This window comes from Tetrao urogallus, assembly GCF_951394365.1.
Source record: "Tetrao urogallus genome assembly, chromosome: 1".
Taxonomy (NCBI): Eukaryota; Metazoa; Chordata; class Aves; order Galliformes; family Phasianidae; genus Tetrao; species Tetrao urogallus.
Window position 1 is genome coordinate 117,512,979 of NC_136813.1, and position 68,178 is coordinate 117,581,156.

Consider the following 68,178-nt stretch of genomic DNA (forward strand, 5'->3'; position numbering starts at 1 on the left):
GCTAACAGAGACTGCTCAGAGCCTGCAAGTTTGCCACATATGAATAAACTATCAAGTGCCAATGCTCTGAAGGAGGCTGCTCACCTGCCAAAGCTAAAGCATGGCCCCAGACACAGAAAGAACACGGGAAAGCATCATCTCTTGTAGCTTCATTCTGAAAATAGCTGAACTATTTTTACCTGGAACATTTTATAAATATGCCACCTCCAGCAGAGGAAATTTTAGCTCAAATATTTTGACAAAATTATGAATAACTGAAAAGCCAGTCTCTTAATGGATCTCATAAAATAATTAAGCAATAAAGAAGGCGGCTGGCCATGCCACATGCAATGGGTAAGTTTCTGAGTTTGAATATCCAAGAACTTTCCATAATTGACATAGGTAGGCAATGCTGTACCTGGCCCCAGTGTAGGCTGCATTTACATTTCAAACCATTTTCAGCACACATTAGTTTTGTTTCATTTTTGAGAATTCCAGTCCAGTTTGATTGCTTTGGATTTGTGAATGGCTATTTTTCATGTTTGCAAGAGAGAATGGGTGCTAGACAAGTTGCCTGCTTCTGCATTGGTACCTTAGTTGGACTGAAGTTTCTATTCCATCATGAGGTGATAAGGAACAGAACATGCATGCACTGTCCCAGTGAAATAAGTCACTAGTCCTATTTGCTTTATAGCTTCTACTTCATTAGTATAAAACAAATAAATTTGAAAGACCTTGGGCATGATGGTGCCCAACTCACCTATTTAAAAATAGTTTCTGGCACAATGCTGATTGCTACAACATGGAACAACTTGAAAGCATGCGTTTAAAACAGCAGAAACAAGGAAAACACACAATACAGAGGTATTCAAGACAGAAATGTTAAATGGGAACCTAATTTCACCAGATCTCTTTCAAACTGTGCAAATGCCTCCCTATGTCCTACTGGGGTGCATTAAAAAGAGCGTGGCCAGCAGGTCAAAGGAGGTGATCCTCCCCCTCTACTCTGCCCTGGTAAGACCTCATCTGGAGTACTGCGTCCAGTTCTGGGCTCCCCAGTACAAAAAAGACAGGGATCTCTTGGAAAGAGTCCAGCGGAGGGCCACGAAGATGGTGAAGGGCCTGGAGCATCTCCCCTATGAGGAAAGGCTGAGTGAACTGGGTCTGTTCAGCCTTGAGAAAAGGAGACTGAGAGGGGACCTGATCCAGGTCTATAAATATCTAAGGTGTGGGGGGCAGAATGGCGAGGCCGGACTCTTTTCAGTGGTGAGTGGAGACAGGACAAGGGGAAATGGCCAGAAACTGGAGCATAGGAAGTTCCGCACAAACATGCGCAAGAACTTCTTTACAGTGAGGGTGACGGAGCACTGGAACAGGCTGCCCAGGGAGGTGGTGGAGTCTCCTTCTCTGGAGATGTTCAAGACCTGCCTGGATGCCTACCTGTGCTACCTGGTGTAGGGAACCTGCTTTGGCAGGGGGGTTGGACTCGATGATCTCAGGAGGTCCCTTCCAACCCCTACAGTTCTGTGATTCTGTGGTTCTGTGATACTGCAATAATTGTTGAAGAAGTATTCTTGGCAAGTATGCTACAGGGAAAAGATGCCATTCATTGCTGCCCTGCACTTTGTGTCATTTGCACATGAAACAAATGTCTTCTTATCAAGTAAGACTAGACAAGTGAAAGGTCAGAGTGATGGCAGATGAGAAGGGAACGCTTATTTCATATGAATTACAGAGATTACCTGCAGAAGAGCCTAAGTATGTTTGGATTTCAAGTCTTTTGCCTTCCAGCACAGATATGCCAGTCACTTTAGGAAGTGCTTTCTTGTTTGGACAATTTAGAAACACTTAGCATTAATTGTAATCCTAATCACATTTTATACTTTCTGCAAATCCGCTGACAATCTGCATTCTGTAATTCAGCTTAAAAAAAAAAGTTCCAAAAATCCCAGCACAAGCCACATTTACTCTCAAAATTGATCTTGTTATTACTGGTGCTCTTTGCAGCGCATCCTGGCTGTGCACCTCCCACCACTTGGTGTCTCCCACCAGCAAAATATCTATGTTGCATTACAAATGCCCTTAGCAACTTGAAAGCTTGCGTGCTTTCCTCAACACCTCCTTCTGTGGGAGTTGAAGCAGATGTCCTCCAGATGCCCTCCAGAGGTCCCTCCAACCTAACTCATGTTGTGATCTCCTGTTCTTGTGTTGTAGATGCTAATCAGGAATCACAAGCACAGGGAAGTGTTAGAAAGAAGATAGAAACCTACACTCCACCAACAAACCCTATGAAAATCTGGTTGAAGGCTGCACTATACAGGGATAAGAGCTGCTATCTGGTGTTTCTTCAGCATCACTTGCTTGTACAGTTGCTCCTGGTTGCTCACCTTGCAGACACCTGACCGCATTCCAGCTGCAGCCATGGCCCTCAATTCTGCAGCTGAGAGCAGTCACTCAAAGCTCTGTATTTAAATCCCTTATATTCTGCAGTGCTGACAGGGACTCAACAGAGGCCAGGAAACTACTGTGCTGATGCTGCAGAACATCCTGCTGACCGACACCAAACTCAGGCTTTCTTTGCATTTCCCCACGTTTTCTTATCATCCACTGCCTCTGCTCTCACACTGCAAGAGATCTTTGAGCGCGGATCACTGTTTGTTTGGCTCACATAGCATTTTGCCCAGTGGGAGAGTGAGTTCTATAGACTTCTCGACAAGGTAAGAATAAAAAGAACAGTATAACCAGAAAACTTGCTATGCTGGAATTGGTATGCTAAAGCTAAACACGTCTTTCCGTGCTTTAACCTATTTAACTATGCTAGTGACAAGGGGACAGGGAGGTAATTACACCCTCCTGCCCTCAAATGCCAGCTGTCACTTTCCACATCAGCCTCTGAAATACAAGGGAAGAGAAAGCATTCTCCTCCAGGGGGCCAAGGGTGGAGAGGAAGGTTCGAACTTTCCACCACAAAGTGAGGATGAAAGACTTTTTCTGACACTGGAGGTTTAAAAAAAAAAAAAAAAGAGACAGAGAGAGAGAGGAGAAAAAAATGCAAAGCAAAGAAATAAAGGCATCAGTGAGCTATAAAGCCACAAAGCAGTCTGTCACTGCATCAGGGATGGACACAGATGACAGGACTAAGCACCGGGAACAGCGTGACACCAGAACAGCCTGTCCCAGCGTCAGGCTGACATCTGCAGGGTCCCAGCCTCCTCTTTACCCTCTCAGGAGTCTGGGAGTGCCGCGTGGGTAAAACACGCTGAAACCAGCATAGCCAAGGCTCTTTGACAAGGGGGCGGGACTTGCAAAAGAATTAACGATTGGTGATAACAAACTTAATCTTGGCCAACAGCATCCAACAGCTCAGGCTGCTCAGGGCCCCATCCAACACGGCTTTGAATACATGCAGGGATGGGGCACCCACAGCTTTTTAGGGCACCCTGTGCCAGTGCCTCACCGCCCTCTGAGGAAAGGCTTTGTGTCTGGGTGGGGTTTCTCCTTTTCTTCCAAATCCGACTCGCATCCATACGGCCGCCTCCACGCGCGGCTCCGGGCCGCCCGACGGCCGCAGGGCCCGGCCCAGCTCCGGTGCGCTGCGCTGCGCGCGTTCTCTCCGTGGCCAACAGCGACCCCTGGCGGCGGCGGCACAAGGCGCTCGAGGCTGCGGAGCGAGGCTCGGTTCCCCGGAGCCGGGCCGCAGGCAGCGGCGCTTGTCGTGTGTTGCGGTACGGCGTTGTGTTCGCGTCCTCCTCCTCGTGAGCCCTCCTCGAAAACGAGCCAATAAAAATGGTAATAACGGGGAAGAAGCTGTGAAAGAAAGGAAGGAAAGGTGTGAGCGCCTCTATCCCAGGAGTGGAAGGGGAGAAGAGGAGCTCCTTTTGTTGTTGGCACCCCAGTAAAAGAGGAAGAACACAAAAACAACGTCTTTGCAAAGTAATCTCGTCCATCACGTAGACCGTGCACATCTTACATGGGGCTTCACCAATCCCAGCCCCACCAATGCTGGATTCACACCTATAGGGAGTGCTGTTCTCAAGGGAAACGCGCACCTAGAAGATGTCCAAGCACTGTTTTGGGTCAGGAAAGCCACAGTTAGTTTTCTTCCATGGACTCCTTAGGCAGAGGTGTCATGGTTGTCCTTGGTTACGCAGTGACAGGTTGTTCTCTTCACCATGTCCCTCTTTGTTCCCCCCGGCAGGAAGAACACAGCTTGCAGAAAGGAAAAACAACAAAGAATTTGCTATTTGATTCTTTTCTTTTTTCACACGCAGTGTCCAAATCTACTGGCTCTTTTATTGCACATATCCAAGCTTCACTCTGCAAATAGAGCTACTGATCTCCCCATGCTTTTCTGTAGTGTTTATTATGACTGCAGCCTTCATACATTTGAACTCAGACAGTCCACCAGAGGCCCATAAGCTGATGTGGTATTATTACTGTTTTATAAGCAGGAAGCTTGGTAGACAAAATGTATGTTCTGAAATACCTCAGAATGCCCCTTGTAAGAGTGATATACAGCACATATACATCTGTACAGCTCCTACAGATTCCAGCAACAAATACAGGACACAAGCCATGCAGAAAACCAAAATCCAAGCCTTCAAGTGGAGAGCTGCTATCAGAAGGGTCAGGAGAGCGGTGGCTCTCAGGAATACAGCTCTGCCAACCTGCTGGTGCTGCTGTCACCTGGGGCTCCTTGGCAGTGGCAGGAGCTGCTGGGGTGCTGGCAAGGAGGTCACAAACATCATGGTGGGAGGAGATGAATTCTTCAAATGTTTCTGTATCAAAGTGCAAAATCTGGATAATGAGCAAGGGGAGTGAGGCGTCCTCATTGATGAGCATCCATTTAATATAATTAACATGACAAAAAAACACGATTTTTGGACAATTTGCATGGTTGCAATCCTAGAGTCTCTGTTTACAGTCTGTGCAGAAGGAACAGAGGTGTATAAAAAAAGTTTCAGAGAAGTATGATGCAGTGTGTGGGGCAGTGGACATACAGCTGTGTGTAGGGCTGCTGTACAGCTGTTGAGCGCAGGGAGCTGCTGTAGTAGCTGGTTAGGTGAAGTTTGTCAGCTAGCTGAAGTTGTAATCCATGCAAAAGCAATATTTTGAATGTAGAAGCATGAGAGGAAAAAGGCATGACGGGTGCCTTTGTCTCATGCTGCATTTTGTACCTTCTGAGGTTGGGAAAAAGCTGGGTGAGACACCATGGCTTACAAGGAAGAATTAGATAGATATGAAGCAACAGGAAAATTCTATGGCTACTTCATTTACAATTGGCTTTTATTGACTTCAGCTGTTTCAGAGTAACTGCCAGCAGCAATATATCCTCGATCTGATTAGTAGATCATTGTCACCAGGACTCTTCAAAAGAAAATGGATGGATTCCTTTGTGTAATCTTGAGTCACTTCTGAAGCTTGGGAGGGCCTCATCATACATACAGTTCTCTGTTTTGCTCTCTTCAAACCCACTCTTGAGCTACTTACTTCCCTCCATATTGTCCTTGCTCTTGTCATTGTCTATACATGCAGTCTGAAAGTACTGAGAAATTTTTTTTTCCAAAAACCAAAGGCGATTTTTGCCAGGAACATAAATTGGCTTCCCAGGAACACAAACACATGGGGTGAAGCTGATGGTACTCTTCTTTTTCATGTCTCACTCTGTCCTTGGATTGAGTTCTGCAGTTCTCCATAGGGGGTAGCCTTCACCCATTTAAAATTAAAAAAAAATAAATAAATTAGTTTCCTTCTGGCTTGGATTTAGCATGGAGATGGTTTTAGTGGTCTTGAGAAACAACTTCCTCAGAGCTGACAGCTGGATCTCGCTGAGCTTTGTGCTGCTTTTTCTGCCTGCAGGGCCAAGCAGGGTGGTGGGTGGGGACCTCAGAATTTTTGCTTGTGGCTCAGTGTTGTGCAGGGGACTTGTCCTGGTTAGTGTTGTGAACTGGCAATTTTGTCTGTGAGCATGCAGACCCCGGGAAAAAAAAAATAGTCTGAAACAGGCAGGCAAAAGCTCTGTGAACTGCTCGAGAAGATGCTTGTGCTCCTCACTAGAGGAGTGTTTTGAGATGGTAACAGAAGTGACCCTAGCAAGAACACAGTGTCTTCATAGTGCTGTTTCCGTGCTTTGATGCTAGGCAAAATGTCCAAAATGATGTTTTGCTTTGTTTCCTTGGATTCATGCCACAGCAATGGATGCTTTTGGAATTTGAAATAGAGCCTTTGCTTATGGCTGAACCTGCTTATAGCTGAACCATGGAGCCTACAGCTTCACCATCCAGAAAAGCTCACAAGCACCTATTGCTGCTCCCTGTCCTGAACCAAACCTGCATCAAATCCACCCCATGTTCCTTCCCCAGATAACTCAAAGAGTGGTTCCAAGACTACCATTTTGAAGAGACAGCTGGCCAAGGAAGGCTAGCATCTTTCTACACCCTGTTAGAATCATAGAATTATGAAACTAAACAATATCTCACTTTGGAATTAATCCAAAAGAATTCTCAGGTCCAATCCAACTCCACACAACACCACTCAAACGTCAAAGCTTATATCTCTGAGAGTGTTGTTCAAACGGTGTTGCTTCCATGGCTTCTCCATGAAAAGAGAGGAGAAGGGAAAGGGGAAGGGGAGGATAGGGGAGCAGAAGGGGGGAAAAGGGAGTAGGAAGGGGAAGAAGAGGAGAGCAGAGGGGGGGAGGGGAGGGGAGGGGAGGGGAGGGGAGGGGAAGGGAGGGGAAGGGAGGGGAGGAGAGAGGCTCAGAAAAAGTGGGAGACTACAGAAAATGAAATTTCACTAGGGTCTACATGGAACTACTGCAGGACAAACTGGAAAAATTGCTAGTAAAGTGCATTGCCCTTGCTCTGGCTGGCTGGTGGAGTTTATTTGGCTGTTGAAGGGAGGATTCGTTTAAAGAAGACTTGAAGATTGATTTCAACATCTGACATCGTTCCTATGTGCAGCTTCTGGGGATTTCCTAATGCCATCTTTGATTCTACTTCGTCTGGGTGACTGCATCTGTCAGCCAACATACCAGGTGTTGTAGGGAGAGAGCGTGCCAGGGATTGGCACACCTGGTAGAGCTCAGCCTCCCTCAGCTTTTCTCACTTTGTCCTCCGTGGATTGCAGTATTATAGGAGGGTGGGCAAGGGAGAAGAACCAGAGCCTGTATCAGGTTTCAGATGGACCTCCTCCAGTTCTGGCACCCCAGGCGCTGCCTCCCTAGCAGTTCTGGTGAACCTCCTACAATCTAGGCAGCAGGTGAGCTGGTACGGAACTGTCACAGGAAGTCATGCCACAGTCAGCTTGCAGGTGTGTAAGGACTGCAGCAATGGGCTCATCGGAATCTGTAACACACAGCGACACAGATATTTTGTTTGTTAAATTTCTTTATCACAGATTACTACAAATTACTACTATTGAAACAAGCAGGTACTACAAGTTACAAAAAATTACCAACAGTAAAGCAACTATACTTACAACTTACATTCATGTCTGTATATATCTATATAGTCTTTATACTTACATATGAGCCTGCAGTCAGACAGGTGTTGTTGGTGAGGGTCTGCGCTGTACAGGAGATCTTGAGTGCAAAAGTCCCTGCAGAGGAAGCTCTGAGTGACGCTCCATTTTGTGTAGAAAGCAAGTTTTTCTGTGTGTGTGAAGGACGTAAGGGGGCACAGGACAACGCCACCTGGAACAGCTAGCAGATGCTGCCGGTTTCTGTTTTTACCTGGAACAGCCAATAGATGATGCTGTTTTTCATTTTCTCAGGCTAGCTTTTACTTTCCCAGACTGTTTTTCTATTTTTCAAGATAGACTGTTTTTCTATTTCTCGTGTATGTTTCCTACTTTCTCAGGCTGTTTTTCATCTTTCCAGACTACTTCTCCACGTTTCCAGATAAGTTTGTTGTCACCTTTTATTTTTGTTTTGTTTTGTGGATGAGTTTTGTTAGGGCTTTTTTGTTTGGCTGTGGTGGGCTTTTTTTTTTTTTTTTTTTTAACTTATCTAGGGTATGTCAGGATGTGTCAGTACTGGCTGCACTTCAGGAATGCCCACTGTGATTCCCAAGGGTGCTCCTGACTCCTAGACCAGCAGTTTCCATCTTGACAGACATTCACTTCTGTGTGTTTTCCCATTACACCCAAGTCACTTTTATGGCTGCTCCCATTGAGTGGGCAGAGCATGAAGGAATTAGGAAGAGATGCAGCACAGACCCCAGGAGTACCTTCCCCTTTTTTGCACAGAAGGCACTCTTTTTGGTCTCTCTTCCCCATCCTCCCCTCTGCACTGCCACTCTACTCCCCCCAAAAAAGGGATCTGTAGGATCTGATAACCAAAGCCTTTAAAACAGATGATTCTTAATCTATTTGGTTCAGTTTCTCTGTGACATCACCAAGGAGCCTAGGAAGGAACTGGATGAGAACACGAACGCAGGAAGGGATGATCTCTTGCCCACGAGATGGATCCTTAAAGATCATCTGGTTCCAGACCTCTTCCTAAGCCCTATGCCATCATGGAGCTCCTTGACCTCATCCCTTCTTCATGCTTCACATCTCAGACTTGCCGTCCCCTCATACTGCCTACTCCAGCTTCCATTAAATTTGGTGAGTTCTGACACCAATGCATCAGATGCCCGCTCACAGAGTGTAATCAGGGTGACAGCCCATGAAGCAGTGTGGTCGGGTGCCTGACACATTGTACCCAGTGACAGCAGGGAGCTGCTGAGCTGTGGCTGCTGCCCCACGGAGGCAGCACTCCTGCTTCCCAGGAGCAGAAGAGAGCAGAGAGCAGTCCTGGCAGGACGCGTAGTCGGGGCCCTGGGTCTGGGCCTCTTCCCTTGCTCAGCCCTGCTGCATTTCTCATGCTGCAGGGTGCTGGGCTCTGCATGGAACAGAAGCACAGCACATGCGCCTGCACGCATGAACATAGAAGCTGCTGCTGCTGCTGCTGCTGTTGCTGCTGCTGCTGCAGGTCAGCAGTGGGCAGCCAGGGGACAGGAATGCCTGAACAGCAGCAGGCTTTGGCTAAGCAACTGTGTGCTCAGACCACAGATCTAAGTAATTAATCCAGGCGTGGAACAGAGCAAGTTCCTCCTCTGCATTGGGTGTTCACAGTAATTCACTAATAGATGTAACATTGATTAGCTGCATCACAGGCAATGGTTCAAAATGTACTGTGCAAACCCAACCTGTGTTCACTCAGTTTGACATAACCCCCTTTGACAAAGACTTTGACAAAGCAGAGGCAGCTCTCCGCTGGCTGCATCCACTGCAACACCACACTGCCCTGCAGACACCTCCTGCCAGTGTAGATCTGCCATGAGTGGCTGTGCAAAACACAGAGCTGGGGGGCACAACTACCAGACAAAGGGCCTCACAGGGCCTTGCAATATGGACACTGTGGGACCCAGCGCTGGTGCCGTGCTCGTGGCAGGGCTCGGCCCACCTGGATGAAGCACGGATGAGGCCACTGCAGAATGGGGCGGTGGTAGTGGCCTTCTGGTGAGGAAACCAAAGAATCACAAATGGGTTGGGTTGGAAGGGACCTCAAAACACATACAGTTCCAACCCCCTGCCATGGGCAGGGCTGCCACCTACCACATCAGGCTGCCCACAGCCCCACACAGCCCGGCCTCGACCATCCCCAGGGATGGGGCCTCCACAGCTTCCTTGTTCCAGTTTCTCACCACACTCTGAGCGAAGAGCTTCCCATTAACACCTAACCTAAATCTCCTTTCTTTTAGTCTAAAGACATTCCCCCTTTGTCCTGCCACTGTTAGGCCGTGGAAAGTCAGTCTCCCTCCTGTTTATAAGCCCCTCCAAGTTCTGAAGGCCACAGTGAGGCAGGCTCCTGGAGCCCTCACCTCTCTAGGCTGAACAATCTCAGCTCCCTTGGCCTTCCTGAACAGGCAGCGAGCACAGCCCAAACAGCCACTGAGGAGCTGACGGCATGACCATGAGCCGATAACAAGCACTCAACACAACAGAAGCACAGCAATGAGCCTGGAAGCCAACCCCAAAGATGGTGATAATCACATTCTGAAAACAAACTCATCCGTGTGAGCAGAGGGTAGCTCAGAAGTTATCTCTGGCAGCAGGCGCACAACGGCGCGGGCATGAGCAGGCCGACTGCTGCCAGCACAGCTCCCACAAGCCCACCACAGAGCCAAAATGGTGGCAGGGCAGCGGGATGGGGCTCAGCGGAGGCTCCAACCGGGCCAGGTGCAAGGGAATGGCACTGCTCTGGCACTGTGCTTTTCTGTGGCTGGGTGGAGGAGGCCACGGGCTGGGTGGGTTTGCGGGGAGGGCCCCGCACTGAAGGCCTGGCAAGCAGGCTCTGTGGTTGCCAGAGGCGGCCAGAGGGGCTCTGGCCAAAAGCAGCCCGGCAAGGACAGGGCTGGGCCGGCTCGGAAGGCAGCGGCAGGGTGAGGGAACTAGGCCGGGCCGGGCCGAGCCGAGCCGAGCGAGGTCACGCTCCTACCGCGGCTATTATGGGATGGCGAGGCCCGGGGGAAGGGGGGGGAAGTGGGGGAGGGGAGGACAGGCAGTGGGTATTATGGGATGGTGAGGCCTTCTGCGGCGGGGGAGGGAAGGGAGAGCCGCGACTATTATGGGATGGCGAGGCCTTCCGCCACCGGAGGGGGGCAGGTGGGTGGCAGGAGTATTATGGGATGGCAAGCCCTTCTGCGGCGGGGGGGGGGGGGGGGTGGGGGGGTGGGGTAATATTATGGGATAGGGGTGCCCCACGAGGCGGCGGCAGCGGGGGGGGGGGGTGGAAGTGGGGGTGGGAGGATGCGGCTATTATGGGATGGCAGGGCCCTTTGCAGCCAGAGCGAGTGGAGTATTATGGGGTGGCACAATTCCCAGCGCGTGTGCCCGGGCGGCTATTATGGGATGGCGCTGTACCTACTGCCTCACTGCGAAATATTATGGGATGCGGCGGGCAGGGGGAGGGGAGTGCTATTATGGGATGCCGGCGCAGCACGGGGCGGGGAGGGGGGCCGCAGCTCCGGCCGCCGTGCCTGAGGGTTCGCAGGGTACCCCCGGTTCCCGCCGGCCCCCGTCCCGTCCCACCGCGGGGCCCCTCGCCCCCTCCTCGGCCCCCCAGCAGTTCCCAGCCCGTAGCGCCGGCGGGGTATTATGGGATGGCCGCTCCCCCCGTGCGGGGGTGCGGGCGTGGGGGGGCGGTTGCCATGGAGCATTTCCCGTAGGTGGCTATTATGGGATGGACTCGCCTTTGTGGACTATTATGGGATGTGTCCGTTGCCGCAGGGTGGGGCTGCCCAGGAGGGCTGCGGGGGGCGCGAGGCGCCGCCCGGCGAGGACGGACCCCGGCCGGGAACGTGGGCACCGCATACGGGGCAGCCGTCTGGCAGCCCGCCTGCAGGGGCGCCTTGTGCCTCTTGCAGCTGGGAAGGGTGAGAAGGAGGAGGCAGCCCTGCACGGTGATGGAACGTCGTGCGAAATGAGAGAGGCGCTTAAGCGCCGATCCCAGTATATCTGTCTTGAAGCAAAGAACTCACAGTCCGTGCGTCACAGAGCTAGGAGCCGGCAACTTTGCAAGCGAGCCGTGCTTGCTAGTGCTGCAGGGCAGGACCCTCCGTGGGCAGCTTGCCTTGGAGCACGACTCGGCCGTGGTCGTGGCTGTCGCTGCCTGCCACGGGACAGAAGCGGTCCTCTCCTGGCACTCTGTGGCTGTGCAGAGCTCTGGCTGCCTTTGAGCTGAGCGTGGTTCGCAGCATCAGTCAGCGGCTCGGTGTCGATGAGAATTACAGGGAAATGTAATGCCTCTCCCCACCATCGGGGTTTGAGACTCTCACGTCCTTCCCTCAAACCAGCCCGAGCCTACTGGCTCTGCTTGCTGGCAGTGAGGCTCGCACCGAGTCCTGGGGGTGTGCAGTCTCCAGGCTCACCTGCGTCGCTCCCAGCTGCACGGAGCTGGGTTTTGACACCACATGCAAACTTCCATACAGGACACAACAACGGGTATCTCAGAACTGCAGTCCGGGCAGCTCTGAGCAGCAGGCTGGTGCTGCAGTCCCTCTGAGACCATCTTTGCATGTTCTGCCAGTGGATCCTACACTTTGCTTCAGGAAGAGCTGAGTGGGGCCTCGATGTAAGGCATTTTAGGGAAATGGGCACATAAGACTGATATTAATAAGCAGCTTTGGGTCTTGCTTCCAGTTTTCATTATTCACTGCATACACAATTATAAGTTAAAAGATGAGTAGTGTTGCAAAGTCATATTTTTACAATTGCGAAACATTTATTTTTTCCATCTTACTTAGTGTTTCTGACTTCAGAAAATAAAGAGTGAAAATTAACATGGAAAATTCAAATCTGAATATCAACAGAGTAACTGAAAAGAGAGTTGTGATGGAAAATACTGAGCAACCCTCGCTATAGGTGTCAGCACCAAGTATATCCGCAGTGTTTGTTATAGTGAGCAGGCAAGCACGGTGTGCAGAAATAGAGATCAGCACTTTGGATTTACGGGGTGCTGAGCAATATCCCCTCCTCTGTCCCTCTGCCCCCCGCCTCATATCTCGCCATGAGCACTGCTCCATGCAGCATGTGTACTCCCCTGGCACGGTGTGCTGGCTGCAGGGCCGTGCCACACACCCTGCCCCCTCCTCCTTCTGGCAGCAGTACTCAGGAGCAGTGCAGAGTGACGTCTGAACGGCTGTTCTCCCAGCAGCAGAATACACGCAGAGTCATGCTGGTTTGCAAGCAGTCCTCGGTGAGGTGGCCATTACTGAGATAGGGTCCTCCAGTGACACTGGTGTGTTGTTCTCAAAACAGAAACACAAGTGGGCTATTCAATCTATCTTGTGTTGATGCATGTTACCAAATTTTCTGTGTGCAAGTGTGTCTCTGCCTCTCATTCCAACAGCATATGCTTTTTGCAGGAGCAGCCCCTTGGGTATGGCAGGGGGAGTGGTTGCTGCTTCTCCACAAGAAGAGGAGACAATGTCCTTTACTTCCATTTCTGACACCAAAGCTACTTCTATTGTGTTCAACAAATAAGTTCTTGCTTCTTTTTTAAAAACAAACAAACAAACAAATTGATGGGGGGGAAGAGGGGGAACAAAGGGGAAAGCAGCAATGAAAATAGATAATTTCAATTGCATTAGCTTGCCATGGAGACTACAGAAATCTGGAAGAGAGAAGAGCTCTGCTGTGTTGGAGAAGGCTTGAGGAACTCGGGATAATTCCTTTGGCCAATGTTGAGGACACCAGGTTGTATGAAGAGACAGACTTTGGGATAATAACCGAATACTGAGTGAAAAGTTGAGCTGGTTTCTTACCAATTTCAAAGTAAAAGTTGGACCTGAGACTTTGATACCCTCCCCTCTCAGGATGATCTGGGGCAAAATTCTCTGATCACCCAAGAAAAACAAAGGTAAGGCTTCTCAAAAGCCCTGAGATGCTCAGGGTTGTGGGCAGAGACTGCAAGGCCTTGGCTCGGAGTTACAGCATCAGCAGTCTGACAGGGAGAACCTGCATGGCTGCAGAACAGAGAGCTCACTGTCAGTGAGTTCACATTGATGCAGACCTGCATGGAACAGGGAAGGAAGGAAGGGAAATGCACCTGCTGCAATTCAGGAACAGCATCACATTTATGGAAACATCGGATGATACTGGTTTTACAAAGATCCTGATAGATAATGTTGTTGGTTGGTTGTATTTAAGCTGACTAGGAAAGTGAATGTTACAGGTTAGAGCAACTCTCAGAGGACCAGGACAAGTGGATTAATTTCCCAGGACCCATTGAAGCAGTGATGAGATGGCCTGGCATCATTCAGCGCTTGAAACTATTAACATTTGTGCTTTGTTTACTGGGCGCAAGAGACACTAACAGCAAACAGCCGGCAGCCAACAAACTGACCTCCACAAGTGCACTGTTGCACCACTAGCAAGCTGTTGTCATGGTGCCTTATTTGTGCCCTGCACAGGAGAGCAGGCCTGGGGTGCCCTTTCCTCTCTACTTGCCTCAGTGAGTGGCTCTGAAGGGCTGCTGGTGCTCATAGCAGTGAGGCACCCTGCAAGGACCATAGTGCAAAGTGTTTAAATCTGAGCGTAACCTGGAGGGAGATGTCTGTGCAGTCCAGCAAGACTGTGGGCTAATAAAGGCTGGTCCTGGGGGCTGAGCAAGAGGGTGCCCTTGGGAGCTGGGCTGGGCTGGGCTGGTGTGTCCTGTGGTGCCTTTGGGTTCCCTGGCCTAGTGAAGGGGCATTCAGGAGAGTTCAGTGTACACAGGACCAGCAGCAAGATGAGTTCCAGTAGTAGGAATCCTACGATAACTGTTTCTCATGAAGCACTACAAGCTCCCTAGGGTGGGGCCAGCTGGGTGCAGCCTGCAGCTAACCTGTGGGGCTGTGTGTTCAGGAGACCGATTTTTTAAATGTTCAATTTAGATGGCCCTCACAGGCACTAAAATTGCCTCAGTCGTAATGACTCATCCCCTGCATGGGATTCTTAGAGTGAAAATCAAGATTTTTGCTGACTGAGAACTTTGGACTATGAAGAGAAACGAACAGATGCGGTGGGGAGCAGCAGAGACTCCAGCACAGGGGTTGGTGGGAAGGTGCATGCCTGAAGCTGGGGAGCACACGGTGACAGCAGCTCTCAGAGCCACAGCTGCACTAGCACAGGTTCCATTGGGTGCATGTACAGCTCTCCCAAGTCGCTCCTGTGCAGGGGCACACCAGCAGTGTGGCTCTTAGCAGCACCACATCCCAGGAGGGGTGGCCCACGGGTGTGGTCTGCTGAGTATGGGAACTAGCATAGCAGCCCACGCAGCTGTGTCTCACGGGATTGCGACTGTCAGTGCACAGAATGGAGAGAGGAATTCTGGAGGGGTCTGTGTGAGCCTGGTGGGAGAGCTCCCAGCCCGTGCACCACTGCAACACTGTTCTGTTGTACCTACCTGCGCACAGGAGAGCCGGTGTGCACAGCACAGCACGGCCCTTTCCTGCTGCCTGTCCTCCGCGGGGCTGAGAGAACCAGCAACATCACCGCAGTGAAGGACAAACGCCAGGGCAGCACATGTATAAGGCAGGAGGTCAGAGGGCTCTGTAGGCAGGGTTCTATAGCAGGGCTCTATAAGCACACGAAGGAAGACAATGCGGTTGGGCTCCACAATGCCCAGCCCATCTGTGCTAGCAGAACAGGGTTGTGTATGGAGGAAAGGTTGTTGTGGGGCGGCTGTGTGCATGGGCAGCGCGGGATGCTGCAGCGGTGCTCCAGGGGAGGAGCCAGCAGTCACTGACAGCCATTGTGCTTATGGGGTGAGGTGGGCAAGGCTGGGTACCTGGGGAGGTAACAGAGGTGCTATGGGGCAAGCAGTGCCACAGCTGACCTTTAATGGCACAGCAACGTGTGTGCAATTAGGAACCGCTTGTGCATATGGGCTGCCGGTGTCCCCGTGAAGTATTGGTGTCAGGTGGAGAGAAGCAGCAGGGTGTAGAGCAGGGATGGCCCCACATTCTTTTAGGATAGAGAGCTTTATGGCTGTGCACCAGTGCTAGCACGTTGCGTGCCTCGCATTACGGCCCAACATACGGTCAAGCAGTGGCAGAGGTCACCGTGAGACCCAGAGACGCTCGCTGCAGCAGCTGGTGGCTGTTTCACCCAGAGGACCGTGCCCCGCGTGAGACAGGCGTCGAGGCTCGGCCACCTGAGATGGGAGGGCGGGCGGACCGGGGTGGGCCGTGGACCTGCGGTGCCCGCGAGAGCAGGGCGGTGCCGCCGGTCTCCGTGTGCACGGTCCCGAGGGCCCGTCCCGCGGCGGGCGGGGCGGCGGCGGAGCCCCGCGGAGGGCGGCCGCGGGTATTATGGGATGGCAGGCTGGCCGGTGGCTCCCGGCGACTATTATGGGATGCTTGCCCGCGCAGGGGGAGGGGATAACTATTATGGGATGTGTGCCCGGGGTGTGACTATTATGGGATGTTGAGGGGATCGGCGGCGTAAACCCCCGGGAGATGCCCGCGGCGGGAGGGGCGCGTGCGGGGGAGGGCCGCGCGGCGGGGGGCGCCCAGGTCCAGGGGGGCGCTCCGCCGGGAGGTCCGGTGCGGGTATTAGGGGATGCCGAAGCGAGGGGTTAGAGGTGGGGACTATTATGGGATGTTCCCGGTGGGGGGGGGAGGGGAGGACCGGAGGCGGGGGGGACGAGTATTATGGGATGCTGGGCCGGGCGGCGAGTGGGAAGTTCTGAGGGGAGACTGAGTATTATGGGATGTCTCGGCTGGGGGGGGAATGTTGCCGGGGATACGGGGGCGGGGTTTGTTGCCAGGTTCACGAGGCATATTATGGGATGGAGGCGGGAGCGGGGCGGAGCTTTTTTTTTTTTTTTTTTTTTTTTTTTTTTTTTTTTTTTTTTTTTTTTTTTTTTTTTTTCCCCCCTTTAAGAGGCGGTGCCGGGTCCGGAGCCATTTTCCCTTCAGCAGCGGCGGTGGTGGAGCGGAGCTGCCGTCTGGAGCCGGGTGAGGATCCGGGAGGGAATGAGGGTGGGCGGGCGCGGCCTCACTGCCGTCTGTCGCGGTCCGCCCGCCGCCCCACGGGTTCTCGCCGGCGCCCCTTCACCCTCCCGCTCTTCGGTCGCGGCTCGCCTCGGGACCGCGCCGTCCCCTGCGCGGCGGCCGCGGGACGCTCCCCGCCCCGCCTCCCGGCGCGGCCCTGGCGAGCGGCCGCCCCGCCGGGCCCGGTCCTACCGCCCGGCCGTGGGGAGAGCCGGCCCCGTGCCGCCCGCCGGCCGGACTTTCCCGGCCCCGCCCCGCGCCTCCGCCCGCCGGGCACCGTGTCCCCGCCGAGCCGTCGCCCGCCCTGCTGCCCCGCTCCGGGCGAGGTGGCGGCCGTGGTGTCTTTTGTGTGGGTCCTGGGGGCAACGCGGCAGGCGGCCCGCCGAGTTCTTGCGGGAGGGCTCTGCCGCCGTGAGGGAACGCTGGACGCCGCCCTGACGGAGCGCCGGGCGGCTCAAGGTCCCCGTGGGAAGGCCGGCTCCCCTCCCCGCCTTCTCCAAGGCCAAGGTAGAAATAACCTAGGGCGCTCATTCCGGTCTGGCACCGGCTGCGGGAGCCAGGAGGATCTTCCTATAGGACAGCTGTTTTGGCTCCCTGCGAGGAATGAGTTGCTGACTCAGTTTAACGTCTGCTGTCTTAAAGCCTGCTTCATTACAACTCTGATGCGATACCTGCTGCTGGAGTGCCTGTTGTCCATCGGCTCCCAGTGCGATGAAATCACTATCTAAGCTTTTTCTCGAGAATCCTCTTGGTTGCACTGCTGCTTGGGAAACCGGGTTTTGTGTCTGCTGTAACTTTCTCTTGATTCTTTTCAATGAAGTACTGGCTTTGCTGGCAGGAAGGCAGCACTTCTGTGAGCCCGGGCCTCCCCTGGTTCAGAGGATATGGCATCAGGCATCGGATCTCCGTCGCCGTGCTCGGGGGGCAGTGATGATGATGAGATGGAGATTCTGCTGAACAGTGCTATCCCCCAGCATCCAGGTATTGAGGGCCTGCAGGGCATGTGTGTGAGGTAGGGTAATGCTGTCCTTGAATTGGATATGTGAAATAAATGCTCCATGGAGGAATGTCCCTTCGACTAGGAGTTGGCATATGTTTTTGATTTTTACTACTGGAATCCTAGTTCCAGTAGTGGAGCAGACTTTGTTCCAGGATGTCGCAGGTTGTCAGGGACTCATGCTTTGGGGGAGTGAGCAGTCAGTGGTATGTCCAGTTTTCACCAAAATGTCCGTGAGTTTCACATTCACTGAATGGGGGGGCTGAGAGGGAGCTGTGTATGTGAAAGGGGAGGATGTCTGGCTGCTTCATCTGGGATCTCAGGCTTGCTGCTGTCCAGAGCATACTGCCCTGGGCTCTTGCATGACCCACTTTTTCTTTGCCACACCCAATTATTGAGGCTTCTGGTGGCTCATTTTTTGTACTACCTACTCACCTTTGCTTTTCAGGTAGTCTTTGTACCTTGCCTTGTCCATTTTGCATGCATCCTCATCTACATGAGACTGGGGTTAGAGCTCTGGGTACTCTTCTGTTTTGAATGTTATTGATGTGTGTACAAAGCAAGCCATCAACATCTGACTTCTCTGCTTCCTTGCAAAAAGGGATCGTATGTATCCTGATGTGCTGGGCTGTAAGGCAAATTTGAGTTTTCCCACCAAGCCATGCCTGTTGTAGTAACAAATGAGAAAACGTTGCAAGTGGAGAGGCAAATGTTGTTGAAGGTTTGGGTTTTTTGTTTGCTTGGCTTTTTTCTAGAGTTTTGACTCCAGCTGCATTTGGTACCTCTTAGGTGGAGGGGAGATGGTCATGAAGCCTTGTGAGGAAAATCTTGTTGGGAAAAATAACTGTTAAAATCGCTGCAGACTTGAGAGCTTTAGGGAAAAGCAATGGAAGGTGTGGGATACTTAGGCTCTGTGAAAGAATTAGCTGGAGAAGATGTGGAATCCTCATAGGAGCTGGTGTTGTAGGACTGTGTGAGCAAAGACTTGCTAATTAGTTGGCACAGTGGCAGAACTGCAAGACCCCAAGTTCCAAGAGCTCTACTTCTGCTTCATCTGCCTGCTGCAGCTCCCTGACCTGTGGCTTCCTCCATCCTGCCCAGCTCCTGTGGTCAGGAGGCCATTTTCCCTTGGAGGGAGAAGGAGTGACTCTGGCTGTGTGCAATGGGCGGGGCAGCAGGAGAGAGCGAATGGCTGGGCTGCTCTCAGAGCTTGCCACAAAGGAAAGGGTTGCCTGGCTCTCCCCGGGGTCGGGAGAGGTAGGGGCACAGATGGAAGTGATGGTGGTAGGGAGTTGGCTCCTTGTCCCTGCGCTGGGAGCTTGCTTGCTAGCTGATGACAAAGAGGGAAGGGGTGGAGAGAAAGCTATGTCAAGTCTGGATTAGAATTGAGTTGCTAAGTAGCAGTCTACCTATGGAGGACAAGTAGTGACTTGCTGGACTGTGTTTTGAATGTATTTTAATACCTGTAAGCAGTAGGATGTTCTATTCTGATGAAAAGAAGTTAAATACTTTTTTATTCTAGAGGACTGAAACGTTATCTTCAGGTTCTCAAATGTACTTTCTAAATGTAATCACTGTTTTAATTCCTTTAGATGTGGTAATCTACTCTGTGCCCTTGTTTTTCAGTTAGGGCACACTTCTGGTGCCTAAGAGCTGCTTTGCTTGGAGAAGGAATATTGTGGAAGTGGGCCTTGTTGGAGGGAGGAAGGGGTGTGTGGTAGTAATTTGCCATATGATTGACTAGTAAATGTTGTGAACAGTAACAAGGTACAAGCAATAATAGGGTAAGCAAGCACTTCTGTGTTTGTAAGTATGTAGCAAGAAGCAGACAGATTCAGTGATGTCTGTGAAAAGTGGGCTGGGCTGGGCTGTAGTGTGCAAATGGACTTTGAGTGGGATGTCACCTCTTCCCCTCCAGAACATGAAGAGGAGCCAGAAGAAGAGCTTCTGTCGGAGGCTGAGACACTCAAAATCAAAAAGAAGAAGAAACCCAAGAAGCTAAAGGAACCCAAAGTGCCCAAACTCAGCAAGCGTCAGAAGAAGGAGGTAAGGGAAAGGATGTCTCAAATCGTGCTCTAAAATATTGCTGTGGGGAGAGGAGGCTTGCTTTGTTGTTGACTTTTGACAGCAAACATCTGTATGAATCCTTTAGAGCTTGGGTAGTATGGTATTTAGTGCTTATCCAGGGTATTTTCTCACAGCTGCCTGATCTTCTCTCTCCCTCCTTCCCCAGCTTGGGGACAGTTCTGGTGAGGGCAATGAGTTTGTGGAGGAAGAGGAGGAGGTTCTGCGCTCTGATAGTGAAGGCAGTGACTACACTCCTGGGAAGAAGAAAAAGAAGAAATTAGGACCGAAGAAGGAAAAGAAAAGCAAAGCAAAGCGCAAGGAGGAAGAAGAGGAGGAGGAAGAAGATGATGACTCCAAGGTGAGAAGCGACCCATCTGGCTTACTCCTTATTTCTCAGTTCCATGTGGACCTGGGGGATTAGTCTCTGACAGCATATGGAGTGGGGGACAGTTTAGTCTCTTTTTTTCTCTGAACAGCCTGACCTGACCATTTCCCTCCCTGCACGCCTTTCCCTTTCCTACCTTAAATACTGAATCCAAAGGATTTTCCTACCTCTGATGTTCTAGTGAGGCTGTGTCCTATGGCAGTGACAAGTGGAGAGCGGCTGGTGGAAATCCCCCAGTCTTGACCCAGTGGGTCATCTGTAGATGGAAGATGTATGTATGATACAGATGTGTGGAAGTACTATTTTCTGGAATATGTGCTTTTGCTCAAAGAGGCCACAATTGTTTTTTGACAGGAGCCAAAGTCATCTGCTCAGCTCCTGGAGGACTGGGGCATGGAGGATATTGATCATATCTTCACAGAGGAGGATTACCGCACTCTCACCAACTACAAAGCTTTCAGCCAGTTTGTTAGGTGAATTGCAAGTCTTTAGCATTTGGAAGGACTTTTGAAGAAGGAATAAAAAAAAGGAGGGGGACAAGAACTAGGTCTTGGGTTGGTTTTTTTTTTTGTTGTGTTTTTTTTGTTGTTGTTGTTTTGGATCGTTGAGACGTGTCAGGGACACTAGCTCCCCACCTAGAACAAACACCTGAAGCAACACTGAAATATTTGATTCACATATCTTGTTTTCAGCAGTCAAGATGATGCAAGTCCTTGCTCTTGGTCTGCTTTCTTCCCTGATATGCTTAGTTCCATTTTGCTTTCAAAATCACAGAGCATTTGTGTCTGTGCTGTGTGAAGAGTGGAAGTAGAGCTTCACTGCTGTTGAGATTGGAGGCTAGAAAGGAATATATTTTGAGAGAGAAGGACTACTGGGGGTGAGGAAAGAGAAATGACCAAGAAACTGTTTTGGTAACTCTTCTTTTCCTTAACTGTATACAGACCACTTATTGCAGCCAAGAACCCTAAAATAGCTGTGTCGAAGATGATGATGGTACTGGGAGCCAAGTGGAGGGAGTTTAGCACAAATAACCCCTTCAAGGGAAGTTCAGGTGCATCTGTGGCTGCTGCTGCAGCTGCAGCTGTTGCGGTAGTGGAGAGTATGGTGACAAACGTGGATGCTGTGCTGCCGCAGCCCCCTGTAGATGTGCCACTCAGGAAAGCCAAGACGAAGGAAGGCAAAGGTGAGATTAAAAAACCTGTCAGGGTGTTGATGAGTGGTGTTGAGACAGTAGTACTTCTGACTCACAGGCTTCTCTGTTCCCAGGCCCCAATGCCCGACGAAAACCAAAGGGCAGTCCTCGTATTCCTGATATCAAGAAACCTAAAACAAAGAAAGTGGCGCCTTTGAAAATCAAACTGGGAGGATTTGGTTCCAAGCGCAAAAGGTCATCAGTAAGTGACCCTCTTTTCTTGACATTCTGATGGCATGCTAGAAATGCTGGGGTCGGTGCGTGATCGCTGTCCATGGCATACATGCCTGGACAGCATAGCTTCCTTCTTACCTACCTCAGAGTGAAGATGATGACCTGGATGTGGAGTCAGACTTTGATGATGCCAGCATCAACAGCTACTCTGTTTCAGATGGATCTACAAGTCGCAGTAGCCGCAGTCGTAAAAAACTCAAAGCTGGAAAAAAGAAAAAGAAAGGTATTGCTCCATTGTCAGCTGGAGACAGAACTGCAGTTAATTGTGTAGAGAGATGAGAGGAACGTCTGTAGCATTTGGATGCTTAACAGCATGCTTGAGGGAGGTAAATTAATGGAGAAAGAACCTGATACTATTCCTGAGAAGGAAAAGCTGCTCAGGAAATCTTTCATCATCTTGGTAGAGGAGGAACAGATACAATACTGAGTTTTCCTAGCCTAAACTACACCTTTAATTTCATCAGTGGACCTCCTTGCTCCATTTACTACATGAATGCACTTAGAGTTTTGAATTCTGGATCTCTGTAACTACACAGGCTGTTGCTGTTGGGGGAATACGCTTCCTTGCTGTAGAAAGCCTTTATCTGTGCCTTGCACTGCTCTAACTCTTCTTCACCCTCTGCAGGTGAGGAGGACTCCACAGTGGCTGTGGATGGCTATGAGACTGATCACCAGGACTACTGTGAGGTGTGCCAGCAGGGAGGAGAAATCATACTGTGTGACACCTGTCCTCGTGCCTACCACATGGTTTGCCTGGATCCAGACATGGAGAAAGCCCCAGAGGGCAAATGGAGCTGCCCACACTGCGTGAGTATTGGATTATCCCAAACTGTGCAAGTGATTGTGAAGGGGGGAGGTCAAGTGACTTAATGCTGTTCTGTACAAATAAAGTCATGAATGTGTCAGCATGACTTTTCTGATCTCTTGCTCCTGTAGGAAAAAGAGGGCATTCAGTGGGAAGCAAAGGAGGATAACTCTGAAGGTGAAGAGATCCTAGAAGATGTTGTGGGGGATGCTGAAGAGGAAGATGACCACCATATGGAGTTCTGTAGAGTCTGCAAGGATGGAGGAGAGCTGCTGTGCTGTGATGCATGTCCTTCATCCTATCACATTCACTGTCTGAATCCCCCATTGCCAGAGATTCCCAATGGGGAGTGGCTGTGTCCTCGCTGCACTGTGAGTTTCTGCTACTACTGTTCTTCTGTTGTTGAAAGAAAGGATGGATCTAATTCTGTTTAATCATCACATTTTCCTATAAATGTGAAGTCCTTAGAGAAGGCTATTGTTCTGTGTTTTTTTTTTTTTTTTGTTTGTTTGTTTGTTATAATTTACTGAGACCTGGTTGTCTGTGGTTGGATTGTACCTTGCAGCTTGGTTGCTTTTTCTTTCCCCTGGAGGGCAGGGAGGATGGGCTTACGACCATGCTGAAGCTCAATTTCCTTGGATTATATTTTGTTTGTAGAAGCAATGATATGAATGCAAGAAAACTGAGCACTTAAAATATTCTAAACCAATGAGCTAAATGGCTTTTGTGCTGCAGTCTCTGTAATGCCAAGCCCTCTCTTAGTTGATAGTTGAGGGAAATTTCACACTTACATGATGTCATTAAAATGAAGTATTGTAAATTGTTATGTGCATTCATTAGATGATAAGGACTTCTCAGATAATGAACAAAATGCAGTCCGCTTCAGGGCATGTCCCTGTGCTGGACTGGTAGTTTTACAGGAACACATTTTCTGTGTGAACTTTCACTGGAATTCGGTAGACTAAATTTTTGGGACCCTGGAGAGATGACTAAATTTAAGAGGCTGAATTCAGCTTGCTGTTTTGCTAGTCCTGGAAAAAAGGCAAACTGGAAGAAGCTCTAAAGTTCCAGAAATAAGAGAGTGAACATTTCTAAGCCCAAAGACAAAATCCCACCTGTGTAGTAAAGCTGCTAACTAAAGAAGAAAACTGTAACTCTTTGTACAGTCTCTGCTCCTCAGCACTTGATGTTAGAATACTTGCAGTGTGATGTGACAAGCTCTCTACCTTTTCAGTGCCCAGCTCTGAAAGGAAAGGTTCAGAAGATCTTGATCTGGAAATGGGGTCAGCCCCCAGTTGGCCCTGCACCACCACGTCCACCTGATGCAGATCCTAATGCTCCTCCCCCTAAGCCTCTGGAGGGTCGACCTGAAAGGCAGTTCTTTGTCAAATGGCAGGGCATGTCCTACTGGCACTGCTCTTGGGTGTCAGAATTGCAGGTGAGTTTAAGGATCTTAACCCTATCATAAGAGTGGTTAGATATTTCTGGGGAGAGATTATTACAGTCTAACTTCTGTCCCAATTCCAGCTGGAGCTGCACTGTCAGGTAATGTTTCGAAACTACCAACGCAAGAATGATATGGATGAGCCACCTTCAGGGGACTTTGGAGGAGAAGAGGAGAAAAGTCGTAAGAGAAAAAACAAGGACCCCAAATATGCTGAAATGGAGGAGCGCTTCTATCGATACGGGATCAAACCAGAGTGGATGATGATCCATAGAATCCTTAATCATAGGTAGGGGAAGAAGCAAAGGTGGTTTTGCTGTGTCTTTTTTTTTTTTTTTTTTATCAAAATACCTGTCCCAGTGGAAGAGCAAGACAATTTTTTAACGATAGCTATAGACAGGGCTGAGAGGGGTGATGAACTGAAGCGTGTTGTAACTGAGAGGAAAAAGTGAGAGTTCTGTTCATGAAAAATATTGTTTCTGTAGCTTCTTCAAAGTATCCTTTTCTCCTTTCCTATTTGAATGGGATGAGAAATGCTGTCTTTTCACTGTGCTTAACACTTATTGTTTTGTCCCCCTCAGTGTGGATAAGAAGGGGAACGTCCACTATTTGATTAAATGGAGAGATCTACCCTATGACCAGGCATCATGGGAAAGTGAGGATGTGGATATCCAAGATTATGACCTTTACAAGCAAGCCTACTGGAATCACAGGTAGGAGAAATATCAAGGTAACGTTCTTTTCCCTTGAGGAAAGTATTTGAGTGTGTCAGGACCCGTCTGGATGCATGGAGATAGAAAGGAAGCGTCTTGTTGATTCCTTATTCCTTTGGTTGGAGGGCTTTTCCCTCTGTTTTCTTGAGCATATTTGAATTACTTGTTTACCCACTGCTCTTTGCAATAGTTTTCCCTTGGTCTGTTATAAAAATTGTTGCATTTTTGTATTCATGGGGCTGTCTCCTCATAGGGAGCTGATGAGGGGTGAAGAAGGAAGGCCTGGTAAGAAGCTAAAGAAAGTGAAGATGCGGAAACTGGAAAGGCCCCCTGAAACTCCCACAGTAGATGTAAGTTGCTGTTTACTGCTTAGGCACTACCTGATACTACTGATTATTTTGAGTGGGGCTGGCACTTGTGGGCTGTATAGAGAACTTGAAGGGTGAGGAGCACATGGCTTACAATTTCTTCCTGGCCTGAAAAGTGGATAGGTTATAGAACCTTCAGATTCAGACCCATCTTTTGTACATTGGGAAGAGGCTGGCTTGGCTGGCTCTTGATAGAAGATTTTGGACACCTTTTGGCCTGTTAGGGATTCGGCACTAGAATTAATCTGATTTCTGTGGAATGTCAGTCTACAGTAGGGAATATGAGTGACTGGAGAAGGAGTCTTGATAGTTCCATAGGTAAGGTAAATGATCTTAACTCTTCCTTCTTTCCAATGTAGCCGACGGTGAAGTATGACCGGCAGCCAGAGTACCTTGATGTAACAGGGGGAACCTTGCATCCTTACCAACTGGAAGGACTGAACTGGCTGCGATTCTCTTGGGCCCAGGGCACAGATACAATCTTAGCTGATGAAATGGGTCTGGGAAAGACTGTGCAGACAGCTGTGTTCCTGTATTCCCTGTACAAAGAGGTGAGAGGCAAAATGTTGCTGGAACGCTATCTGGAGAGATTAACGCATCTGCTCACTTAAGCAGCATCTAATGCTCTTACTGATTCTGTTCGTAGGGCCACTCAAAGGGGCCCTTCTTGGTGAGTGCCCCCCTCTCCACAATCATCAACTGGGAACGAGAATTTGAGATGTGGGCACCAGATATGTATGTAGTGACCTACGTTGGGGATAAAGACAGTCGAGCAATCATCCGTGAGAATGAGTTCACTTTTGAGGATAATGCCATACGTGGAGGCAAAAAAGCATCCAGAATGAAGGTAATGCAAGCCTGAACTGGAAGAGGAGGTACACTAGAATGGCTTTCAGCAACTGAGATTCGAGTACTCTGGAGTCTGTGGGAGCTGATAATACTTTTGTTTCCAAGGGGAAATAACTGCAAGTTGATGACTAAGTGGATATTTTGTTAGGCTCTTACTGTAGATTGCTTTTAAGCATTTCTGGCAGTCTGAATTTTTACAGTGCTCCAGAAAAAGGGAATCAACTAAGGAAATACTGACCATAGGCAAGTTCTTTTGTTTTTCTGCTTAATCTGTCAAGCTGTGCATCGTACTTCCTACAGAATTGCCAGCCTGCATAAATATGACCTGATACAGACCTGATGCAGGTATTTTGTAATAGAACCTCACTCTTCCTAGTTTAAAAAAAAAAAAGAAAAACCACTAAAATTTTCTCAGTAGGGTTAAATACAACTGCTTGTTTTCCCTTACTTTAACTGCAGGATCTACTGACAGTAACTTGGATAAACTGTTTATCCTCTAAGAATTCTCATTTTGATGAGACACTATTCCTGGTCTCTTTCCATAACATGCCTCTATTTGCTGCTTAATTCTGTTATGAGAACTGGCAGCTATGCTGTAGTAGCAGGAGGTTGAGGAGGCTTACATGTGTAAAACAAGTAATAAGAGATTGAAAAACTAGAATATGTTGGGTAGTATTTTGGATATTGTGACAGAAAACTACAGGTATGAAAAACTGTTTTGTTGTGCTGTTTGACTATGTCTTGTAGGGACAACTTGTTGGAGAGACTCTGTATCTCCTTTGTCCTGTGACATTCCCTTATGTCATTACTGTGTTTTCTTCTTCCTTTGCAGAAGGAGGCAGCTGTGAAGTTCCACGTCCTTCTCACGTCTTATGAGTTGATCACAATTGATATGGCCATATTGGGATCTATTGACTGGGCATGTCTCATTGTAGATGAAGCTCATCGACTGAAGAACAATCAGTCTAAGGTACAGGAAAGAATAGGTAATAAGGTCTGTAAGCATTACATATGTTGCAGAAGGTGTTCAGAAGATTAGATAGCTGATCCTGAACAAGTAAGTTTGTCTGCCAGCTCTTACTCGTGTGTTCATTAGCAAATTTAATGCACTGTGGGGGGGGGGAGGGGTCTTGATGAGGAGCAACCCTCGTTATTTTAAACAGAAGAGAGAAACCTTTCATTTGGGTATTGATTATCATTGGTAACAGCTTCACTAGTATGTTTCACTAGTAAAATAACTTCCTCTCTAGGTGAATAGGCAATTGACGTATACTAGAAAACAGAAAAACCTGGGTGCTGCCATTCTCAGAAATGGGTTTCTCTGGAAGTAGAGCATACATCTGGATCATCTCTGTTCTGGAAGGGCTAATCATATTGAGTATAAAAAAGCTGCATGGGTTGCAGTTATTCTGCTTCCAGAGGAATCTTGCCTTCTGCATTCATCTAGCTCTAGCAGAGCTAATTAGATGTTATAGAAATGGGAGAGGTGGGCAGGAGTGTTCAACAATGCCTGGGTAAATGCTGAAATCTATAGAGCTGCAATCATATGAGGCTGCACCTTTACCAGGCTTGTTTTAATTCAGTAGAATTGACTGTACTTTCTTAATCCAGCCCCTCCCTAAGCTCTTGTGTTTTAAATCTGATTGATTGTCTGTCTTCAGTTAGGTTCTAAGGCTTAGTACTCTAAAAGCAACTGCTAATGGGAATCTGGTTTTGTAGTTTCTTGCAGGTTGTAAGACCAAGTTGCCTCTGTGTAGGGGATGAGAGGGGAGTGGGGAAGAGAAAACGTAGCTTCAGCTCTTCAGATCTGAGTTTGGTACCTTGTGATATCTCTCTATCAGCTGTGCTTGCAGTCCAGTTTTGAGTTTTTTCTATTGTTTTCACTAAGATTGGGTGCTGTTCTGTGCTTAGAATTGGAATTATTGGAAACAGTATTGAACACTTGCTATTCATGTTTATATTCGTGAGCTGAAAGAGGATATAAAAGCTCAGTGTTACACTATGACTAATAACGATCGGTTATCCACCAAGACTGTTAAATTTTCCTTTTTCTAAAGGAGTCTTGTATCCCTTAAGGGCAGCTTTAGGTATTTGTATGCAAGACAGCTCTTGACAGACAGTGTTGGTTACCTGCCAAATAGTGTTTTACAGTTACAGTGAGTAATTCCCATATTTTATTCCAAGATGAGAATGTTGTTGGCTGTAACTACATAAAGCAATCCTAATGGAAGGCACTAGAAGAAATCCTTCTGGTATGATTAGCAAAATAAGTGGTGGTATATTTCTTCTAATATTTGTCATCTGAGAGCTGCTCCAAAAGTAACACCTCCTATTTTATTATATTGGCTCACAACATCAAATGTGGATCTTGGTGATATGGCAGTAGAGGTTCAATCTTCTACCAGTATTGATAGATTTTGTTGCTGTGCGACAGATGGAAGCAGAGGAGCAGTCTGACAAAATGGCACCTGACGTGAAAGTGCATGTGAAGCAGAGGTGTTGCTGAATTCCTCCACGTGGACAAAATGGCACCCGTTGACATCCATTGATGCTTGCTGAATGTTTATGCAGGCCAGACAGTGGATGTGAGCGCAGTGAGGCAGTGGGTAGCATGTTTCAGCAGTGGTGACAATGATGTTGAAGACAAGCCACATTCTGGATAGCCATGTACAGCTGGTGTAATGCAGGCTTTTGTTCATCACTGGTGAAAATGCATAGCTAATGGTGGTGACTGAGCTGAAAAAATAGCGCTTTGTAGCTGAGAATTTGCTCTGTAAGATAATGTTGTGCTCTTTGTGTCTGTTATAGTTTCCATGGAAGTAAATAGGAGGCGTTACTTCTGGAGCAACCTACACACAAGCTATTCTCATTCAGTTTGACATTGTATCATGTTAAGTATAAAATAAGTCCATAAATTACTACTTCATTGTCACTTTGTGCTAGTGAACATGATATACTTGTGCTTTTCAGTGCCGTACTGTAACTGCTCGCTAGCTCTGTCTAGAATGACTTCATTGTTGTGAAAGCTAGCACAAATTACTTTAAAGATATATTGGCAAACCTTTGACTCTTTCTCCTCTGCTTGTTCAGAATTCTGAAATGCTGCCAGGATTGATATGAATAGGAAGAATGACTTAGTTATTTCTAGAAGTCTTGAGGCAGAGAAGTAAAAACGTAGAATGCTAATTTAGGAGGAAAAAGTATGTAGTATAGTGATCTGGAAATGATTGGTGGTTTGAAAGCTTGTAACTTAAAAAAGCAAAGGAAACCTTTTAGTACCTGATGACTTATAGGACTTGTCACAGTCATGTTTCAATTATGCAGAACAGTGATCCGAATAAGATCAGTCTAGTGATGCTGATTGGAGTGGCAACTACTAGGAGCGCTTCTGCAAACAGCTGATGGGAATCTAAATCTAAACTGCAGCTTGCTTTTTTTTTTTTTTTTTTTTTAAAGAGTGTTTTTTTACTAGGACTATGACTGACTTCTAAGCCTCTGTGTTTTTTTCCTTTTCATTCCTTACCTGCTCTCTACTTTACAGTTCTTTCGTGTGCTGAATGGTTATTCCCTCCAGCATAAGCTGCTGCTTACAGGCACTCCCCTGCAGAACAACCTGGAAGAACTGTTTCACCTGCTGAACTTCCTGACACCAGAGAGATTCCAGTAAGTCTTGCAGTGCAAATCCAGGCTAAACTTGCCTTTCTTGTCACTCCTATCTCCCTGTTTTTTTTTTGTTTTTTTTTTTAGTGACGTTTTCTTTAGTGGCTTTTGCTTAGTGTCTGTTTCTCCGCAGTAACTTGGAGGGCTTCTTAGAAGAGTTTGCAGATATTGCCAAGGAAGATCAGATCAAGAAGCTACATGACATGCTGGGCCCACATATGCTGAGACGCCTCAAAGCTGATGTTTTCAAGAACATGCCATCTAAGACTGAACTTATTGTCAGAGTGGAGTTGAGTCCTATGCAGAAGTGAGTGTGAGAATGGAGGGATCACCAGCTGTTGAATTACTACTGTTTTGTTCTGCTGTTCTAAAGAGGATGTTGAAATAGACTCATCCTTACTGTAGGGCTTTCTGCACAGTGGATAGAAGGAAGATTTTGTGTTGCTGCAGAGGGGAGGAGTAATCCTGTGCTCTGATAGAGAGGGCTGAAATGGATAGTAACTGCCACTGGCAGAGCAGTCTAGGTGGCTGGCAGGTAATGCCAGGAACCGTTCAGACATGAGCAAGTGTGTGTTAGTTATTCTCATGAAAGATGTTTGAGTTGTGGTTTTTATTTTCTTTGTTATTTTCAGGAAATACTATAAATATATTTTGACAAGGAACTTTGAGGCGCTGAATGCACGTGGTGGTGGTAACCAAGTTTCATTACTCAACGTTGTTATGGATCTGAAGAAGTGCTGTAACCACCCCTACCTCTTTCCTGTGGCTGCTATGGTATGTGCTGTTGCTTACTTATTCTTACATAAACAGATTCCCAGCTGGCTGCTACTGGGGAGCCATTGAGCCCCCTGTGAAGTTTTGGAGGGATTCTCTTTTCTGTTCTTACGCTTGTCTGTTTTTCAGTTTTTCTTTGTGTTACTGTTGTGCACTGGAGGTCCTCTCCTTTTTCAGTATCTTTATATTTTTATATTGGGGTTACCTTGTGATCCTTGCAGAATGGAGGAGGCAGAGTAGGGACTGAATTAGAAAGAGGAGATCTAGGAAACAAACTGAGAGAAAATGCATGGGGTGACATTGTTTTGTATGAGCAGTGCTACGCATCGTGTCCAGTTGACTTGAATGAGTCAGCTTGTGATGAACACAAGAAAGAACTAATGTCAAGATACATTTGTGGAGTCATAGAATGACCTGGGTTGAAAGGGACCACAATGATCATCTAGTTCCAACCCCCCTGCTGTGTGCAGGGTTGCCAACCACCAGGCCAGGCTGCCCAGAGCCACATCCAGCCTGGCCTTGAATGCCTCCAGGGATGGGGCATCCACAACATCCTTGGGCAGCCTGTTCCAGTGTGTCACCACCCTCTGAGTGGAAAAACTTCCTCCTAATATCTAACCTAAACCTCTTCTGGCTTAATTCTAACAGTTTTCTTTCTCGCCCCTACTCTTTCTTTTCAGGAAGCTCCAAAAATGCCAAATGGCATGTATGATGGTAGTGCTCTTATTCGAGCATCTGGGAAGTTGTTGCTGCTCCAGAAGATGTTAAAGAATCTCAAGGAAGGAGGTCACAGAGTGCTCATATTCTCTCAGGTATACGGGAAGTTCTGTCTTTGAGGAAGGGAACTTGTTCATCTGGTGTCTCCTTGTCCCTCACTTTTTTTTCTGGTGATTTTTTGATATACAGATGACTAAAATGTTAGACCTTCTGGAAGACTTTCTGGAACATGAAGGGTACAAATATGAGCGGATTGATGGAGGAATCACAGGAAACATGCGTCAAGAGGCTATTGATCGATTTAATGGTAAGGGTTCTCCTCCTTCAGACATGAAATGAAAATGATTGTCTTGTATGTGGTTAGTGGTCAATATGGGATTGAATGTAGCCTGTCTTCCATTGCTGTCCTGGAATCTTAAATTAGTAGTGATTCCTCTGAGATTATGCGGGGTGAGTAAAAATCCTTCAGTGATGTGCTCCTGCTTGATTAATTTTGTTATCTTCTTTTATCCAAGCTCCTGGTGCTCAGCAGTTCTGCTTTCTGCTTTCAACTCGAGCTGGGGGTCTTGGTATTAACTTGGCCACAGCAGATACTGTGATTATTTATGACTCAGACTGGAACCCGCACAACGATATCCAGGTAAGTTTGAGTGAGTTTACCTGCTATGGGAACCCTTGTGAGGAAGAGGGATGTGAATGTATCAGGAGTAGTGAAGGAATATGACTTCCTTCTAGAAACATGCAAAATTCATGGAATCACAAGGTTGGAAATGACCTATAAGGTCATCTAGTCCAACTGCCTTCTTGTTACACTGCTACCACAAGCACTAACCCATATCTCGCAGCTCCTCATCCAGACGCCTCTTGAACACTGCCAGGGACAGCGACTCCACGACCTCCCTGGGCAGCCATTCCAGTGCCTGACCACTCTCTGAGAGAAAAAGTTTTTCCTCATGTCCAACCTAAACCTCCTCTGGTACAACTTGTAGTCATTTCCCCGGGTCCTGTTTGTTGCCTGGGAGAAGAGGCCAAACCCCTCTTCACCCCAACCTCCCTTCAGGAAGTTGTACAGTGCAGTGAGGTCTCCCCTGAGCCTCCTCTTCTCCAGACTGAACAATCCCAGCTCCCTCAGCCGCTCCTCATAAGACTTGTGCTCCAGACCCCTCACCAGTTTAGTTGCCCTTCTCTGGACACGCTCCAGGGCCTCAATGTCTTTCCTGCAGTGAGGGGCCCAAAACTGAACACAGCACTCAAGGTGTGGCCTCACCAGTGCCAAGTAGAGCACCTCCCTGCTTCTGCTAGCCACACTATTTCTAATGCAGGCCAGGATGCCGTTGGCCCTCTTGGCTGCCTGGGCACACTGTTGGCTCATGTTCAGCCGAGCATCAACCAACACCCCCGGTCTCTTTCCTCTTCACAATCATCCAGCCACTTGTCTCCTAGCCTATAACTGATCTGGCTATTAAAGGCAGATGTAAAGAAGGCGTTGAGGACCTCAGCCTTCTCCTTGTCCTTAGTGGCCACATTCCCTGCTGCATCAAGTACAGGATGAGAATTATCTTTGGTTCTTTTGCTGTTGATATATTTATAAAAGGATTTTTTATTGTCTTTTACTGCAGTGGCCAATCTAAGTTCAAGTTGGGCTTTTGCCTTCCTAACTTCCTCCCTGCATACCTTAGCTACTCCCTTGTGATCTCCCTGAGATTATTAGAAAAATTAGAGCAATAAGGATGGGTAGAGGTGGGAAGTAAACAAGTGCAGTGTTCTTCCAAGGCACATCTTAACTAATGTTAAGAGCAAGTATGAAGGCAACTGGGGAACTTCTGTTGAGGTAGGTGGGGGTGTAGCAGACTAGTGCTTCTATAGCTCCAGGCTGTTCTGAGCACATCTCTTTTCTAGGCCTTCAGCCGTGCGCATAGGATTGGACAGAACAAGAAAGTAATGATATACCGCTTTGTGACAAGAGCATCAGTGGAGGAGCGCATCACTCAGGTGGCCAAGAAGAAAATGATGCTAACTCATCTGGTAGTGAGGCCAGGCTTGGGCTCCAAGACAGGCTCCATGTCCAAACAGGAACTTGATGACATTCTCAAATTTGGCACTGAAGAGCTCTTCAAGGATGAGGCTACTGAGGGGGGTGAGTGCTTGAAAGTGATAATGGAGATGGGGAGGACTGTATTTAGCAAGAAACTATAGTTACAGTGCTCTTCGTAGCTCTACAAAGAGGTCTGGGTGCCATATCCTTTCCTGGTCCCTTAAGATCGATGTGATTAAAAGTCTGTGCTTGCTTCCTCAGGGGATAACAAAGAAGGTGAAGATAGCAGTGTTATCCACTATGATGACAAAGCAATTGAGCGTCTGTTGGATCGGAACCAGGATGAAACAGAAGACACAGAACTTCAGGGCATGAATGAGTATCTCAGCTCTTTCAAAGTGGCCCAGTATGTGGTTCGTGAAGAGGAGATGGGGGTGAGTATGAGGTGTAGATCAACTAGAGTCTTCTGCTGACAGATGTTCAGTTAAGCACTGTTGCTTTTAAGGGCAAGTAGGCATCTGCTCAAACACTGGGGTTTGGAACATGCGGTTCCTGATTTATTTTTCACCTCTGTGTGGCAGGAGGAAGAAGAAGTGGAACGGGAGATTATTAAGCAGGAAGAGTCAGTGGATCCTGATTACTGGGAGAAACTGCTCCGCCACCATTATGAGCAGCAGCAGGAGGATCTGGCTAGGAATCTGGGCAAGGGCAAACGTATTCGCAAACAAGTTAACTACAATGATGGCTCACAGGAGGATAGAGGTACAAACCTGGGGAAACTTGGGGAAATGGGTGTAAGCATGTGTTACTGGAAGAATAACGGAGTAGTGTCTCAGGCTCACGTGCTGTTTTTCTTTCAGACTGGCAAGACGACCAGTCAGATAATCAGTCAGACTATTCAGTTGCTTCTGAAGAAGGGGATGAGGACTTTGATGAGAGATCTGAAGGTAAGCTCTGGTGAAGCCAGAATTCCTGGTTCACTTTCTGTGTGTGAAAATTTCTGGGACTTGATTTGGATGCTTGGTACATTTGTGTTGCCCTGCAAGGGAAATATTCACACAACAATATACTGTGCATTGTCTGTCCTCCTCAGTTGCATTTCTCTCATCAGCAGCTCGTCGGCCTAGCCGCAAAGGCCTGAGAAATGATAAGGATAAGCCCCTGCCTCCTTTACTTGCCCGAGTGGGAGGGAACATTGAGGTAAGTAGTACTAGGATAGACTTTTGCATTTGAGCTACTTTGGTATGGCTCTTCCTATATCTTTCTTTCTCTTACTCTAGGTCTTGGGTTTCAATGCCCGCCAGAGAAAAGCCTTTCTCAATGCTATCATGCGCTATGGAATGCCACCTCAGGATGCATTCACCACTCAGTGGCTTGTTCGGGATCTCCGTGGCAAGTCAGAGAAAGAGTTCAAGTAAGTAGGTAATTAGGTAGGGCTAGAAAATGGATAATATCTAGCCCCTTTAAAACTACAGAATCATTGAGGTTGGAAAAGACTATTAAGATCGTCTTGTCCAACTGTTGGCCTGTCGTCACCGTGCCCATTAACTGTGTTCTGAGGTGCCACGTCATCCTTTTCTTGAAAACCTCCAGGGCTGTTCACTTTCTCCTGAGCAGTGTTGTTTTTTCTTTGTTTATCTAACTGCTTGTCTCTTAACTGTGCCAGGGCCTATGTCTCACTGTTCATGCGCCATTTATGTGAACCTGGAGCTGATGGCGCAGAGACGTTTGCAGATGGGGTCCCACGGGAAGGTCTTTCTCGACAGCATGTCCTTACTCGAATTGGGGTCATGTCACTCATACGCAAAAAGGTGGGTGCATGGCCAAGCAATGTAACCTTCTCTTTCTGTACAGCTTCTCTAAGTCACTGGGGTGCTGAACTAGAGAGTACTCTCTCCTTCACGTGTTTCTTTGTGTGTGGAGTGATCTGTAACTTCTGGTTTGAGGATGAGGGTTTATATGACTCCTCTAGTTGACACATCTTTCTCTCCCTCTCATGCAGGTGCAGGAGTTTGAGCATGTGAATGGCCGCTGGAGTATGCCAGAACTGGCAGAGATAGAGGAGAACAAGAAACTTTCTCAGCCAAGCTCACCCTCTCCCAAAACACCAACTCCTTCAACACCAGGGGATACTCAGCCAAATACACCTGCCCCTGCCCCTCCTTCTGGTGAGAGCTTCCCCCTTGCACAGTCCTGTGTCCTGACCTCATTCTGGCTCTTCCCCTCACCGAAACTGTGGTGGTGGGGTCTGGGGGTGGACACAGATTAACTTACCCTCTCAAGTTAGGAGGGTTGCTGAAGATGTTTGCAAACCCTTAAAGGCAAGAGAGGACATCAGTGAGAATAAACATCCTGTGTTTGTGGTTGGTAGGAAATCTGTGGGTTCATCTAGAGTAATACTGTTCCTGCTTGAATGGCATAATCTCTAGGAGCAGAGGAGTTATACGCTTGGTTACAGTGGGGGAAACACATCACTGATGGCTTCTTTCCTTCTTTTATCTGATGTGCCACTCTTGGTTGGGGAATACACAGAAGAGGGAATAAAGGCAGAAGAAGGAGCCAGTAACAAGGAGCAAGGAGAATCTGCTGAACCAGAGAAAGAAATCAGTGCCTCTGCTAATGACGCAGAGGTCCCTATGGAGGTGGGTATTGGGATCCTAGTTTGCCTCATGCAGTCTTTACTTAGAGATGATTCTCCTCATGTTCTCGCAATCAGTGTAACAGTTTTGTGCATCTTTGCTTTCCGAACTGATCTGACTGTCTTGTTTGCATACGCTGCTTTGTTTCACTACTCGTTGATCTGTCCTCAGCAGTGTGCCCAGCCTGCAGAGGCTGCACCACAGGAAGCAAAATCCCCAGTGAACTCCACAGAAGCAGATGAGAAGAAAGAAGAACCAGAGGTGAAGGAAAGAACAGATGAGCCAATGGAAGTGGAAAGCAAAGGTATCTCTGGGGAGGTTGTTTAATACCTTGAACACAAACAAGTGGACAAAAAGCCAAACATCAGTATCTTTCTAAAGCTGCATCATCTTTGCCTGAGTTCTTGAAGCAGACATAAATGTAGATAATTAGTGGGGACTGTTCCAAGACTTTGGGCAGGGAGTCAGGGAACACTTAGGTTTCACTGACTAAGGAACAAAACCTTGGACTCACCAGCTATATCTCATACTCCCTTTCTCTCTTGCAGCTGATGTGGAGAAAGTAGAAGACAGAACACCTACTGAGAATACCTCTGAACCTCCTATAATCACCTTGGATGAGAAAGGTGAGTTGTGAGAATTCCATTTCTGATCCCGTTCCTGACTCCCTCTCCTGCAAGGACTTCTTGTGGGTCCAACTTGCTGTGCTATCTGCCATGTTCTTTCTAATGACTTCCTGTGTGTACAGATGAGAAAAAGGATGATGATAAGAGAGAGGTGGTGATGCTGCAGAATGGAGAGATGCTGAAAGAGTCAGTAGACGAAAGGCACAAAAAGGCAGTAAAGCAACGGTTCATGTTCAACATAGCTGATGGTGGCTTCACAGGTCTGTGAAATCTTTTATATTTTAACTTATTTATATTCCCCCGTTCTCGTTCATGAGGTAACTTTCATTATCTTTGTGTATCTTGCCTTTCCAGAATTACACTCCCTTTGGCAGAATGAAGAGCGGGCTGCAACTGTCACAAAGAAGACATATGAGATCTGGCATCGGCGTCATGACTACTGGCTGCTTGCTGGAATTATCAAGTATCCTTACCCTGAGAAACCAGTTCTCTCCCCTTGTGCTCTAAATCTTGTTGTGAAGGTGACCGTTTTGGGCCTGACTAGAACACTTTCAGTGAGAGTGCTTTTATCATTCAGTAGAGTGAAAGAAATGGTGGGAGGAGGGTTTTAGAGTTTGTGTAGTCAGGACCTAGCAGGAAATAGTTTTCATTCCTCTCTCTCGGCTCCTGTTCCTCCCCTCTCTGTATCCGCTTTCCCGACCCTTCTCGAGAACTGTCTGCCTGAACTGTGTATTCCCATGTTCTCACTGCCTTTGTTTGCCTGAGCTCATCCCATCTCAGTCATGGCTATGCCCGTTGGCAAGATATTCAGAATGATCCGCGTTACGCCATCCTCAATGAACCCTTCAAGGGGGAGATGAACAGGGGTAACTTCCTGGAAATAAAGAACAAATTCTTGGCAAGGAGATTCAAGGTAAGGTGCCTTCAGTGTGACAAGTGCCTTTCAGCCAGACGAGCATTTAAGAACAAGATGGTTGCCTTGCTAAGGTTGCTGTTTTGACACTTCCACTGAAAGTGAAGGCTTCTGCAGTTCTTTTCTTTTTTTCCCCCCCTCACAAACTGAACGTTTCTCAAAGTTAGGCAGTAATTTCATGATAATATCCTTTCCTTTAGAAGTGGTGTTGGGGTGCTTGACTGTTTTCTCTCCAAATGTTTCTTCAGCAACTGGCATGCAGGAGGCTTCAAGTGTCTGTTTCCATTACAGCTTTTACTTGGTTGCAAACCATTCCTTGTGTCTAGGGGGAACTCAAACATGGTGTAGTGGTGAATTGGTGAAACAGTAGCTTTTAAACCATCTGATTCTACTTGGGAGGGACTATGATTTACCTCTGGAAGCTAAGACCAACCCAAATTAGGCTATGTAATTCTGAGTCGTGGAACTAAACATTAAATTAATGTAGTTTGGCTGATTAGATCTGCTGTAATAGAATTCAAATTGATTTCTTCAGAGATCTCTGACATGTTTAACAGTTTTTCTTAAATTCTTCCTGTAAGTAGCATTGGATACTCCTCAGGTTAAAAAAAAAAAAAAAAAAAAGCTTCATCTCGTGTGCTTCATGCAAAAAGACCAAACAACAAAGATTTACTTCAGAAGTCCTTTAAGAAGGCAGAGGAATGGGAATCTCTTCACAGTACTTATTTTAGACTGGTCATAAGTTGGTTTTCTTGTATACCGAGCCTGGCCTAATGAAACACTTCGTTTCTTGATATTTAGACCAAGCTAAACAGAAGCTGGTGAAAGGAGTTTCAGGGTCTTACCTTGTGACAGCTGCCAACTTGATCAGGAAGAGACTGTGATGGGGAGTGCAGGGGGAGGTGCAAGCAGGCTGCTTTTTCAGGCAGCTGCTGGAAGACTTCTCTAATGACTGCTCCCTGTTGCAGCTCCTGGAGCAGGCACTGGTGATTGAGGAGCAGTTGCGGCGAGCTGCCTATCTGAATATGTCAGAAGACCCCTCTCATCCCTCAATGGCTCTGAACACACGTTTTGCAGAGGTGGAGTGCCTGGCTGAGAGTCACCAGCATCTATCCAAGGAGTCAATGGCTGGGAATAAGCCTGCCAATGCTGTGCTGCACAAAGGTGATGCTATGGGCTAAGCAAAAGTGGATGTGTTGAGCATCACTGTCCCCCACGGTCTTTTTTTTTTTTTTTTTTTTCCCCTCCTTCTCTCCCCTGAATACTCATCCCTTTCTCTTCTAGTTCTGAAGCAGCTAGAGGAACTTCTGAGTGACATGAAGGCAGATGTGACACGCTTGCCTGCCACTATTGCCCGTATCCCACCGGTGGCAGTGCGCCTGCAGATGTCAGAACGCAACATCCTCAGCAGGCTCGCCAACCGCAGCAGTGAGCCCCCTCCACCGCCCCCTCCCCAACAAGTATGTGCCCTCCCTGCTTTGCAGGCGGGGGTGTCTCGGGGCTATGTGGGGAAATAGCCCCCGTACCATGGAGTCTAGCAGCTGTTCTCTTGCCCTACAGGTGGCGCAGCAGCAGTGAGTCTCCAGCCCAGTGCTGTCAATCTTTTGGCCAAGCCGAAGTGACCCTCCCCACCCCACCCCTTCACACTCTGCCCCTCTGCCTGACATTCCTGACTGGGTGCTGTTTCCCTCCGTGGAAGCTGCTGTGCAAGTCTCTGGGAGGAGGAGAACCTCCTTCCACTGCGGCCAGCCCGCTGGAGCGAGGAGTGTGCTTAGGAGAGAGGGGGATGGATGGATGATGGACTCTGTACATAGTGACTGAAGGCCACGGTGCCATGTCTGTTACATGGAGAACCTGGCTGCGTTGCTCGCTGCCTCCGCCTGGAATTCCAGATTTTCAGTTTTCTAATTTTATTTTGGGTTTGTTTACCGAGGTGACTGCACAGGCGAGATCAAGCAGAAGCCAGGACAGAGACAAAGCTACCTCCATCAAGATCCTTTTTAATACAGAAACTGACAGGACTTGTCCGCTAATTAAGCAGCTTGGAGAAAAAAAAAAAAAAACCAACAAAAAAAAAAAAAAAGGACAAAAGCAGAGCAAAATCTTGGTAGAACTGAAAAATAAAGTTTCCTTGTATTTTACTTTGTTGTTTCCCTTGAACCTTGCTGTAGCGCTGGGAGGAGGAGCTGGATTTTTTCCCCTAGTGTTAAGCACCCAGAGCTCGTCATTACACTTACGGTGCAATAGTAATTCTTTTCCTGGGCCTTAAGCCCTGCGCTGCCGCCCGCCTTCTGCTTTTGCTGCGTTTCCGCCTCGCAGGACGGGTCGTGGAGGGCGCCCGCCCCGGCGGCCTGCAGCGGCCCGAGGCTCTCCGCCCTGCCGCACGCCGGGCCGCGGCTCTCGCGCCGGCTCGTGACGTTCCTGCCCGCAGCCAATGGCGGGCCGGGGGCGGGCCGGCGGCCGGGCGCGTGCGCGGAGGGCAGGCCCGCACGTGGGGCCGCGGCGGTCCCGGCGGTACCGGAGCCATGGGGCGGAAGCTGGACCCGAGCAGGAAAGAGAAGCGCGGCCCCGGGCGCAAGGCCCGCAAGCAGCGGGGAGCCGAGGTGGAACTGGCCCGCTTCCTGCCGCCCGGTAAGTGCGGCCCGAGCCGGCGCGGGGCCTTGGCGGTGCCTCGGAGCGCGCCGCCTGAGTGCCGCTTCTATTTCCGCAGAGGCGGAGAGCGGCCGGAAGAAGCTGTCCAGCCACGCGCGGAGGAGGTGAGGGCTGCCCGGCCGGGTGCGCGGTTCCTGACCGGGGCTGGTCTGAGGTCTCACGGCCGCTTCCCTCCGCTGCAGGGCCGCCAAGAGGCGACTGGGGGTGGCGGGGCGGACGGCGCCGGGAGGAGGTCGGCGGCCCGCGGGTGAGTGGCGGGGCATCGCGCCCTGCGGTGCGTCCCGCAGAAGCGTGTACTCGGCTGCTCCCGTCGGCTCTTCCCTCGGCCGGGGCTCGGGACCGGGCGGTGGGCCTTAGGTGCGCACAGTGCTGACGGCGTGGGGCAGCTGCTCTTTGGAACGCTGCCTACCTTCTAACCTTTTGTTCCGCTGCAGTTAAAGAGCAGGGGGATTCTCAGAAGGAGGTTAGTCCCATAAAGGCAGTGGGACATGCCCCTCAGCGCCAGTCTGGCTTCAAAGATGATAATGCAAAATGGCTGACCCCAGCCAAAGGCAAGAAGAGCCTCTCCAAGAGAACCAGCGTGGAGTTATCCAGCAATGGCGAGGTGGAAGAGGACAGCTGGGAGATGGAGGAGGAGGAGGATGGGAGCAGCGAGGAGTTGATGGATGACTATGGTGCCTCATCTTCTGATGAGGAAGAAGTAAGAGCTCTTCGGCTTTAATTTTGCAAGGAATCCTCGGCTTTACTGGCTGCAGGGGCTCGGCAGGCTTGGGGGAAAAAGGCAACCTGACTATACGAGCTGGGGGTGAGGGTGCTGGAGAGCCTTCCCCACCCCATCAGAGCAAATTCAGGTTTGGCAGCTGGACCCAGTACAACACTGAGTCTCTTATACATTTTAAACAGAGCAGAAAAAATTTATAGGGGGTAGAGGATAAAGGGGGCACCCAATGACATTGCTTCATTAACCTTTTCTTTCTCTGTTTAGTTGCTGCCCATTGAGAAAGCTGCCCTGAAGCAAAAGGCTGAGTAAGTATTTTTCCACATTGTGAGTTAGTGGAGCCTTTCCTGGATGGGTGAGAAGCCCGACTTGCTTTTGTTCTTTTTCATTCTCTTGTACCAACAAGACAGTAATTGTGAAGTATCTGTGCAGCACTGTTTTGTCTGAAACATTCCTTCTTTTCTTTACGCTTAGCAGAGATCTCAGTGAAGAAGATAGTGAGGAAGATGAGGTGGCCGAGGAGACCAGCAGGCAGAAAACAGGACAGAAGGAAAAAGAAGATGCAGATCTGCAGCTCAACGTGGAGATAGATGAAGAATTCAAATTGCCAACTGATGAACAGATTGAGAAAGAGAATATCCTTTTCATCTGTAACATCCATAAGCTATATGTAGGCAGCAGTATTGAGCCTGGATACAACTGAAGAGATTTGCTTTATTTTATCACGAGTATCGTTTTAGCACAAGTGCTCTGTCTATTGTCTAATGAGAGTCTATAGTCTAATGAGGCATTTTTAGATGAGCTATCATAACAGTGTACAGCACAGTTAAGAAGTATGTTACAACCTGTACAGAGCCCAGAGCCTTCCCCAGTCTTTCTGGTATTAAAGCATAGTTTATCGTCCTCTGCCCTAATTTTCCTAGCAGGCCTGTATCCAGCCAGTTTGTAGGGTTTTTGCCTAACAGCGATTCCAGCATACACAGTGATTTTCATTTACTGTCCTCTATGCAATTTAATCTTGTCTCTTTCTCCTCTGTTCCCCAGTTGCCTTTGGGGAACTTCTGGTCTCCTTTTTGATATAAATGGTGTTTTCAGCATTGAAAGACCTTTCTCATTGTTATCTTTTTTCTTTTTTTTTCATGCTTATCTAAAGTGAGCTTTTCCGCCCAGATCTATCCTTTGAATCCTGCTTCTGCTGAGCTCTGTTGGAAGTGTAAATACTGAGCTCTGCATGTGTGTGTGCTCTAGCGTGGCCTTTCTTGTGATGTGGTGATTCAGGACTCGTGCGCGACTGGCTGTGCGTATGAAGGACTTAATGTGCAAGTTCATGCACTGTTCATGTTCCCTTAATGGCCTTTCTACCTGCTGAGCCACCAGACCTGCATGTCATTCACCAACGCATCAAGAGCAACATGGAGGTGCTGCAGGACTTTGGGGTGAAGCGGGAGGAAGGACGCACACGACAAGAGTACCTTGCACTGTTGCGCCGGGATATGGCTGCTTACTACTCCTACAGTGACTTCTTGCTCAAGATGCTCATGGATATCTTCCCACTCCCTGAGGTAGGGTTCTGCCTGCTCTTTGTCTTGGCTGACCGATGAGGATGTGGCAACGTCCCTACTTCATTTTTACCTCCTTCCTTTTGCCTCTTATCTAGCTAATCAACTTTCTGGAAGCCAACGAGGTTCCCCGTCCCGTGACCATTCGCACCAACACACTCAAGACGCGACGACGGGACCTAGCGCAGGTGAGCAGAAACCTGTGGCGGTCTCCTGTGCTGCCCATCACACTTGAATTGTGACTCAGCCCCATCTCCTTGTCTTGTAGGCTCTCATCAACCGTGGTGTGAATCTCGACCCCTTGGGGAAGTGGTCAAAAACTGGACTTGTTATTTATGATTCCTCCGTGCCCATTGGTGAGATCACCCTTCCTGTTACAAGGTTTAGCTGATCTTCCCTCTGTTCCCTTTATTTCATTTGTTTGTTGTTGTGTTTTTTCCCTCTTTGTTTTGCCATCCCTGCACAGGTGCCACCCCTGAATACTTGGCTGGACACTACATGCTGCAAGGAGCTTCCAGTCTCCTCCCTGTTATGGCTCTGGCTCCACAGGAGAATGAGCGCATCCTGGATATGTGCTGTGCCCCGGGTGGCAAAACCAGCTACATAGGTACCACCCTGAAGCCATGGTGGGAGGCTCAGGAGGGATGCTCTTAGAACTGATCTGTGCAGAAGGAGGAAATGGAATGGGACTGAATTCAGGAAAAGGTGTCTGGGTAAAAGCATAGGAAATTTTTAGTCCCTTGCTGATGTGTTTTGCCTTCTGGCAGCTCAACTTATGAAGAATACAGGGATGATCTTGGCCAATGACAGCAATGCTGAGCGGCTGCGTAGTGTGGTGGGGAATTTGCATCGGCTGGGTGTCACCAATGCAGTAGTGAGTAACTGCGATGGACGCCAGTTTCCCAAGGTGTGTTCCCTGTCTGCTCTGGGATGTTCTTACCATCCTTACCTAGTGCTTTCCCTTTAGCAAGATACGTTCTGTGAAGTCATAGGAAGATAAGCAGAGCTACTGGGAATTATGCTTGTTAGTTGGTGTGAAAACAGGAAGGTGGATGGGAAAGAATGAGCTATCTCCTCAGTCATGTTTCCATTTTTAGTCTTGGTCTTGTTCTCAGTCCCCGACCATAAGCATAACTTTAAATTCATCTCTGTCTGTAGGTACTTGGAGGGTTTGACCGTGTGTTGCTTGACGCTCCCTGTAGCGGAACAGGTGTCATTTCTAAGGATCCTGCTATCAAAACCAATAAGGTGAGTGATGAGTATAGATGCCAGATGGGGGATCTGGTGTGAGTTATGAGAGGATGGATGATTCTCGACTTCACGGCAACTGCATTTTTGGCAAACCTCTGTTTGGGGAGGGGAAATGGATTTTTGTGCTCTTGACCATTTTCTGTGTTATGCTAAAACTAGTTTTTTTTTTTTATGTTAGTTCTGCAGAAAAACCCAGTCCCATACCTTGTCCCTTGTTCAGTTATCTCTCCGTTTGCAACAGTTTCAGAGGCCTGGGCTGTTCCCTGTGTCTCTGACCCCTTAACCTGTCTTTTACTAACAGGATGAGAAAGACATCCTGCGCTGCGCTCACTTGCAGAAGGAGCTGCTTCTCAGTGCTATAGATTCAGTCAATGCCACCTCAGAGACGGGGGGCTATGTTGTCTACTGCACGTGCTCCATTACAGTAAGTCTGTGCTCTGTCGTGGTTATTTCTTTAGGAATGGTGAGTTTGGATCCTAACGTTTAACCTCTGGTAGGTGGAAGAGAATGAGTGGGTTGTGGATTATGCCCTGAAGAAACGCAATGTTCGTTTGGTGGCCACAGGACTGGACTTTGGCAAGGAAGGCTTCACCAGGTGTGTGCTGAGCCACAGATTGCATAGGTGGCTCCGTTCTTTGCTGCCAGAGTTTCAGCAGAAGTATTTTTCACCTCATTTCCTCTTCCAGGTTTAAGGACCGTCGTTTCCATCCCTCTCTTAAGTCTACACGGCGTTTCTATCCCCACACCCATAATATGGATGGGTTCTTCATCGCCAAGTTAAAGAAATTCTCTAATTCCATCCCCAAGACGCAGAAAGGTAACCTAGTATGGAAGCTCTGCTGAGCTGCCTGAGCCTGCTCTCACAGGCTGCTTCCCATGCAAAAAACACATGGGTTCCTCCTACAGCACTTTTGTCTTTGTTTCAGATGAAGAGCTTGCTGCGGAAGCAGCAAATACGTCCACTGTCCCTGAGACAGTCATGGAGCCGCAGGCAAAAAAGAAGAAACTTGAGTCGTCAAAAATTGCCCAAGTACAGAAGAAGCCACAGCCTGCTTTGAAGAATAGACGTTCTCTGCAGGGTCAGAGGAGGCCCTTGAAGGCTGTCCGGCCTTCTCCCCATAAGTCCTGTGCTCAAGTCCCTAACAGAAAGAAGCATAAGGTGAAACAGAACGGACAGTGAGAGGAACTGCTTTTCCAGGTGCTGTTTCCCTCCTTAGGGAGCAAAGGCTAGGGCTGCCCTGGCTGTTGTATTGTGCTGTATTGTGCTGTTTTTCCTGCTCTTTGCATATAATCGCTGCAGTACTGAGCACCCAGGACAGCCATAGCCCCTTTTACTCCTTTCCTTCCTCTGCATCAAGGACTGACACACGACTCATTAAAAGTTTTATATTTTTGCTCAAATCTTGTCTTTTTCCCTTGAGTATTGAATACAGAATTTTGCCAGTGTCCCCCTACTGCTTTGCAACTGAACCCCCTTCCATTCTCTTCTGATGTCCTGATATTTTCAGTGTTTGTTCTTAGTGCTGTTGTTTGTCACTTTCTGTGAGTGTGTGATTGTCCTCCCTTCTTCCCTGTGCTTGTCACAGGACTACAGCATGGCTCAGGTTGGCATGGACCTCTGGGTTCATCTGGTCCTACTCGTGTGCTCAGGCAGGGACACGTCCAGGTGGGTTTTGAAGACCCCTAAAGAGGGGCTGCATAAACTCTCTGGGCAACCTTTTCTGATGCTCTGTTAATTGGCCTACATTCATCTCCTGTTTCTTGGCCTTCCAGACTGCAGCTGCAATTCCTGCTGCTCCAGGTGCTGTGCAGTCATACTCTTTTTGCTTGCTCAGATGTGGTTACTTTTTCTTGTGACAAAGCAAGCAGTAATGTCTATTTCTGTGGCAGCCCAGAATGTGACCTTGTGTTCTCTTCTTTGGTTCTGCTCCCCAGTGAATAAATATTTTTTCTAGAGACTATAAGTAAGCTTTCTAATAAGATTTGTTCTCAAGTGTCCACTCCACCAGTGTTCTGGTGCTGGGGTACTTGAGGTCTCACTTTCGTGTCTACACTTGTCTTGCTAGCTCACCTCACAGGGGCTTTGCCTTGGTTTTTCTCCCCGTGCTCTGTGGGAGAACTTGATGTACTATTAGCTTGATGCACTGCAAGTTTTAAGAAGGGATAGGGCAGGAGGGACTGGGGAGTTGCCATCTATGTTAGGAAATGAATGGATTGTGAAGAGCTGTCTATGAGAGACACAATCAGGTTGAGAGGTTTTGTGTTAAAATTAGGGACCAGACCAATGAAGGACATCTGGAGTCAGGGTCTACTACAGGCTGCCTGATAAGGGGAACAGGCTGACGAGGCATTCTTGCTTTAGTTACAAAAACCATTGCATTTGCAGGCCTTCATTCTGATGGGGGGATTACCAGCAGATATTTGGGTGGTTGAAAAGCAACATGGCAAGTTGTAGGCAATCCAGGAGACCCCTGGAGTCTGTTGAGGATAACGTCAGGTATTGGACAAACCAGCCAGAGGCTGTTACTGGACCTGGTACTCACCATTGCAGAGGAAGTCATTTAAAGAAATTAAGATTAGAGGTAGTCTGGGCTGTAGTGCCCATGGCCTGGTTGAGGTTTGTGATCTTGTGGAACATTGGCCTGGCCTTCTACAATGGAGTGATGGCATTGAAGGACAAAAGAAATAAAGTGATTACATCTACCTGGATTTCTGTAATGCCACTGATATGGTCCCACACCACATCCTCATCTCTAAGTTGGAGATATGGATTTGAAGGATGGGAGTATTCAGTGGATAAGGAATTGGTTGGAATGTCACAGCCAGAAGGTTGTAGTCAATAGCTCTACATCCAGGTGGAGGTCAGTGACAAGTGGTGTTCCTCAGGGGTCTGTCTTGGGACTGGTTGTCTTCAAAATCTTTGTCAGTGACATAGACAGTGGGATCAAGTGCACTCAGCAAGTTTGCTGAGGACACCAAGATGAGTGGTGCAGTTGACACAATCAAAGTGCTCAAAAAGTGAGCACGTAAGAACCTAATGAGGTTTAACAAGGCCAAGTGCAAGAGGTTGCACTTGGGTTAAGGCAATCCCAGATATGTGCATAAACTGGGAGAAGAACTCATTGAGAACAGCCCTGTGGAGAAGGACTTGGGGGGTCTAGCAGAGGAAAAGCTTGGTGTAAGCCAACAGTGTGCATGGTGCAGCCTAGAAGGCTGATTGCATCCTGGGCTACATCAAAAGAGGGGTGGCTAGAAGGGAGAGGGAATGATTGTCCCCCTCTGCTTTGCCCTTGTGAGGCCCCATCTAGAATACTGCATCCAGGCCTAGAGCCCCGAGTACGAGAAAAACATCGGGCTGTTGGTGTGGGTCCAGAGGAGGCCACAGAGATTATCAAAGGCCTGCAGCACCCCTCCTATGAAGAAAGACTGAGATGCGCTTGTTCAGCCTGGAAAATGCTCCAGGGAGACCTCATTGCAGCCTTCCAGTGCTCAAAAGGAGCTTATAAGCAGGATGGAGACTGACTTACACTGTTTGATAAAGCTAGGACAAGGAAAAACAATTTTTAACTAAGAGAGGGAAGATTTGTGTTAGATGTTAGGCTGAACTTCTTTACTCAGAGGGTGGTGAGGTACTGGCACAGTCTGCCCAGAGAAATTGTGGATGCTCCTTCCTTGGAGGTGTTCAAGGACGGGGTAGATGCAGCCCTGGGCAGCCTGATTTGGTGGGTGGCAACCCTGCCCATGGTAGAGGGTTCAAATTGGGTGATTTTCGAGGCCCATTTCAACCCATTCTATGATTCCATAATTCCATTTTCTATTACAGTATTTTTTGCATGATGTTAAGGACAGACGAATGCAGCAAGCTAAAGGAGCTAGGTACTGTTACCACATTCAGCAAGCAGTGAGGCTGAGCATGAACTTCAGAAATACACACACAAATGATAGATATGACCAGCCATGGTAAAATCAGCAGAAATAAGAAACAAGTGCTGTGGTAGGTGCTCAGGAAAATACAAAGAGCACTCAAAATGGAAATGGCAAATATGGCCCAATCCTGTTTTTACAGGCTTATCATACCTTGAGCATGCTAGTGGACCTTGTATATGCACGCTTCCACGGATCTCTGGTTGCTGATCATCAGACTTGTGGTCTGCCAATACCTTCAGGCCCTTGATCCTACTTACTGCTTATTCCAGCTTGAAGTTAGACTTTTTTTTTTTCCAAACACACATGCTTGCCAAGGTAGCACAAATAGCTTACTATGGAGATAGCCTGGCTGGTGGTAATTGGGTGTATAGCTCAGCTGGATAGGCATACTAAACAGAGAGTTTCCTTGAGACTAGTCTCTGGTACTTACTCCACTTCTCCATTTTCTCCTGTTTATTTCTCCCTGGTTTCTCTTGATACCCCCTTTTCCCCACATTTGATCCTTCCTATCAAAATTCCATAGCAAGTTTTGCTCCTTAACATCATACAGTAATTTTTACAAAGTGCAACAGTTTTCAAACATCCTATAATAAATTTTCCTCTAAAACCTCACGATCTTAGTTTTCTTATCAGTTACGAAGTTTCTGGCTGAACCTTTTCAAGGATGCACTTGTGTGATACCTGCAGTGGTTCAGTCTGTCAGTGTTTTGGGAGTTCTGGTCTTTGTTACAGCCTCTGTTATCTTCTTGTTAGCTTTTAATTTATTACATCTCTGTTTCTTCTAGGTTTGTTTGGTTTTTTTTTTCCTTGGACATTTTGTGCTGACTGGTTGTTAGCCAGATACCCTTAGAGCTGGAAATTACTTTTCCCTGTTTCACAGCAAATTATGAGGCCTCTGAATGCACCTGTCTCACTTCAAGCTTATGTGGTGAAGTCTCTGGATTGTCTGACATACAGGACCCTAGGCTTTCCCAAGGCTTTTCAGAAAAATTAATCAATGCTAGGCACTGATATGAAAAGAATTATTAGATTGCAAAGCAGAGAAAATTACCTCCTTGTATAAAATAACACTTCTTCAGTTCTGCATTTCAAATGTCGTCTATCAAGGGAAAAAAAAAAAAAAAAAAAGATAGTTGAACTAAAATATGTTCAGAAGAGAACAAATACATCCAAAGCTACGGGATGGCTTCTGCAAGAGGGGCAGTGGGAGAGCGGGTCTTTTTAAGCATGGAGAAGAGACTATGGGGAAATAAATGATACAATGGTGCATAAAATTGTGAGCAACACTGAGAAAATGAACAGGAAACAGATGTTTGCTGTTTTCCAGCAATAATAACAGATCATAGGGCCTATCTAAGTCACCCAAGGTGTAGAGAGCTGTGGAAGCTTATGAAGATTTACAACATCCCAGATACAGGGTGGCTTTTGTTTAGTGAGGCTGGGAATTCTACTAGGAAGAAATTCTTTACTCAGAGGGCAAGGAGGCACTGGCACAGGCTGCCCAGTGGAGCTGTGGGTTGTGGGTGTCCCACCCCTGGAGGTGTTCAAGGCTTGGTTGGATGGAGCCCTATGCAACCTGCTCTGATGGGTGGCAGACCTGCCTACGGGTTGGAACTAGATTGGCTTTAAGGTCCCTTCCAACCCAAGCCACTCTATGATCCCATGAAGCAGTGCCTGTCCTTCTGGCAGTGACGCTAACCTGTTCTGATGTGTTGCTGTGTGCTGCAGTCCCTACACTAGCATGTAGCATCCTGGCTTGACAGCCCCTCTGTCTTGATACCCAGTGGCAGGGGTAGAAAGGACTTGGTTTGGATCCTAGCATAACAGTGAATCTCCAAGTCATGTCAGGTTCCTCTGAAAGATGAGAATGCTTGTTGTCTTCATCTCTTGAGTAAAACCAGTCTCTCAGCAAGTGTAATTTCTCCTGTTTTGCTTGCCTGTGAGCTTTTTCTGTAGCTGAGGGAAGATGGAAGAAACTTGCACTTTTCTTAGGTGGTTTGCTCCCATTCTGATCTTTACATAAGCCATAGCAGTTATCACTGCTCAGATGGATAACATGAGGTGGCACTGAAATACCAACACAAAGCCATGGAAGAAGCACTCCGTATTCAGCTAGCTGGGGAATAGAGGCAGGCTGTTTGCCCTTGTGCTCTGTTGTAAGGCTGCCTGAACAGGGCTGTAGCTGGTCACCTGGCTTGCATTGCCTTGTTACACTGGGAATTATGACCATAAAGCTAAGAATTTTGGAAAACATAACTGCTAGATCACGTTTTGGAACCCTCTGTTAGTGTATTTGAATGTCTGAAAACTGCTGGTAACACAACTTGCCAAAGCAAGAGCTGGGGCAGAGGAAAGCAAGACTCATAGAATGGCTTGGGTTGGAAGGGACCTCAAGGATCATCAAGTTCCAACCACCCTGTCTCAGAACTGAGAAACTGAACTGAGGGTTGGAAACAGAGCTGGGGTATAAAAACACTGTCATAAATTACAAGCTGAATGAGAGAAAACTGGTGCAATATGTCTTAGTATCTATTCCACTGTGTTACATGCAAATCTTACTGGGTGGCATTTAACAGCTTGAAGAGAAAAAAAAGAAAAGAAAAAAAAAAAGAGTAAGCAGTTCTGTAACACAGCTGACGCATGCTGTGAAATTATTTAGGTTAGAAACAAGGCCAGAAGTTGCAAAACAAACCTGGAAAATAGAAGAGATGAGCTGGTGCGTGACCACCAGTGTGACAGGAGCAGCGTCATACTTGTAAGATCTTAAATTAAGCGGAGATGCAGCACTGCTTACTGGCAAAATAAGGAAAACAGACTGCTGGGGAGGAGGCTGAGGACAACACTGAAGAAGTAATGGAAACAGAAGAGAATCTAACAGCAATACAGCAATATAGGCTATCGCTGCTGGCAGTGATGTGTGCTGCAGAGGTGGGGATGGGCAGGCTACATCCAGAGGATGGGACTGAAATACTGCATTGCACATTTCAGAAATATGGGTACAAAATTTAGGTCCTGGAGTACTAGATCTCATTGCATATAACCACACAGATGCATACGCTTGCAGGGGCTGAATCCAGAAGTATTTCAGTGACTCCCCATTTGCATGCAGATCTGGGCTGCTGGCTTCGCTGGTATGAGTGGTGCCCATAGCAGCACCCAACTTTGGGTATGGATAGGAGCAATTAATTCTAGGAGTGGGCTACAGTGACATGTCCTGGAATCAGCAAGACTTGGAGAGTTTATGTTGAATTATTCCAGCAGAGCATGGTGCAAGGAGAGTGTTATGCTAGGGAAGGAGGACTGGGTTGTATGGGGTATTACAGACACTGGTGTTTACCTGTGCCTTGAAATAGCAGCCTTTTGGAAAGCCGTGGAGCCACTCTGAATAACTGAGTGATGGGTTTCATCTATTAAGTGCCTGTGTAGGAGCATGCATTAGCCAGTAAAAGGCTCCGTGAGCTGGAAGAACAGGAGCATCTCAAATGGGTAGTGAAAGTTAAAGCAAGGCAGGGCACATGAATTCAATATGTGACTATCCACCTGGGGAATCCACCTCGATTTGCCTATGATGAGGCAAGCAGAGCACTGATTTCTTTCTATCTTGCTGTCAGCAACTACAGACACAGTCACCCACCAGCACCTGAGCGAGCAACAGAAATTTGCACTGATTTTATTTTGCAGGGGATCAGAAAATGCAGTGGTCCTCTCTTGGCCTTAGAATCCATGGGTGTTAAAAAAACATCAGCACATCTGTCGATAAGTGCCTATTCTCACATTGGTTCTAGCTGTAAGAGGAGCCCGGCACATGCAGGCAGCTGGAGTTCGGCAGCAGAGACCAGTCCTGTGAAGAGAAGCACTGAAGGAAGCTGATGGCAGGTGATGGGACACAAGCAGCAGTGCCACCCTCGGTGCCTCTGGGAGGGACTGCCAGCTAGGCCTGGCTGCGAAGAGTGTGGCTGGGCTAGCGCAGCCGGCCATCCTCGGCGGTTTGAGGACCCCAAGTCACAGCGTGTGTTCCTCCCTCCGATGTTGGGGTAAGGGACCATCATCCAAGCCCTGACCTGGGGCAGGGGGAAGACTGCAGAAAACCCGAGGAGGGCTCAGACTGCGGGCAGAACTAATTCCACTCGGTAAGCAACAAGGAGGTCACAAGACAGCGCGTTTCAGAGCCCGGGCGCCTCCGCACGACCTCCCGTACCCTCGCGGGGCGGCGACTTCTCGCGCGCGAGCTGCTGGCGGGGCAGCGAGAGGCTCCAGCACAGCGCTTTAGGGGAAGCCCCGAGAGCCACTGCCGGGCGGGGAGCCGCCTTCCCCGGGCCGGCTCGAAGGAGGGCACGCGGCAGCATCCGCCCGGCCCGGGGCCGCCCCGCTCCCGCCGCATCCCATCCGCAGCGGAAGCCGCGCCCCCGCCGCCGGGCCCGGCCCCCGCTGCCGCCGAGCCCCGATTGGCGCCGGCGGCCCCGGCTCCCCCCGCGCCCCTCGCCCGGCCCGCCGCAGCCATGAACCCGCTCTTCGGCCCCAACCTCTTCTTACTGCCGCAGGAGCAGCAGGGGCTGCCCGGCGCCGAGCCGCCCGCCCCGCGGCCCGCAGAGCCCTTCGCGGCCGAGCGCGGCCCCCCCCCGCCGCCGCCGCCGGCCGCCGCCGGCCCCTTCCCCGCGCCGCCTGCCGCCATGGCCCTCCGCAATGACCTGGGTTCCAACATCAGCGTGCTGAAGACGCTGAACCTGCGGTTCCGCTGCTTCCTGGCCAAGGTCCACGAGCTGGAGCGGCGCAACCGGCAGCTGGAGAAGCAGCTGCAGCAGGCGCTGGAGGAGGGCGGCCGGGCCCGCGGCCCCCCGCGCCGCGACCAGGCGGTGCAGACCGGCCTGGTGGGGCCCATCCGCCCGCTGGGGCTGGCGCTGGCCGCCGGTCGCCCCGCCGCGCTCTGCGGGCCCGCCCGCCCGCTGGGCTCCCCGGGCTGCCACCCCGGCGCCCCCGCCCAGCCGCCGCCCTTCGCGGCCAACTCCCGCTTCATGCCCGGCACCATCTGGTCCTTCTCGCAGGCCCGGCGGCTGGGCCCGGGGCCGGAGACCACGCTGGTGCAGGGGCCGGGGGTCTCGTGGATCCACCCGGACGGGGTGGGCGTGCAGATCGATACCATCACCCCCGAGATCCGCGCCCTCTATAACGTGCTGGCCAAGGTGAAGCGGGAGCGCGACGAGTACAAGCGCAGGTGAGCGGGGGACGGGCCGCGGGCTCCGGGTGGGAAAGCGCTGGCAGCGGGACCTCGGGCTTCGCCTCACAAGCGCGCACCCTGGAAGGCGTGAGCGTGGAGAGTCATTGTGCTCCCAGAGAGCAGCCCTCTGCGTTTGGGTCTCCTCAGGTTCACACGGTCGGTGGTTGGGGTCTGGTCCAGTCCTGCGCTAGTCGGGCCGTTGCTCACCTTCTGCCTCTTGAGAACTCTTGGGATGCTGACCTTGTGCTTTCTGGCTTCTCAGCCTGGCATGAGGACCAGGAGTGCTTTTCCAGGCTGGGGCTCAGAGTGTGAAGAAATAGCAGGATGCTGGGAGCCAGGGTTTTGAAAGGGAAGGCATCTGGAAGCGTTGGAGAAAGAGGAGCAGCTGGCAAGTGGGTGAGAAAGGTGAGGGTGCAGTGGTGAGGAAGCGGAACGGGTCAGGGCACTAGGAGGTCTCTGGGTGTGTGCAGATGTGCTGAGGAGCTGGGGGCATGCAGGGGTCTGGCTCCCCAGGCCCTCTCCTTCTTCCCTCACTTTCGCAACCCAGAAATCGTTGCCAGGGCTCTGCCACAGGTGGCAATGGGTACAGGAGCACCCTGTTCTTCAGGGTTTCTGCAACACCATAGCTGCAGCACGGCACGCTTCTGGAGCAGGGCACAGTGCCGGCGCGCTGATCTTGTGGCTGAGCATCCTCTGTGCCTGGAGCACTCTGCTCCAAGCTGGCTGGTGAAGCTGTCTGAAGAGCGGCACACAGGATGGGACCAGTCAGCAGCTGGAGCAAGGCCTGAGGCAGTGCTGGTGGGTTGCTGGCTGCTCACTGACTTGGGATGAGAGAGATTACTCTGTGAAGTTGTAGGACGCTTGTAAAGTACGTTGTTAAATAACCGAAGGAGCAAAATGTTTTGCACTTGAAGCATACTAGTGCCCTGTGCCTTGGAGCTGTGAGATCTGGTGCTAAAGTCGGGGCTTGGGACCCAATATGACAACTTCCATTTCTGGCTTGGTAAGGCTTTGTCTGGGCAGATGCTCCTGCTGCACAGCTGGTGCTTTGAAGCACCAAGTGAGGCATATGAGAAGGGAGTTGACATCTCATTTTTTTCCTAATTGCCGCTGCTTTTCTGTGCACCTAAGGGCTTTTCACTGAGCACGGCTTGGGTTCCTTCCGCAAGGCAGGCAACTCTCCTTTCTCAGTGTTTTTAGATCAGATAGCAGGGAGCTAGTGCCGTGTCAGGGCAACCTGAGCAGAGAGTGGGGCCACCTTTTGGGAGGGGAAAAGCAGAGAGCTCTGAAGAAGGATGGGAGACAGTAGTCAGATACCCAACTAGGATGCCACCACCTCTTGGGTTTGTGAGCATGTTAGCTGGGGTGTCTGACTGCAGTCTGCTGGTGCTGCTGAAGCCTGGGCAGAAGAGAGAGTGGGTTGTGATGCATCCTGCTGGCTAGGGACAGGCGGTGAGGAAGGCCACGGGCCAATGTTACTGGAGGGGATCTATTTTTGGACAGTGTTACTAGGGGCAGGAGAAAGCAGATCCCACCCCCAGACCCCCTCCTACACCGGGTCCCAAATGGGGGATGGCAGAGGAGGATCCCGTTTCCGTGCTGTACCCGCACCATGGGCCAGCACTGACGTCCCCTTTGCTGTGTGAGAGCAGAGGTGGCTCTGGCAAAGGAACTTGTCACGTCCCCAACTTTGGTGGCCTGAGGTTAGTGGGGGGGGGGGAGTAGGGGAGGGCTGGCTTTGCCTGCTGCTGAAATGTGCTCTCTGCCCTCTCCCTCTGGGCAGACTGGTGGCATGGGAGGGACAGGCATCGTTGTGGTGACAGGGTGGGGTGGCTGCAAGCTGGCGTCAAACAGCAAAGCTTTGGTCCAGGTGGCATCAGCCTGGCAGACTGCTGGCTTCTCCAGGCTGGGTGCAGTGATGCAGCCGGGTTATAATTAGGAGTGGTGCATTGCAGGATGGAGCAGGGAAACGGAGCCAGGCAGGAGATGAGCCTGAGAGAGTGAGGTTTGTAAGGGATGGATGTGCTTATCTCTTACAGCGTGAATCCTTCTTACTTTTTGGCGTTAAGTCAGCATTTACATGATCTCTACTGGTCTTTTGTAGCATGAATTCTCCCAAAGCTTTGGCAGATTGGGCAGTAAGGAGCCCAGAGGAAGGTGGAGACCAACAGAGCGAGTAAGCTCCATGCTGAAAGACGCTGACAGTTTTTTTCAGTGGTGGAATGCATCTTCTCCCCAGGGACAGACGCCTTTTTTGAAAGGTTCCCATATAAGGAAAATCCCACCTTTTAACTTTCTCCTTCCCTCTCTTCATCTTTTTCTTCCCACAAAGGGATGCAAAACCCTTTTGCTTCCCCCTCTGAAGCTGGGGGATGAAACTCACAACGGTAGGACTGCACGCTTTCTCCTTGTTTGAATAAGGAGAAGCATTGCCAGCTATAAGAGCTAAAAAATGCCTGATTCAGGACTCTCCAAATCATGGCATCATCTTCATACCTTAAAATGATGAGAGTGAGGGCTTTTCAGGAGCTCTCTGGTTTCCCAGTCATTGGGATTTATTTTTCACACTTGTAAGCGAGAGAAGTTCTGCATGTCCTTGTACAACCTTAAAAGCTGGAGTCAGTGGTGCTTGCAAGCGTTAAGCAGAAACCAGGGATCCCAGCACAGGCAGGGTCTGGCTCTTGTTGCTTTTCCAGACAAATTTTATTCTATCAGAGACATTCTGCTTTTCCAAGGAGCCTGAAGCAGCACCACAGTGGTCCTGCAGTGTCCTGCACTGTGTGGGACAGCCATGGGTGCGGGGCACGTACCAGCCCATTTGCTCTCTGCGATCATCATTTAGCAAACATTTAGCAAATGGCTGTGCAGCTGGTGGCCTCCCAGCCAAACAGGGGCTGGGCCAACACCGCAGCATAACCCAAGGTGATGAGCTCATGGCTGGGAAATATGGTGTGGTCCACTGTGGGGCGACGTGTCTGGACAGACTGCACAGGCAGACTGGCATGGGCTTGCTGCAGAGCTGCATAGGCTAATGCAGCACCCACCATCCAGTCCAATCTATCTGTGGGCTAATATGCTGCAAGCTGGCATATAAAGGCATGATCTGTCACACTTCCTTGCAGGACAAAACAATATTTTTCATTCTGACCTTCACATTGAAGTGTACAGCACGGCCATGTAACGTGATATTAGATAGAGTTCCATGCTTCTGGGCGACCTGAACTGCACAAATACAATGTAGATGGGTGCAGCTCTGCTGTATGCAGAGAAACCCAAAGCCCGTTCCTACGTGTTGTGGCTGAACATAACCCAAGACCAAGGGGCTGTGGGTGGCCAAAGCAGCTGGTGGGCTGCAGGGCATGCAGAGCAGCTGCTGTGCAGGGCTGTGTTGGTGTCCCCAGCTCCCTCTACCACAAAGCAGGGAGACATGGCTGGCCTCAAGCAAGGTTGGTAGAGAGCATTGTGGGACTGCGTTTGTGACCAGGAGGGCTGATGGGTGTTTAGCAGTTGTGGCCAACTAGAAACAAATGGCAATATATTCCCAGACACATTCTGCCTTCCGCACTGCTGCCATCCTTGCTCCCTCTGGGGTTGCTGTGGAGTGAGCAGCTGCTGGTCTGTTCTCTCCAGCAGCCTGTGGCACAAGATCTGAGCAGTGCATTTCTCTCCCTAGGTGGGAAGAGGAGTACACAGTTCGTGTCCAACTTCAGGACCGAGTCACAGAGCTGCAGGAGGTGAGCATTCTTGCACTCTTCCCCTTCTCCCTGCTGCCCCTTGCTGGGGCTAATGTGTGCCCCTTCCTCTGCCCTGGAGCAGGAAGCCCAGGAGGCTGAAGCATGCCAGGAGGAACTGGCCATGAAGGTGGAACAACTCAAGGCAGAGCTTGTTGTCTTCAAGGGACTGATGAGCAATGTGAGTCCATAGCCCTGGGAGGCAGTTATTTTACCAAGGGAAGAAGGGAGCTTTGATGTCATGTGCCTTGCCTAATTCTCCTCCTTTATCCCCTTTCTGTGGCATCATGCTGGCCACTGTGGGTTCAGAACATCACAGAGCTGGACACCAAGATCCAGGAGAAGGCCATGAAGGTGGACATGGACATCTGCCGGCGCATTGATATCACTGCCAAGCTATGTGACGTGGCACAGCAGCGGAACTGCGAGGACATGATCAAGATGTTTCAGGTGAGATGCACCCGTCCCAGTCTCAGCAGCTAGCTCTGGGGAGGAGAGTTCCCAAAGGAGGTAGAAGAGGCAGCAACATAACCCCTCTAGGAGAGGCAATTTATCACCTGCCCTTTGCTCCTTATGGTCCCTTGCTCTCTGTCTCCTCTTGAATGATGCCCTTTGGAAGCATCAGGTGAAAAGGCAGAGTGGAAAGCTCCAAGTGTTGCTTTGGGCATCACGTCCCTTTAACCTCTTGCTGATGTGTAGTATTGGGCCCTGGGATGCCACAGCGGTAGGGCAGCAGCTGCAGGAGGGAGACAAGTGGCTCCAGTGTCTGTCTCTAACTCCATCTCTCTCCTTTCCCTTCCCCTCTCCATCATCTTCTCTGTCACTCTTCTCTGTCTCTGTCTCTTTTCTCTTTCTGAATGTTGCTGCATTTCTGTCTTAATTTGTTTCCTACAGAAGCAACTGGTTAGTTTCATTCAGTTGAGAAACTGTACAAATTATAAACTTTCTATGAGGCTGGACTGTAAATATTGACATACTTCACTTTTTTTAGACTGTCTCTTTTTTCCTGTCTCTGTGTTTCCCTCTGTCTCTGGTCTGGGGTGGTGGGTGATTTGAGTTCTTCTGCAATAAAATCACATTGTTTTTTTTCATCAGATTCATAAAGTCCATCTTTAGTTGCTTAGTTTTAATTTTAGAAAACGCTAAAACCATATTTTATCCATTGCACCATCTTTAACCTGATCATAATAAGCCCGTCTCTCTCTCTCTCGCTTTTCTTTCTTTCTTCCTTCCTCTCTTTCTTTCTCTCATTCCCCGTCCGTCTGTCCCCCGTCATTCCTTCTCCCTCCATCTCCTCTCAACTGCCTACTCCTGACCTCGGACCCGGCCTCGTTTCTGTAGTCTCTGCACTTGTCTCCCGTTAAGGTCCCAGCCTCGATGGGGCGGAAGCGGGAGCGGAAGCAGGTCAGCGATGAAGATACTTCACTGTCAGAGAGCGATGCCTCCAGAAAGCCTGATGAGGAAGAAGAGGACGAGACCACAGCCATGAGTATCAATGAGGAAATGCAGAGGATGCTGAACCAGCTGTGAGTGTGGCCTAGCCTCACTCCAGCTGACCCCTTGTAGCCCCACACCACCTCAAGCAGCAGCGCACTGAGCTCTGCCACACAAGTGGATGTGTGGCCAGCCTGGCTGCAGGCTGTGGCTTTGTGCTGTTAGCTATAAAACAGTGCCATATCTGTGGGCTGTTCTCCTGACCAGGCCTTCTGATGGTGTGGGTCATTCTGGCTTTCTCCACCCTGCCAGGCACCGGTCTTCTCCTTGGTTGCCCTGGCTGTGCAGGCTGGTGGATGGGGAGTAAGGGATGGGAGAAGTCTGCTGCTTTTCCTTTCTGGGCAATGCTGAGGTGGCAGCTCTTTCAGGGCTGCTCTTTATGCCCTGTGCTGTGTGGCTATGCTGAGGAGAGACTGACCAGCACCTGAGCCCTCCATGGCCTTGGGGAGGATGCTGCTTTGGTGCTTGAGTGCTGTCTGTAGCCCTGCCCTCTTGTCCTGGGGTATTCCCAACCTGCTTCCCACCCCATAGCCTCCGAAGGACAGCAGGGATGATGTATTTCTCCAGAGGGCTTGTTTCAGTTCCACTGTGCTCTCACTTGCATGGTAATGCCCTCCCAGGTGGCTTGTGCCACTCAGAGCAGTGCTGAGCCATCTTCCCTCTGCCATGTTCCTCTTCTCACCACTGCTCCTGGATTCTGTGAGTCGCTACCTCAGTTTGGGGCTTCTGACCATAAAGCTGGCCCCCTCCCCATCATCTGTTGGTTTGGGGCATGCCTGAGCTCACCCAGGAACAGACATCAGAGGGCTGTAGCGCCCTGTAAGCCAGGGCAGGGTCTTTGGCAGGGCTGTGCCTGTCCTCATGGCAAAAGTTTTTCTGCATTGTGCTGACATGCTTGTCCCCTTGCCCCTAGGAGGGAATATGATTTTGAAGATGACTGTGACAGCCTCACGTGGGAGGAAACGGAAGAGACACTGCTCCTCTGGGAGGATTTCTCTGGATACGCCATTGCAGCTGCAGAGGTGCAGGGGGAGGTAACAGTGGAGCCATGCTTTCTCTGGTTTCAGCCCGGGGCTTGCACTTGATGTTTGGGGTGCTCAGTTCTGCTTGAGCCCTGGGAGGTGTTTGTTCAGTGGCTGAGCTTCAGAGTCCTTTCCTCCCTCCTGGGCCCATTCTCATGTGTTCCCCAGACCCAGTTGGCTCTTCTGGCCACCCTGGTCTCTCATGGCCCTTGCCCACTGCTGGGGCAGCAACTGCCCAAACTGAGGCCACAAAGTCTGGCCAAAGGCTCTGCTGTCTTCACCTTTGGACCTTGTCGGTCCTCTGGGAACATGTGCTTGAACACTGTCTATGTGCAGGATATTAGTTGTTCTCTCTGAAGTTATTGGGTTTTTCTGGGATTTTTCTGGGCTGTAGTGCTTACTGTCCAGTATGGTACATCTCAGATCTCTCTGCTTCATGTTTGCAGGGCTGACTCATGTCTGTCATCTGGCCATACTGCTCGTGAGCTTTTTCCTCTTAATTCAGTGCTGCCAGTTCTCTCTCTGATTTGTCTCTCTTTCCTCTGGCTCCACATGTTGGATACCTCTCTACCTCTAAACATGCTGTCTGTTCTCCTCAGCAGCAGGATGACAGCCTGGAGAAGGTGATCAAAGACACAGAGTCGTTGTTCAAGAGCCGTGAGAAGGAGTACCAGGAAACCATCGACCAAATAGAGGTGCAGGAAGGAGGAAGGGTGGGAAATGGGGGAGTGAGTTCCTGCAGGAGGGAGAAACCAACTGTTGTGCAGTTGTTTTGTTAGCAGTGGGATGGCAGCCTCCTATCTGGCTGTGCCCCATGCTCCACATTGCAGTATGCTTTAGGCTCATCTCTACATTGCTTTCCTTTGGCAGCTGGAGCTGGCCACGGCCAAGAATGATATGAACAGGCACCTGCACGAGTACATGGAGATGTGCAGCATGAAACGAGGTCTGGATGTGCAGATGGAGACTTGCCGGCGGCTCATCACCCAGTCTGGGGACAGGTGAGCTTGGAGGACCAGGACTCCTGTGTGCTGAGCAGGGCCTGGAGCCAGTGTGGTGGTGAGTGGGAGCTGAAGCAGTACTCCCTGTCCTGGTGTGATGTGGGGAGGAGACAGATCACAGACCAGACAGGGCGGGTATTTTAGCTTCTCCTTCCCCCTGCCCACCAGATGTGTTCTGTCCTTCCCCTCAGCAGTGCCGTGACTGCTGCCTCTATTCTTCTCTACAGGAAGTCTCCTGCCTTCACCCCAGCCTCCACCAGCGAGTCAGCCCCCAATGAGGAGAGTGAGGAGTCGGATCGTGACCCCCCTAGCGATGCTTCCATCAGATAATGAGGGGAGGCCCTGTTCCCTCAGCGCCCCACTCCTGGCTGAGAGGTGTCTGAGCTGCAGCTGGGAGAGACTGTCAGGGATGTGGAGCAGCTGGTAACCATTTGTTGCCAGGCCCACCCCCACCTCGGGGCATCTGGCAGATCCCCTGCTACCAGGTGTCTTGCAAATGGCTAGGTAAACCTGTCCGGGCTGCTCACCTCCGGCCCCTTCTCTGTTCCTCTCCCCTGCTTTGGTTTAACCATGGTTCAGGCAGGATGGTCCCAAACTTGCCACAGCAGTGTTCTCCAGGGGCTGTCCTAGGTCCTCCAAACACAACCTCCTCCAGACTCTGTCCTGGCATATCCGACCTGCCCCTGGCCCTCCTCACGCCATGCAGAAGCCGAACTCGAGCTGTACCTCCCTGCAAACTGGACCTGACCCTGGTGCCAACTGGACCGAGCCTGGGGCTCTTCCCATCCTTGCTGCTCCCCAGGCACTGGGGTGGCCCTGGAGCTGTGCCAGGCCCCACCACTCTCCCCTCCTTCGGAGCAGGGACCAAGTCCCGCTCACCATGCACTTTGCTTTGCTGCACGTCAGCAGCACATTTGTTACAGAGACCAGGAATCATTAAACGGGACTGATGCCTTTTCTACAGCTCCTACAGGTGTGGGCTCTCACTGGGCTGCAGCAGGTGTTGGGCTATACTGCTGGAAGCAGGGCTCCATTGCCCATCCCCACACCAGGCCCGCTGCAGCGTGGCCTGCAGGGTGCTCCATCCCTCAGAAGGTGCTGGTGGTGAGATTCCTCTTCTGGCAGTTACAGGCCCTCAAAGGGCTGCATGTAATGCTGGTACTGCGTGGGCCAAGCTCCGGGCTAAAAATAAACGTGAACCCAATTGTTTTATCTGCACTGACGCTACGGCACTTTCCTTCAATGTGTCTGCACCCCTTCACTGCAGGCCAGCATTCTCACTCAAGCTTTCTCCTGCTTTGCATTTGAAAATATCAAAAAAAAACCAACTGCAGAAAAAGTTTGGTTAACAGGCTGAGATTAGTTGATGGGGGAATGACTAAGCAGCGCTGTGATATTGGGACAATTTCAGTTCCTAGAGGAAACTAAGTTGAACGTGGTTTGTGCCTAGCAGACCTTCCTGTCTAAGAGGTTGGTTTCTGCCAGGTCAGCTTTTTGCCAAGGTGTCTGGAACGTCTCCTTACTCATCCTCAGTTCTGTATCCAACCTAGATATCACCACAGTATCCCTGAACTGCCATCTCTTGTAGCCTGTGTGGACTTTGCCCTTACCCATTATTATTGGGATCTTTGGATCCAGTAAGATGGGAGAGGTGTCCTGCAGAGAGACTGTTTTGTAGGGCTGTCTGCAAACCAGCAGACATGGGCTGCTCAGCAAAGAGAGGTGAAGCTCCAGAGAAAAACACTTCTTGCAAAATGTCCTGGAGGGAAGGTAAAAGTAGTTCAAAAAGTAGATCACAGTATAAGTTTTTTGGATCACTTGTAAGATTAGGTAAGGTAGATAAAAATGGGGGCTGCGTGAGGCAACAATTTATCTAGATTGGTTTGTGTAATTAACTGCTGCTGTGCTTAGCAGAGCACCTGCACATCTGTGTGTTGCGATGCAGTTCGGCATTTAAGCAGGGTGAGGTCCTCTCCATGTGCTTGCAAGACACATTGCAGCACGTGTTGGTGTTTCAGTGTAGGTAAACTGTCTGGTTAGATACATCTTTCCTGCTTCTTTCTATTTCTTTTCCCTTTGAATTTTGCTTTCTAGAAGAACAAAAAACAGAGCACATATTTTCATCCGATATTTTTTTATTTTGAGTGATGTTGCCTTACATACAGTAGCTCAGGGATCACTTTCCTTCCTGCCTGAAGGCTCTTTTGGTTTATACAAATCTCCTTTCCCATGTGTTTCCTTGCAGCATTTTCTGCCCTTTCTCTTATGTGGAGATCTCTGCCTGTCAGGAGAAATCCGTCTCTCCCCCTGCATAATCTATGACCTGCATATCTTGGCTTCTGTTCTGTCCATGCTTCTTAAGAAAACAAAAGGACTGTACAGTATGTATACTGAAAGATTTCTAGCATGAAGTACAGACACACCAACATCTCTATCTCTAGAAGTAATTGTTCAGATGATCACCTGGTGCTGTCAGACACCTGTGTGCCAGGGCACATGGGGATCCCAGTCCCACACTGTGGATCAGAATTCCTTTTGCTTTGAAGCTGAGATCCCATCTACATGTTTCTGCAAGGTGGTGAATTGTATTGGTAGTAATAGGCTCTGTTCTCCATCAGGAGGATGAAAACCCATGAGATCCTACTGGTGGCATGTGCAATGCTGATTCTTTGCCTCAGCCATTTCTCAGCATGGGAACGACAGCCCAAAGTCTCCAGTGGTAGTTGGACCATCTCCTCTATCTCAGCCTATCCCCCAGTGCTGACCCCATGTATTTGATACTGGATATGAGGAGATGTGTCCTATTTATTAGAATTCTATTTATTTATTAGAACTCTAATTCTATGAACTCTACTCTGTAGGCTCTTCTCTGTTCTTTGAGGAATATTTAGTCTGTTTTTCTTTGGCATGAGCTCTGCTAGGAGCCATGGTGTCTAGGAACCAAGTTCAGCAATCAACAAGTTCAGCACCATGTTGATTCTTGATGCCCCAAACTTATTCCTCTTCCAGGAAACCTTGCAGCAGCACTGGCTCAGGAAACAGTATCAGAAGAAAATGTCTGGAGACCCAGATCTTGGCTGGTTGGTCTTTGTGAATTTCTGTAGTCGTCTCCCAAGGGATGATCGCATGTCATATTTACCCTCAGTCTACAACTCGTTCAAAACCTTTGGTTGGCCTTATCTTTCTCAAAGTCTTGGTTTCAGGGGCATCTTGTCAGTGGATGGGGAGGGGACCTTTTCCTATCCTGGAGCTGGCAGGTAAGTTGATGAAATGAATATTGGAGGAGCAAGTCAGCTGCTCTTTCCAACTGACCTGGGAAGATGTTGCTGCTGAGCCTAGTCTGGTCCTTACTGCACCACAGCGGACCTTGGAAAGCAAGGAACAAAGCCCTGTTGCAGCATCCATGCATTAATGTGAATGCTTATTGCCCAAGTGCAGTCCAAGCAGGATGTGTCTTGATGAATGAAGTCCCATGGCACAAGGTATCTGTCAGTCCCTCTGTCAGCATCTATCTCAGGACCCTACAGATGTGACCTCTGTCTGGTCAGCTGTGTGACTGCCTGTTGAAGACCATCCTTTTTGGAGTCTCATCTCTAAACTTCTATCGAGGTTCTCCCCCTTGATGCAAGGGCTGGGACATATTTATTTGCCAGCATCCTGCCTCCATCAGGCACCAGGGGACACTGCCAGTCTTTGGGCTGGAGTGAGAGGCAGTTCTCTGTCTTGGCTGCTGTACTGTATGAGATCAGCCTCTTGGCAAAGGCCTTCAGCAGATAATGCCAGGCATTTTGCTGTAAGGCTGAAATGAATGCCCCCTGCTGAAGGTTTCTGATTCTGTGGCATGCAGAGCAGCCTCTCTTCCCCCTTCCCTATTTTGTCTGAAAGGGGAATTCTCATCTCAAAGAATCCTGGCTGCCGAGGTGGGCCTCTGAGAGGTCAGGGAGCATCACCCTCCTCGTGCCTCATTGCATGAATTTGGAATATTCTTACAGGCTCTAGAAAGGGTTCAGTCACCCAGACACTACATAGCCTGGGTAGTTTTTCCTGAGTTTTCTCCCTCCTTTTACTTGTTCCTGAGTCCCATCCATTTTAAATCAATCTCAGAACAGAAAGAATCCAATTTTGTCAGTTCAACTGCTGTCCCGCACCTCCCCCCCAGCATCACTCTGAAGGCTCTTTGTTCCTGCCCCATGTGAGCCTTGTGTGAGTTAGCTTTTTGCTACTTCAGGATTCCTTAGATGGACCTGAATGAGATGCTAACAACCATCACTAGAGCAGCTTGTGTGACTTCCTCGTAACCTCTTCAGTATTGTATTTATCTTGTTTCTAAGCCAGGAAGATGGGAGTGATGAAAGCTGTACAGAAGCTTACTGTTATTTCTAGATTCAAACCAGGAGGCTGTCTTTCCTAAGCTTTATACCTCTGCTACAAAAGCTTGAAGGCCAGTCTCTTTCTATGTTTAGATGATTGTAGGTTATTTTCTAAGGAGAGATCTGTGAGCCAGCTCTGCAGAACAGCAGAGAGTAAATGGCAGGCCACCTTTAAATTCCTGCTGAGTCAGTCCAGGTAGGGCTGGACTAAAAGCTGAGACTCCTCTACCAGAGCACTAGCTGTGTCAGTAGCCTTGTGATTTCCAGCTGCAGGTTCTAGTCACCCTAAGAGCTGGCACAGGCGCTGCAGATTCGTGCTGAGGTCTTCTACGTGAGGAGCTTCACTCCTGTGTGAAGAGAGGTCAGAATAAATGTAGAAGACAGTGGGGTGCTGGAAACACATCTGTATGATGCATGGATGGGCTCATGAAACCAGCTGGCAAACGTCTACTGGTGGGAGTTAAAGCCAGCAAAAATGGTAAGGCAGCAAGGAGGGCTGAATGGGCTGGAGGCAGCTTTAGGGAGGTCCAGTCACCAATGAAAACCTGAAGGATGTATGAGACTAGGAGAAATGTTTCAGATGTGAATTTTCTAAACTACTGGCACATTTTGTCTCAGGGTGGTAATAAGGAGAAAACACTCTATGCCCTCTGGCAGAGGAGGTATAGATTTCATAGCTTGGAGAGCAGTCAAAAGAGCTGAGAGAATGCTAAGGTAACGCTAGGAGAGGAGTCTGAGCAACCGCTAAAAGTTGTAGTGACCAAATTGAACCAATGTCACAGCAAATGAGAAGGGAGGCAGCAGTTTTGGCTTATGCAAAAGACTGTACATCTGGGCAATGCGCAAAAGGAACTGGAAGCTCTCAGGACAGGAAGAAATGTGATTAACTGGCTTTTCTGAAGTTCACCGTTGCATTGTAGAAATCCCAGCTCACCAGTGTAACCCATTGGTAAAGGAGGAATAAGAAAGTGTAAACACGAATTGGGGTTGCAAGCTGTGCTAAAAATCATGTTACCTCTAGAGCTAATAGCAAAGCAGTATGATCTGACATACATATTCGTTAAGGCATTGAAGGGTCTTTTATTTAATCCTGAATCATGGAAGAAAACACAGTGATTTATTTCTGAAGTACCTCTGCTTCATGTGAAAAGGAAAATTATGTTGTCGTGGGAGACTTTGGCTGGGATTACTGAGGAATATGTTATGCCATGGGGAGCCTCTCATTAAGTTACAGACGATGGCATGACCAAGTAAGGCAAGGATTTTAGGTGGCTTTAGGATAGATGAAGATTGAGTTAGAATTGGTGGTTGCCTAAAGACAAGGGATTGACAAACAAATCAAGCCCTTGCCCAGGACAAACATATTGTGATACAGAAGTGCATGATACTATATAGCCTTTTCTGAGGAATTCCTAAGGGGAGTATTAGGAAAGTTATTTAAATGGGAGACCCTTGGAAAGATGAGAGTTTTTCCAGTTATCCAAAAAGCAGTGATTTAGTAAGCGTGAGAAGATAGCTTCCAGTAAGCCATTTCCCTGAGTAACTGGCCATGTGATAGTAGTACATCATAGAAAAAAATACTATTAGAAGCAATTTCTAAAAGACCTTAATAAAAAATAAAATCAGCTTTGTAACAACTGCAGTGGCTGTGCGTGAAGAAGTAGGAATACAGGGATGATGAAATAATTAAGATGTATAAAAAATAGTTATGTGAGTGGCTGATGATCTCAATAATAAATATTCATAGGTGGATCGCTAATGAGATTAACAAGTTGTTCTAGCTACACCTAAAGGAAAATCAATCCTAGCAGTAATACGAGCCATTTACTTGACTGTGATTTAAAAAAAAAAAAAAAAAAAAAAGAAGTACTCATCAGCTGTGTCTGTTCTGTATTTGGAAAGAGCAGAATGTAGTCACAGGGGAATGATGAAGCACTTTCTGGGCCATTAGCAGAAGGATCCTTGATGGGACTGTCTCAGGGGAACACTCATTTCCAGGCATGGGTGTCCCGGATTACTCTACTACTGTGAGCAGGCCACAGCATGGGGGGATGCTTGGGGCAATGGAAGGAATGATCCTGGGAAAAAGCACAGCATTCTAGCTGCTTTTTTTTTGCAAATGCTGTTTCACAAAGCACCCTGATCTTGTTGGTGATGGAAAAGTGCTGGCTGCTGAATCCACAGTTTGCCAATGTCAACTAGGTGAACTGGGGAAAGGTCCTTTAAAAAAGACAAAGCGGACAGGTGAACAAATGATACAAGTGATGAGCCTGCCAACCCATATATGAAAACCAGGGAGAAATCAGTGGGCAGGAGATGGAAAATCAGGAAAGGGAGAACAGTCTGCACAGACATGGGGGGACGAGGAGCTGACAGCCGTCTTTTAGCATTTTTTATACGTAGAGGTGATAGTCCAAGAGTCTAATAAAGGGTAAATGCCTGAATCAAAATGCTGAGATGTATTGAAATAGAATTTCATGATTTATTTTTTTTAATTGAGTTAAAGCATTGGCTTTGTTTAAGCTACGCTATAAATCTAAGAGCAAGAAATAATAGTGCGTGACCATATCTGGGGCAACAGGAGCTCTGGAAAGTCAGAGCAATCTCGGTGATTGCTCAGCCAGACACTGAAGCCAGTGAGATCTTTACGAATCTTTCTTTATGTGTGGCATTGGTGTCTTTTGTCCTTGTTTACATCAGATTTTGGAGCAGGGGGAGCAAAAAGTCCTAACTCTGATTCCAGGCTGAGGAAAAATGCTTTGAGAGTGAAAAGTTCGGTCTGTTTTGTTCCTCAGAGCAGGTGAAGGAAACTTATTGCTCACAAGGATTATGTAGATGGTCATTTAAGCAGGCTGAGAAAGTCATATGGGGACTACAAGGAGATGGGGAAGCTGGAGGCCACATGCATTCAGTGAGACTTTTGGGTGTGCTCAGGGTCCAGCACCAGCACTCAGCCCGGTAACTACAATCTGGAGACTGCAAACTGCTTTGGAGGGTTTGGCCACTCTTTTCCAAATCCAGTTGCTCTTCAACACACAGCTTACCCTTATTGGAATCACATTGATGAATTCATCCAAAGGTGTAAACAGGTCTCGGAGGCATGATTTCTTGCCACGGAAGCAGCACAGATACTCGCCCACTGATTCATTGCCAACCAGTTGCTGACTCTTTGTGCTGGCTTTCAGCTCTCTGATACAGAGAACTCGATGGTTATTGTTGGTTTCTGAACTCCTTGAAGATCCTTTCTAAAATCTACATCACATCTGTAAATTCCTACTCCTTGGTGTCGGGGCTGAGGTGTATGATGAATTACAAGAATTAACTCTTCATCCATTCTCTGCCCAAGACCATCTGAGACTGACACATGGCACTGAGAGACTGCTGCTCCTCATGGCACTGACACGTCCGCAAGTCCCAACATTTAATCTGCAGTGGTGTCTTTGCCTCACCTTTGCTGGGAAAAAATCTCCTATCTGGGAATACCCCTACTGCTGACAGAAGCATTTCTTTTACTCTTCTACTGTGGTCTTCTTCATCTGATACCACTCCGTCTGAGATGCATTTGAAAAAGATTTTAATAATATTTTTCCTTTGTCATATTGTGTTCTAAAAACCTGCCCTCTTAGTCTCTTTTAAATTTAATTTGCTACTGTTTACAAATTCTTCTATTTTCACTTGACCACAGCTATTGCTTTTTGAAGGGTGTCTATTCAAGTCTTATGCAGTAAAGTATAACGCATTACTTATTGTTTCTTCTAGGAGATGTACATATAATTGAAAATAATTTCCTCAAGAAGATGACACTGCTATAGTAAGATAATACACAGAGGTAAGTTAGCTGTCCTGCACTAAGAGATTATCTTCAGCTCACAGAGCAAGCAACAAACAATTTGTTTCTGTCGTGTAGATGCAGTAAGACTGCCATGATGTGGGCAGGTTGGTTCTGCCAAAATGTCTGCTTTTGTGAGTGGCCATGTGTGCAGTGCTGTTTGCATACTGTGACTTTGGGTTGTGAAGCTGTGCTTTGTGAAAGGCATCTGTTACAATGAGTTTGGAACACTGTCATTGGAGGTGTTTGTCTTGTACAAATGTCCAATACATGCCTCGCAGTCTTTTCTCTCTGAGCCCTGTATCTTCCTTGCACACACCATTTGGAGTGATGTGCTCAGCAAACGGTTTACTTTACAAGTGGACAGTACGTGTGGGTGTCCAACACTTTTTACTGTGCTTGTGTAGTGGCTGTTTTGTTCCGTTTTGGTGTGACGTTCCAGTAGCATTAGTTAGTTTGAATGTCTGCTCAAGATGGTTTTCACTACAT

General features: G+C 48.8%; 3 protein-coding genes across 5 annotated transcripts; all 3 read left to right on the plus strand.

Moving 5' to 3' along the window:
* Positions 1 to 17,386: 17,386 nt before the first annotated feature.
* Positions 17,387 to 38,542, plus strand: CHD4 (chromodomain helicase DNA binding protein 4; the record flags this gene model as incomplete). Its single annotated transcript, XM_079545352.1, has 39 exons — positions 17,387 to 17,483; positions 19,418 to 19,545; positions 19,733 to 19,924; positions 20,306 to 20,424; positions 20,893 to 21,134; positions 21,218 to 21,345; positions 21,465 to 21,600; positions 22,003 to 22,184; positions 22,314 to 22,553; positions 23,417 to 23,620; positions 23,710 to 23,915; positions 24,208 to 24,339; positions 24,593 to 24,689; positions 25,067 to 25,258; positions 25,354 to 25,554; positions 26,389 to 26,526; positions 29,098 to 29,219; positions 29,350 to 29,523; positions 29,849 to 29,990; positions 30,671 to 30,802; positions 30,897 to 31,014; positions 31,223 to 31,347; positions 32,607 to 32,844; positions 33,004 to 33,176; positions 33,324 to 33,504; positions 33,579 to 33,689; positions 33,854 to 33,942; positions 34,023 to 34,156; positions 34,409 to 34,553; positions 34,745 to 34,910; positions 35,275 to 35,384; positions 35,553 to 35,685; positions 35,930 to 36,007; positions 36,130 to 36,267; positions 36,362 to 36,470; positions 36,788 to 36,920; positions 37,889 to 38,084; positions 38,205 to 38,348; positions 38,481 to 38,542. The coding sequence occupies 39 exons, from the start codon at positions 17,387 to 17,389 to the stop codon at positions 38,540 to 38,542; spliced, it is 5,787 nt and encodes a 1,928-aa protein (XP_079401478.1).
* Positions 38,543 to 39,445: 903 nt separating this feature from the next.
* Positions 39,446 to 44,280, plus strand: NOP2 (NOP2 nucleolar protein; the record flags this gene model as incomplete). Its single annotated transcript, XM_079549204.1, has 16 exons — positions 39,446 to 39,551; positions 39,631 to 39,676; positions 39,755 to 39,819; positions 40,007 to 40,272; positions 40,558 to 40,598; positions 40,765 to 40,940; positions 41,653 to 41,852; positions 41,948 to 42,037; positions 42,118 to 42,205; positions 42,316 to 42,456; positions 42,617 to 42,756; positions 43,008 to 43,097; positions 43,402 to 43,524; positions 43,598 to 43,695; positions 43,787 to 43,917; positions 44,027 to 44,280. The coding sequence occupies 16 exons, from the start codon at positions 39,446 to 39,448 to the stop codon at positions 44,278 to 44,280; spliced, it is 2,055 nt and encodes a 684-aa protein (XP_079405330.1).
* Positions 44,281 to 51,526: 7,246 nt separating this feature from the next.
* Positions 51,527 to 59,820, plus strand: IFFO1 (intermediate filament family orphan 1; the record flags this gene model as incomplete). 3 transcript variants are annotated; one of them, XM_079549554.1, is made up of 10 exons in its annotated part: positions 51,527 to 52,239; positions 55,916 to 55,976; positions 56,059 to 56,154; positions 56,283 to 56,423; positions 56,868 to 56,921; positions 57,315 to 57,499; positions 58,381 to 58,501; positions 59,089 to 59,184; positions 59,360 to 59,490; positions 59,718 to 59,820. In XM_079549554.1, 10 exons carry the CDS (start codon positions 51,527 to 51,529, stop codon positions 59,818 to 59,820), a joined length of 1,701 nt encoding a protein of 566 aa, XP_079405680.1. The 3 variants fall into 3 exon arrangements, with proteins under 3 accessions (XP_079405680.1, XP_079405681.1, XP_079405682.1); XM_079549555.1 differs by lacking the exon at positions 56,868 to 56,921; XM_079549556.1 differs by lacking the exon at positions 56,868 to 56,921 and having other exon boundaries at positions 59,092 to 59,184.
* Between the last annotated feature and the right edge of the window lie 8,358 nt (positions 59,821 to 68,178).